The following is a 60,948-nucleotide window of genomic DNA, read 5'->3' as shown; positions in this document are numbered from 1 at the left end:
AATGTTCTAAAATTGATTGTGGTGATAAATGCACAATTATGTGATGAAACTGTGAGCCACTGACTGTATACTTCAGATGGATTCTATGGAGTATGAATGTATCTCAATAAAATTGTATTTAAAAAAAAACAAAACAGAAAACAGCTGACACTCCATTGCCAGTCTAGCAAGTGCTGGAAATAAGGGCCTACTATTCCAAGTTCTGCTTTTCTACAAGAAGCTCCAAAACCAGAAGTACATGATGAACCTTGGGAATTTCAAATCACAGCAGTGAGGTTTTTTTCACCCCCAATATCATCTACCCCCTTACCCCCACACCCCAAGAAAGAAAATCTTGTTTGTTATCTGATGCTTTGATTCCAATCTCAAATTTGATCACAGGTAAGCAACTAAATAGTTTTCTATATGTAAAGACTGAATCTTACTGTCAGTAAACCGTGTGCTATGATCTTCAAAGAATCAAATGGAAGATCCTAGGAGGTTGAGTTCTCAGGAGATTTAGAGCCTTTCAAATTCTGATTACTGAATGCTGAGTATTAAAGTCATTAGAACTTGCAATAAAGAATGCCTAGCAATAGATTCTTAATGAGCTAGAAGTACCTCTTCTAATTAAGAGTTCTAATAAATGTCACTAGTTAATGGCCACAAAAAGGCAATAAAGAACACACGTTTCAGGGGAAACAGTGGCAGTTTCTAAAATAAGCTGTTAAAATGAACCAAAAGGTTTTAAAGATAAATTTGTACAAGTCAGTCTCCTGTCAGATTGTAGATTTTTGTCTGTTAAACACTACAGTTTTCATGCTGTTTTAAATAAAAACAAAGAACACCAATTGTAACATTAGGGAAAGTTTAATCAAGAATTGCTTTATTGATACAAAAGAATATACACAAACTATAAGACGCTAAGAAATTTAAATATCTAAGTCATAGCAAACAGGTGGCAATTCAACATCCAGGGTCGACAGAATGCTTGAAGGAGACTGCAACACAGCTAGAAAACAGGAATTTCTTATTGAGTTTCTGTAAATCCTTGAGTCATTATCCATATCATCATAGACATTATTGTCACTTTTAATCATGAATTCACGTTTTTCCCTTGGTCTAACAGGTCCCTATCCCATACCCCCAACCCCACCCCCGCCCCCCATCGCCATTACACTTCTTGAAATGTAGTTGTGGTCCTAGAATTGACCTTTGTTAAGAAATAAGTCTTAGAAGTATTTGAACCTCTATTTCTTTTAGAGACCCAAGAAGAAGCTGACAGTCTCACTAATGTAACTTATAAAAATAATACAAGCTATCCCATCAAGCCAGACATGAGCAAATATAAGACATTCTAATGATGACTTGTAGCCAGTAGTTTAAATCAAGACTTCAAATCTTCTGTAATTAGAATGTATTGTCATTCTCTGGCATGGCACATATGGTCTCTTGATCTTATATTAACTCTGATAAAACTTGGAATTCTCATTCCAAGCAAGTTTACTTATACTTCAAATTATAGCCTAAGAAGCTATATGTCAAATTTATCTCATTTTGCTCTAAGACTGCTCAGATTCCAGAATGACTTAATTTTATCCAGGCATTAAAGACTAAAATGTGATCATAATTAAGAATAGTTTCCATTAATCTAAAATCTTATCCCTATAGTTCAAAGGATAGAAGTTATCGATATGGTAGTCTTCTGCACAACTCTGTACCCACAGTAATGGAAGTGTTATGAAACAAGTTGTTTGCAGGCTTTTGAGAGTACTTGTTCACTTACCAGGTTCCCACATCAGAGATGGCATCTTCATGGGGGAGGGCGGACCCAGCTCTAATAGCTTTTCAAGTTCCCTTTCCTCATCGAGGATCATGAGGGGCACTCCATTCAAAGGAAGGTGTGCAATTTGGTGCTCTTCAGGCAGGTCAAAACTCTCAAAATCTGTCATAAAAAGAAAGCATTTTGTTAGGGAAACAATTTCTACTCTAGTCAGAGGACTTCTGGGGGCTGAAATTCTTTCAGTGAACAGGCCCAAGACATAAAAACTATTTTCATAGTAATACCTTTTTCACTGAAGATGGTACAAAAGCAGTGGAGGGGTAAAATGTTGGTACCTTGGCACAAATCAAGGCAGTAGCAATAAACTATATCAGTAGTTGTATTCTTTACCAACAAGCACTTGCAGTAAAAATGCTAGTTTCACTAAGTGACACTTCATACAGCAAAAAGTATTAATTTCATTAGCTCTCAACCCTAGAGAATTGTTTTTTTTTAATATTGTGTGATAAAAAATGACAAGTATGCGGAAAGCACTTCTGCATTCTCAAGTACAATAGTCATCTCAAAGAAAAAGGCCACAGAACACTCAGCACCTTATAGGACCCTACCTGATCTGCCCCCTACCCCTTCACCTGTAACATTCTTCACTTTGGATGGCTTTCAGTTTCCCAGAACCACTTTGATCCTTTATTCTACCTCAGGACTTGGCACACATTTTTACCTAGAATGCTCATGCCTTGCCCCTTTCTTCTTTAAGTAGCTATTTCCTCATGTCTTCAAGGCTCAATTTCATACCACTTTCTGAGACAAACCTTCCCCATTCTTACAGGTTAGGTTCAGCTCCCCAAATAGGACCTGTTTTTCTATTTCCTCAAACTCAGAGCAAGATGATTTGTGCACTATTTTGAGTTTTCCTCCAAATTATGGGCTCCCTCAGGGTAGGGAATCTCTGTCTTGTTAAACACTATCTCCATCCAAAATCTAAGAGTAACTGGCATACAGTAGTTTCTGATCATATGTTTGCTGAATAAATTAATGCTTGAAAAGCTGGATCTGTGATAGGAAACATTTTAGAAACACATTGCAGGTTAAAGGAATAAAAACACACTTCCACTGGCTAATCAGAGAAATACTTAACCTACTTAAGTACTCTCAGGTATTGCTCAACTTGAAGTTCACTTTCTAAAATTCTTGCTAGAAAGACTATCAAAATTTAAACTTGTTTAATGTTAGTGAACACATCACTCCCTAAGAGTAAGTTTTTTGGGACAGGAATAGTGCCCTGTACATCTTTACTCCTATTTCCCCCCTGGCCTAAAATGATACCTTGCAAATAATTCCACCAAGAGTATTTGTTCAATGCAAACCATATTCAGACAGTCTTTCACTACAGTTTCGGACCATATGTCACTCAAACCAAATTATAGCTAAATTGAATTCTAAGAGAAACTCAAGGCCAAAATTACTTGTGCAATACCAAAGGATACTACCTAGAGGATTGAAGGGAAAAAATTTTTCTATTTCTGGATAGATGTCATCTGAAGCAGGAACAGAGCTTTTTGCTTTAACAGTCTTCTCAGTCATCTAAAACAACCCAAGAAAATAAGAATTAATGAGAGTGGAAGCCTTGTCAACTGATTAATACAGTAAATTGCAGGGCCTTTCCAAAATTTGTGATTACTCTACCATATTTTAAAGTTTGTTCATTTCATGCTGACTTCGAAGAGTTCATAATCCTTAGTTTTCATGTTTACAAATATATTTCAGCAAGCAATTCCCATAACACAACTCAAAAGTCCAAAATTAAAGTATAAGCACCTGTCAGTGTAACTGATCAAGAATGCAGAGCATAGTTAATTCAGAGCTAATCAGCTCAATTATTCAACCTAACAGAGGAGAAAATGAGCATGAGTCAACCCAGAAGAGCAGCTAATCCTAAAAGCCATTTTTGGAAGTGTGAATTTCAACTAGCATTATCTTATTTCCTTGGGTTAATATTAAAAACAAGTCTGCGTGGCGGGCCGCGGTGGCTCAGCGGGCAGGAATGCTTGCCTGCCGTGCCGGAGGACCCCGGTTCGATTCCCGGCCCCAGCCCATGTAAAAAACAAACAAACAAAATATAATAAAACAAGAAAATGTTTAAAAATGTTTCCCTTTCTTCCTCCTTTCCTTCCTTCCATCCTTCCTTCCTTCTCTGTCTTTCCTTCCTTTCCTCCCTCTCTCTTAAAAAAAAAAAAAAAAAAAAAAAAAAAACACAAGTCTGCGGTCTCTACATACACACACTAAGTAAGACAGTCAAGGGCTTTAGAGTCCACCGTGGGTAATTTCCTACTCTGGAATTAGCAGCCAGACAGTCCTTTAGAGCAGTAGGCCAAAACAGGGGCCAAGGTTCTTGACTTACACATGCATAAATGTAGAGGAAATCCCTACTATAGGGATTCTCACACTCCAACCCTCTGTGTAACACTCTCATTATTTTTGCCATATTTTTGTAATACCTGTAGTCAGCATTTTCTTTGTCAACTCACTTTTTAAAAAAAGACACCTTTTAGCATTGTCCTAAGCCATATCATAAGTCACAGAGCTGATATAAAGTACTAATTGGTTTTTTGTTTCTCATATGCATCAGATAAAGTGTTAAGACACGTATCAGCTTTAGTCATCTTTCACAGCATTGTCCTCTCAGTCTGGATACACTGACCTGTAGCTCACACATACACTATAAACTGTCATCCAACAAGTTGATGCTTGCACTGGAAAGTGAGGAAAATAATGGTAGCATCTGCACTATAATACTAACAATGCATGTGACCTCTTGCAAGGTGCCACCCTTTTCAGCATTTGCTTATTTGTAAGCAGATGCTACCAATCAATCTACTGCAAGATACTAATTAACAGCAGGTGCAAAAAAACATTCACTAACTGCTTCCAATCAAGAAGTGCAGAGAGAAAATCCACGATGACCACATGATTCCCCTGTTAATCGACATTTGCTAGCCTATGTTTCCTTCTACTCACAGAGAATCCAGGTTGGATGCCAATTGTCATTTAAAAAAAGGGGGGGGGATCAAAAGCACTGAACTGTTTAAACAGTGCCTTTATGGTCAATACTAACCTTTTTGGCAGAGAAGTTTGGCTGTTTTTGTTTGAGGGGTCCATTAGTCTTTACTGATTTTTCTGTAGCTCTGTTGACAGTTCCCAAAGCCTTTCTGGCAGCCTTAGGTAAAGCTGGTGGAGCATCAAATACTTTGCCAACATGTGGTGTTGAAACATGAGATCTCCCATCTAAGGCTTTGACTGCTGAAAAGTATTACAGTAAGATTAGTGAGGCAGCCAACAACTGCACAACCAAAAAGTCGACTGTGCACAAAACTGTGTCCTAATCCAGCCCCCATTTTTTGGCAGTGGCATGGCCATAATTTGCCCAATAGCACTTTCATTCAGTACTCTCTTAAATTATCCAACTAACACATTGAACATGAAAATGGGACCCATATCCTGAAGCATATGACAAAGTGGATGAACCTTGAAGACATAATCCTCAGCTAAATAAATCAGACACAAAATGATAGATACTGTATAATCTCGATATTATGACTCTGGTGACAAAGTCAAGGCTTAGGAGAATGGAATGAGTTGCTCTGAATAATAGGCCAAGAAGCGGTCAGCACCCAGACCAAAAGTCAATACAACTTCCTCTGATACTTTGCTCTAGTCTGATAAGGAGGAAGAATTTGGGGACAGATGGGGAATGTGGTACTCTCCTGCCCACACTACCCTCCCTCTTTCCCCCATCTCTCTCCCTCTTTTCTCCCTCCCTCTTTTTGTTTCTCTTTTGCCTCTATTTCTGTTTCTTCCCTCCTTCTTTTCCTAAAAATAAAATTTAAAATGGGGACCCATAACAAGCTCCCTGTAAAAAGAATGCTCAGCAGACTGACTCTAACAGCCGACAAAGTGCACTAAATGCTTCCCCAGAATAATTAAAACACAATTAATTCACGATCGCTGTGATTGCAGCCTGCATACTTACAAAGCCCAGGCCCCAGCTTCAGCCCATCCTTAGGAGCCACACGGGTGCCTGGTTCTCCATTTTCCTTATCAACAAAGATCAGAGTAGCCATGCTGGATTACTCTAGGTACGAGAAAGTCATTATTAGACCCTGGGGGGTGGGGTGGGGGGGTACGGAAGGCAAGGGAAAGCCGAGTATAGTCTAAACCTCTCTACCCTGTGAGCGTCCAGAGGCGCAGAGAAGTCCGTACTTGAGCCAAAAGGCTCAAAAACCAGCCTTTAAAGCGTCAAGCCTGAGTGGGGGGCTCAAAATTCATGGGAAAAGCGGGAGGTTTGGAGCCAACGCGGCCCCTGACGCCCTTCAGAGGAGACCCGCCGAGAGTCCCGGGCGAAGTCCAAGGACACTGCTTGGCCAGGCCCAGCGCACCGACACCCCGGTTAAACCCCAACCGTACTCCGCCCCGCCTCGCCCAAGAGACCGCCCGCCCGCCCGGCCACGACGCAGCTACCTGAAGCTCAACCGCCAAACTCACCCACAGCCTCGCCGACAGCGGCCGCTCCAGGATTGGAGTTTAAACCGCAAGGCGCGCTTCTATTGGCTCGTCTGGGGCGGGGCGGGGGCGGGGTCTCCCAGGAAGAACCAATGCGGGACGCATACGCTCCCTCGGCCCCGCCCCGAAAACGCTTTCTCTCGTCGGTTTGCGTCTTGCTCCCGGAATAAAACCAAAAACCTAGGATTGTGACTATCCCAAAACCCTGAGAGGTGTTTTTGCCGTCCATAACATTTGAGCTGGTTGGACTGAGTCCCTGACACGATAAGGCTATTGACTGCTTTACGAACGTTTTTGTCTTTTAATTAACGCTGCAGAAATTATTGAAAATGAATAGAAGCGCTGAATTATGAAATACTGTAGAAATTTGGCAGGTTTGAGGTAAAAGTATGCAGGTCATCTAAAAACCCAACCCCTTCCATACAAATAACCACTGTCAATATATGGGTGTATTTCTCTCCAGCTTTTCTTCTATATAAGATTAAATTCATTTAGTATGCACAATTCTTATTCTATTTGAGTTTATTCCTAGGTCAGTGATTTTGCATATTTTTGAAAACATTTTATGACGATATGATAATCAGTGGGATTATGTACCACAATGTATTTAATCAGTTCCCTCCTGCCTGACATTAAGATGTTTCCAAAAAGATCCTGAAAAGTCCTCAAAATTGCAGAGCCATAAGGGACACTTGCGCCAGCGGTTGGTGGTACAGTCTCAACAAGGAATAAAATAGCAAAATTTCATGTGGCCTAGAAAATCCTGCATGATCCAATAGTCCTTGCCTCACCTTCCACTTTATCCCATGACCTCTTCCCCTTAGGCCTTCATTCCTTTCCTCAAAACCTCCAAATTCTTTTTAACCTCATAATCTCTGCATAGATCATTCTGCCTGCCTGGAGACTTGCAAGGAGTTTTTTTCAGAAACAAAAGCTAAATTTCCAGACTTTTGTGGGCCCCGGTGAGAATGGCACATCTAAATCTTGGGTTAGGGTGGTTCGGGTCTTTTGGACCAGAGGGATACTGAAACTAAGGTTATTTTTTTCTGGAGGCCCTGCAACTACCCCATCAGATGTACTGTAGCTCAGACCCATGGTGACATGCCTTTCAGGCATTTGGAAAAGATGGGATGGAAAGGAACTTTGGTGATCATTTTGATGTCTGCTAGATTTAGTACCAGTACTGATAATGGGATTATCAGTAATAGAGTTACTTCAGAAAAAGCCATCTGGCACTATAATTGGCAGTAACTGAGAAGTACTCCTGTCCATCTCTTGGATGTCATTCATGAAGCTTAAAGCAATTTCTACCCTGCTATCTGTGATTAATTTTATTAAAAATAAAAACAAAAAATCAAGCCAGTAATGGCTGCCAACTCTGCTTCATGGTGTTCTGGGAAAAACTTTCCACTTATTGGCTATACTATACAGCATGGCTGTGTAACTCGTACTTGAAATACATCCGTAGCGGTGTGTTTTCATGTGTTCTGGAACATCAGTGGAGCCTACAATTAAAAATTCTGATATTGTCTGGTAGAAAATCTCAGTCAACGTTTTTATGGCATCCAAAGAGGTGACACTGTGATTGCAAAATGCCCAGGTGATCCAATATCAAATATTTATAAAAGAAATTGGTTTGGAAAGAGACAAAATCCTCACTAATAATCCATCAGATTTTTTTTTTAAGTCATAGTTATGTGCCAAGGGTTTATGTTTGCTTAGAAGGTGATAATCAACAGAATTCTACAGATTCCAGATACTACAGACTTATTCCTTATGGATTATTAAGAAAACATAGCTTCTTGCAGTTAGGCCTCTGAGTAGTTTTGTATTTTCTTGTGATAGCCCCAGTGGCCACAGATTTTCTGATGATTTAGCAAGCATTTATTCTTTTGACTCGATTATTGTCTCCTGTTGAAGTGAATTATTACTGTCATTGAATGCATGTATTAACCAATAAACTATTTGCTATCGAAAAGAAAAAGGAAAGTTCCCAAGAGAAGTGGAGAATGGAGATTATAGCTAATAATATAGAAAAGGGGAAAGAGGATGACTTTCCTTGGCTCTAGAACCAAGGCTAAATGAAGGTCATTGGTGGAACTTAACTTTAGAGGATGCAAAGATAGAAGTGTGTCACCTCAGAGCCAGTTTCTTGCTTCTCCTTTTTTTTAAATGCAATTCCATTGAGATATATTATATATTCACATACCATACAATCATCCAAACTGCCCAACCAGTGGTTCACAGCATCATCATACAGCCACGCATTTGTCATCACAATCGACTTCTGAACATTTTCATTACTCTAAAAAAAGTTAAAACAAGAATAAAAGTGAAAACAAAAGTAAAGGAGGAGAAGCGAGACTGCAGGATTACAGCCATGACTGAAGCTGATGTCAACCGGAAAGCCTTTCCCACCTCACCAAGTAACCACTGGACCTTGTTCAGCAACATGTAACTACAAGCAGCTTTGTAAAGGAGCCAATGAGGCTACTGAAACCCCCAACAGAGGCATCTCTGAGTTCATCATGATGACTGCACATGCTGAACCCCTGAAGATCATCCTGTACCTCCCACTGCTGTGTGAGGATAAGAATGTATTCTATGTGTTTGTGTGCTCCAAGCAGGCCCTGGGATGGGCCTGTGGGGTCTCCAGGCCTGTCATTGCCGGCTCTGTCACCATCAAAGAAGGCTCACAGCTGAAACAGCAGATCCAGTCCATTCAGGAACTCTGTGGCCTCTGCCACATTCTCCCAGCTGACTGTCCCCCCTGGGTAGTCTAGCATATATTATCTGTTCTGGCATGTAGTGTTTTCAGCTACTTTTTATTATTATAAAATTGTAGTTTCTGGATTGTTAGATTGTTTTTTGTTTTGTTCTACAGTATTTTTACTCCCCCTCCCCAATCTTCTTATTCTCTCTTTTGAAAATGATCCAATACCCAATAGAAGAAGTAGAGTCGTGGCCACTTTCACAGGCAGGGAAGAGCCAAGACAGAGATCTGGTTCAAGCTATCATCCTCTGGCTTCCTGGATCCCTACTGTTTGCGAGCATACAAGAGGGCATAATGAAAGGAAACATTGTCTACTTTGTGTCCCTGTGCCTGGCATGCAGAATTATTCCAAAAATGTTTAAACAATCAAAGGGTTTCCTTTGCTTTCTAGGGGATTCTGGGTCATTTAGAGAGGAAATGTGTTCTGCGAGGTTGTTAGGTGTATGTCCAACCATAGTTAATAATGTAACTCCACTGTTTGTTTCTGGTAATGTGATGTTATGTTCTGTCACCAAGCTCCGCTTCTGCCCCCGAGGGTGGCAGGGCAGCAGCATACCAAAGAGATGTGCTGTAGGATTCCAGAAGCAGCCAGGCAAGTGGGGCAGTTGGCCTAGGCCTTAATGGAGTCAAGAGTGACAAAGGAAAAGAAGGTCAGCTGGTGTTAGGATTAAGGATTCTGGGAAGGTCATAGAGACCTGGTTGGAACATGCAGCAGAGATTATTAAGTCCAAGGCAACATCCCCTGTTCTGTGAATGAGGATTTCTTCACTGGTCACTTTGTACCAGCTCTGAGAGCCCTCACCTCTGCTTCCTGCCACTGTGGGTCAGGTGTATACTTAATCACATCAGAAGACAGTGCTAATGTTCTCATTCATTTTTGTGGGCCTTTATAATAAAGTAATATATTCATATTCTATTTTTTTTTAAAAAGTAAAAAAGAACACCCAAAACATCCCATTAACCCCACCCCCACCACCCCTAATTATCTATTCATTCCTTGTCTTTTTTTTCTTACTCATCTGTCCATATACTGGATAAAGGGAGTATCAGTCACAAGGTTTTCACAATTACAAGGTCACAGTGTAAAAGCCATATAATTACATAATCATCTTCAAGAATCAAGGCTGGGAATAGGCTGAGCCCCCAGTCTTGGGTTTGTTCATATGAAACATAACCCCACAAAGGATAGTTTAAGCCTACTTAAAATTAGGCCTAAGGGTCACCCCCAAGAGAACTTCTTTTGTTGCTCAGATGTGGCCTCTCTCTCCAGCCAAAACAGCAAGCAAACTCACTGCGTCCTCCCACCTCCACCCACACACCCCCATCTACGTGGGACATGACTCCCAGGGGTGTGGACCATCCTGGCAACATAGGACAGAAATCCTGAATGAGCTGAGACTCAGCATCAAGGCTAGGCAGAGCACTGACTTCCATTTCCTGACTGGTTGCCATCTAGAAAAATCCTCTCCTGTTTGTTAGCCAGTAACTCTCAGAATTAAAAGAAGCCCCTGATCATTGCTACCTCACCTTGAGAGTTGGGGATGGGCAGTCAGTTCCAACAAACTACAAGGCCCTGGCTGTTCTATCAAATTCTTGAGTGTTGTATGGTCAGCACCCTAACAAACACCTTCCTACGGTGGGCTTCAGCGGTAACTCATGCCCACAATTGGACCCAATGTTGGTTCTAAACCAGCTTGCCTTCTTCAGGCACTTGCAGCCTGTGGACAGGACCCCTGCGAACTGGACTGCATGAAACAACCTGCTGGCCTGGCAGAATTTGACACATCAGAAAATCTGGAAAAGAATCTTCTCATTTAAGACTAAAATTCAACTACCATCCTATAACAAGACCAGGGCTTACATTTCCTCCTTTGTATGGGAACAGGTAAATAAGTCCCATTCTGTATTCAGTACCCTATCACTGCACAGGAGGTTGGATGTGAGGACAGTCCCATGTCCTTGCTACCTAATATAACTTTTTACCTCATACTCCTAGTAATTAGGAAACGGTTAAAGCTAGATATAGAATAAAATGTACTCCCTGGTGGTATTATCCTTCAGCTATTCTTGCACCAGATGTAGCTGCAACAGTTATTGAAATACGTGGCAGTTTTCATCACCCACACTGCCCTGATCATTCATACAATGTTTCACAAGTCTTCAATCATATGCAAGAGCCCAAACATAATGCTGATCAATTATCAGTAAACCCCTTGTATAAATGGTTTAATTACCTTTCTTGGTCACAGTGGCATCTCTTTGCAATGTTGTTATCTCTGTGTGTGGGCCTCTTAGTGTTCTGCTGTCTCTTATACTGTTGTTGTGGAATATGGATGCAATGTCTATCCTATAGTCAACCTCGTCTGCTCTGAGGTAGCAGACTGTGGGGACCCAGGCCCGGGATTCCCCTCCATATTGAAAGCAGGTCACTGCATGTAGCCGCCTACATGACCGAGACAGACACTGAAGGTCACCAGACGTCCTCAGAGGGGAAAGAATGTACAAATGGTATCATAAACAAGGAATTGAAACTTCCCTCCCCTGATCACTGCTGATCATAAACCTCCAAACCCCTGTGTCTGAGACTCCGTTGTAACACTCTGTGAAAATCTGACCTAAACCCTTATAAGCCACCCTCTGGCATTCCCAGACTTTTGCATAGCACTAATTTCCATTTCCTGATCAGTCACCATTCAGAAAAATCCTCTCCTCTTCCTAAGTCCTAATTAAATTCATATCTAACTCCAAAAAGAAAAAGAATCAAGGTTATTGGATTATTGTTCAACAGTTTCAGGTATTTCCCTCTAGCTACTCCAATACCCCCAAACTGAAAAGGGATATCTATATATTGCATAAGCATAACCTCCAGAAAGACTTTCAACTCTATTTGAAATCTGTCAGTTACTGAAACTTTATTTTGTTTCATTTCTCTTCCCTCTTTTGGTCAAAAAGGCTTTCTCACTCCTATGATGCCAGGACCAGGCTTGTCCCCTGTTCCATGTTGCCAGGGAGATTTATACCCCTGGCAGTCATGTCCCACATAGTGGGGAGGGCAGTGGGTTCACCTGTGGAATTGGCTTAGCGAGAGAAGACCAATTTCTTAACATCTAAATCTCAGTTTCCTCATCTTTAAAATGGGATAGTAATAGAACCCACGTTGTAGTATTCTTACGCGGATTAAATAAGAGAGTATATGTAAAGTGTTTATTACATTGCCTAGTATATAGTAAGCCCTTAAATGTTAGCTACTATTACTTGTCCAAGGGAAAACTTCAACCATCCCCATCCCTCAAGGAAGGACAAGTAGAAGAAAAAAGGGATAACTGGGTTGCTACTATTTCCCCGCACACATTTTTCCACATTTAATTATTTCATTGACATCTTGAAGGTATGCAGAAGGCAAGAGGTTCAAAATAATTACAGACCTGAGTACATGCTTGTGTATGCATAAAACCTCTGAATATGAAACTGTAACAGTGGTTGCTTTGGGGAGGAGAACAGAAGAATTGCAGAGTAAGCTACTGAGAAATTTACTTTTCAGTTTGTACCATTTTGCACTTCTAATTTTTTATTCCATGTATCTATTACCCAATCAAAAATTAACATTCCAAAATATTTTTTAATAAAAAACAAAGAGGCGAGGCAAGATAATACTGAGATGAACTTTGCCATTGTTTTGGAAATCAGAAGGTAAATATTTTTTTCAGCTAGTCTTTTAAAATTCTGCTTAGTGTCTATTTTGGTCTGCTAAAACTGACGAAATGCAATATACCAGAAATGGACTGGCTTTTAACAATGGGGATTTATTAGCCTACAAACTTACAGTTCTAAGGCCATGATAATATCCAAGCTAAGGAATCAACAAGATGATACCTTCTCGGAAGACCAGAGGAGCAAGCTTGGACTCCTCTGTCAGACAGAAAGGCACATGGTGACATACGCTGGTCCTTCTCTCCCGGGTTTCGTTGCTTCCAGCTTCTCGCTTCAGTGGCTTCCTCTCTCAGCTTCTGTGGGAGTGCTCTTGTCTCTCAGCTTCTCTGAGGATTTTTCCGCGAGCTTCTGTGAGTGTTCTATGTATTATTTATCTTCTTATAAAGGATTCTGGTAAGAGGATTAAGACCCACTTTGAATAAGGTGGTTCACATCTCAAATGAAATAACCTAATAAAAAGGGGTCCCAAGCAGACTTCCGGAAAAGATGGCGGCTTAGTAAGACGCGCGGGTCTTAGTTCCTCCTCCAGAAAAGCAACTAAAGAAACAAACAATACGAAACAGCTCCCGGAGTCACGATAGAGACCAAAAAGACAGCGTACCCCATTCTGGAACAGCTGACAGGCAGGGAGAATCTGCTGCGGTGAGATACCCGAGGGACGCGCGTTTTCCCGGCCGGGGCGGCTGGCGACTGGGGTCCCCTCCACGCACGTGGCTCCCCAGTCTGACTGGGAATGTTGGATAGCGGGGCCCTCCCGTCACGCTTGGCGTTTCGGGCCAGCTGGGCAATTAGGACCGGCACTCTCCCAAGCCGCGGCGGCCAGCGACCCCCGCCTCCACGCTCGGTTTCCCGGGCCGACTGCCATGCAGACAGACGAGCGCCACGAGCGCCACCTACTGGGCAGGAAAAGAAAAACAGAGCCCAGAGATTTCACAGAAAAAGCTTTCAACCAGCTGGGTCCCACACCCAGGGAAATCTGATCAAATGCCCAGACACCAGCAGAAAATAATGGATGACGCTCGGAAAATTGAAGATATGGCCCAGTCAAAGGAACAAACCAATAGTTCAAATGAGATACAGGAGCTGAGACGACTAATGCCGAATATACGAACAGAAATGGAAAAACTCTTCAAAAACCAAATCAATAAATTGAGGGAGGACATGAAGAAGACATGGGCTGAACAAAAAGAAGAAATAGAAAATCTGAAAAAACAAATCACAGAACTTATGGGAGTGAAGGACAAAGAAGAAAAAATGGAAAAAACAATGGATACCTACAATGGTAGATCTAAAGAGACAGAAGCTACAATTAGTGAACTGGAGGATGGAACATCTGAATCCCAAAAAGAAACAGAAACTATAGGGAAAAGAATGGAAAAACTTGAGCAGGGGATCAGGGAACTGAATGACAATATGAAGCGCACAAATATACGTGTTGTGGGTGTCCCAGAAGGAGAAGAGAAGGGAAAAGGAGGAGAAAAACTAATGGAAGAAATTTTCACTGAAAATTTCCCAACTCTTATGAAAGACCTAAATTTGCAGATCCAAGAAGTGCAGCGCACCCCAAAGAGAATAGACCCAAATAGGCGTTCTCCAAGACACTTACTAGTTAGAATGTCAGAGGTCAAAGAGAAAGAGAGGATCTTGAAAGCAGCAAGAGAAAAACAATCTGTCACATACAAGGGAAACCCAATAAGACTATGTATAGATTTCTCAGCAGAAACCATGGAAGCTAGAAGACAGTGGGATGATATATTTAAATTACTAAAAGAGAAAAACTGCCAACCAAGACTCCTATATCCAGCAAAATTGTCCTTCAAAAATGAAGGAGAAATTAAAACATTTATAGACAAAAAGTCACTGAGAGAATTTGTGACCAAGAGACCAGCTCTGCAAGAAATACTAAAGGGAGCACTAGAGTCAGATACGAAAAGACAGAAGAGACAGGTATGGAGTAAAGTGTAGAAAGAAGGAAAATCAGATATGATATATATAATACAAAAGCCAAAATGGTAGAGGAAAATATTATCCAAACAGTAATAATACTAAAAGTTAATGGACTGAATTTCCCAATCAAAAGACATAGAATGGCAGAATGGATTACGACCCAGCAATACCACTGCTAGGTATCTACTCAAAGGACTTAAGGGCAAAGACACAGATGGACATTTGCACACCAGTGTTTATAGCAGCATTATCTACAATTGCAAAGAGATGGAAACAGCCAAAATGTTCATCAACAGACGAGTGGCCAAACAAACTGTGGCGTATACCTACAATGGAATATTATGCAGCTTTAAGACAGACTAAACTTATGAAGCATGTAATAACATGGATGGACCTAGAGAACATTATGCTGAGTGAGTCTAGCCCAAAACTAAAGGACAAATACTGTAAGGTCCCACTGATGTGAACCGACATTCAAGAATCAGCTTGGAATATATCATTGGTAACAGAGACCAGCAGGAGTTAGAAACAGGGTAAGATAATGGGTAATTGGAGCTGAAGGGATACAGACTGTGCAACAGGACTAGATACAAAAACTCAAAAATGGACAGCACAATAATACCTAAGTGTAATGTAACTAGGTTGGAACACTGAATGAAGCTGCACCTGAAATATGGTTTTTTGTTTGTTTGTTTGTGTGTTTGTATCTTTTGTTTTTGTTTTTTTTCTTTTTCCTTTATATATATATATATATATAAGTATTATTATTTTAATTCTCTTCTCTATATTAACATTCTGTATCTTTTTCTGTTGTTTTGCTAGTTCTTTTCCTAAATCGATGCAAATGTACTAAGAAATGATGATCATACATCTATGTGATGATACTAAGAATTACTGAGTGCATGTGTAGAATGGAATGATTTCTAAATGTTGTGTTAATTTCTTTTCTTTTTTTTGATTAATAAAAAAAATTAAAAAAAAAAATACCCTAAAAGCACAAGGATCAAGGGTTGTATTAAAAAAAAAAAAAAAAAAAAAAGGGGTCCCACCTACATTAGGTCTACACCCATAGGAATGGATCAAAAGAACATGATCTTTTCTGGGGTACATAACAGCTTAAAGCAAATACAGTGTTAGTAGGAGTAAATGAGTTGGTCCAAGAACTCAGCCTGGTTCAATGACCAGGCTGATCTAGGGAAAGTCACGTGAGCTCTCCAAAGTAAAAGGATATGAGTCACTAACCTTTTAGAAAGGTGGAAAGGAAGCTCATCTGAAAGTGGAATTTGTTTCTCAGGTAAAATAAGAAGGAATTTTATTCTTTTTTCTTGACATTAAAGGTATGGATTGTTGTACTTGGGTATCAAGCCATTATTTCTATGGCCCAAATTATTTCTTCCTTAGTAAGAGACATTAGAAGCTTAAAAAGAAAGAAGACCACCAAAATCTTCAATTATTGAGAAATTAGGTCAGGAAAATCATATTTAAAATATCAAGACATTTTTTCAAGGAAAGAAATTCCTTGATTAGTTTTTTATTACAAAATTAGCGCATGTGTTGTATGAATAAGATTCATAAGGGATAAAGCTTCACATGGGGTGAAAGGTGATAGAGGAGATATTTTAATTCGTTCTTTAAAATTTCCTTCTTTATTTGGGTGGATGTGTTTTCAATCTTTTCACTTTGTCATATGCACTCTTCAAAAATAAGTTTTCCCTCTTCCCTCTAAATGTCTATGAATCCTCAAATTGAAATAAATGTGATAATAATTTGGCATTTCATTTAAGAATGGAAGGTTTGAGGAAAAACTGAGCAAGACAATAATTTGAAACTTTGACAGGCATCAGAATCAGCCCTGGTGCTTATTAAAAATGCAGACCTGTGGGCATCACCTCCAGGGACTCAGATTAAATAGTTTGGATTAGGAGAATGGGCCAGATAACTGCGTGTTTCTGAGGGCGACAGGTAAATCTAATGAACACTGAAACGTGAGTTTCACGGAACTGCATAAAAGTATATATGTGTTCTACTAGGTCTCAATATATAGAGCATAAGTAATGACTTTAAAAGGGTAAATGGGGTGCATGGCTGGTTCAGTGACAGAATGCTCCTCTGACAGGCTGGAGACCCCAGATGGATTCCCTGCCCATGTGCCAGAAAAATAAAAATTAAAAGGGTAAATAGGCTATTTAATTTATAGCCTTTATCTTCCACCAAATGAAACAAAGCAACCTCAAGGATGGGTTGCCTCCCACTCCCTAGAGGACACGGATTCTCCCACTTAACAGCATACTTCTTCAGAGAGTTGAGAGAACGTGACCTCTAATCCTATATAACACCACTGATAATTCTAGGATTGTTTTCTAAATGCAAAATTAAGAAAACGCTGGTACTTTTAATTTTTCTACCTCAAAGGAGTACAAAGAAATCAAATCTAATTTTACTTTTCTTTTTCCCCTTTCTAACAAGTATGCTACAAAAAGCATTTCTAAAGGGTAAATTGATCATGGAACTGGCAAATATAAAGACCTTCTTAACCTGTTCCCCATGGAGATATAAGGGAACTGAATATTGTCTCTGACTCGAAGAAAAGAAAAATTATTATAATTATTACGGGATATAGAGGTTTTTCCCCCAGCCACTTTTGTGACCACTAAGATCTAAAATGAAAAGATAATGATGTTTAAAAAGGCAAAGGTTCTTGTGAAGTTTATGTATGTAGCAGAGAAGCTTAGGCCATCTATAGGCATGACTAAGAGTCACCTCCAGAGGACCTCTTTTATTGCCCAGATGTGGCCTCACTCTCTATAAGCCCAACTCTGCAAATGAATTCATTGCTCTCCTCTCCTCCCTATGTGGGACATGACATCCAAGGGTGAAAGTCTCCCTGGCAGTGTGGGAGATGACTCCTAGGATCAACAACGCCATCCTGATTATTGGCAGGGAAAGAGATGTAACAAATAAGGTATCAGTGGCTGAGAGAGTTCAAATGGAGTTGAGAGGCTACTCTGGAGGTCACTTTTACACAAGATTCAGATGGACGTTGCTACTTATCATAACTTGCCAACCCCCAACCAAAACCATTCCAGCCAATCCTAAAGAACACCTAGGGCAATATATAAGATTCTACAAAGGTTCCATGCTATGGAACTATGGAACTGTGGCTTTTCAGCAACCTACAACCTCCAGATGGGTCCTGGAACCTAGAAAGGCCTGCCTCTCCAGAACATCAGGTAGTTCCCTCTCCCTACTCCATATTACTGACACCCTCTTCCAACATGAAAAAGTTAGAATGGGCATAGCCCAAATAACCCCAAAGAGTGGAAGAGAAAGATCAAAGGTGATGGTGGAGTTATACAGAGAAGGCAGGATTTAACAAATGAGTACAATTGCTGAATCATTATATTGATATTTCTTTTAGTCTCCAGTATCTTAGAGCAACTAGATGTAAAAACTTCAAATTGTGGAATTGTAACCCCTACCAAACTCTGAAATCTGTTCTACAACTAATTGTTGGCGCTGTGTTTTTATATCTATTGCTTTTTGTATATATGCTATTTTTCAAAAAAAAAGAAAAAGTCGATTGTGATGATAAAGATGTTCCTTCTAGCCTCCAATGTTCTGGAGCAGCTAGAAGTAAAATCTGAGATGGCGGTAGCTCATGACAAACTCTGGGATCTGTCCTGTAACTACTTATTGAAGAGTACTTTGAAAACTATTGCTTTTTACATTCTTTGCTTTATATATATATTATACAATAAAAAAGTTTTAAAGGCAAGGGTAGGTGACAGAATTATGTTCCCAATGTCTTCACCAAAACTAAACAGAAAGGGATAGCTTTTTTTATTTGGAAATATGTATTTATTTAGCAGAAAGGTGAAAAAAAAATAACAAAGTTAGGTCTAGAGAATGCAAATCAGAATGCAAAATTAAGGTGGAAAAATGTAAGTATGGATAGATCACATAGCAATGCTTCAGTTACTCTGTTATGTTAGTGATTAAGAATGGACTGATTATTCCCTAACTGCAGGACTAAGGTCAGGCCAGAATGCTATCTATTATAACACCGGATATCTGACTTACATTTTACACATGTAATAAATTATTTGAATAATTTATTTTAGTGTCCTCACTTGGTATGATGTATTCTCAAGGACAGAAGGGGCACTGTTTTCACCACTTCTTCAGCATCTAATACAGCACCTGGCAACTAATTAACACTGATTTTAACTGCCTGTTTTACTGAATTCGCCAGTAACTTCCCCATTCATTCCAATGCTCTCGATATTAAACAAATTTCTTTTACCTCCCTTTCAGCTTTAAAACTGCGCGATTCTAAAAATAACGGGACTCGCAGGATTGACGTTACACCAGCTCTTATCTCGGGTATCGCGCGACAGTCGCAGCACATGATATCGCGACATTCCCTGGAAACCGCCTTAGACACAAACGTTTGTTAGTGCGCATGTGTTGGTCTTCCGGAAGATGCCGCAGTGGCTGCTGGGTGGAGGCGGAGAGTCCGGAAGTAAACATTGAATGAGTGGCGTCGTTTATTTCGGGTGTTTTCAGGGTCAGCTGCCGCCGAGGGACTAGTTAAGTAAGTAGACTGAGAACTTGGGGGTTTTAGACTGTGGCATCTCGGAAAATGGGTCGAATGCTCCTAGTTCTTAGATATAACCTCTTGACGAAGGATTAACGCCAGATTGTAGGGTGAGTGAGGGCCGGGAATTGAGAAGGAAGCTACTGTTTTATGTTTTGTTTGTTTTTTTTTTGTGTGTGTGTGTGTGTGTGTGTGCCCAACCGACCAGGCCTGGGCCTCTTTCATATAGCCGGGAAAACAGAGAGAGTCTCTCCTTTGTCCCTACTAATGGTGGGGACGGCATTAGCTCAGTCTCCTGTACTGCCAGAGGAGATACGGGGGAGGAACTGCCTCATCCAGTACTTAAAGTGACTTGTTCTCCAGAATTTCTTTGCGCTTTAGGTTTCTCATCTAAGTGAGTATAATAATAGCAGCCGCATCACTGAACTGTTACAGAGATTAAAAGAAATATTATCTGTATAGCGCGAAACAGTGTCTTAACGGTAAGCACTCAATAAATGGGAGCTATTGTTATTATTAATTGGGCAAAGTAATTTTTAGAACTCTCACTCCACAACCTAAGAATCAAATGAATATAACTTGATGACTACAATACTTAATTCAGTTTTAATTTTTAATATCGCAGGCCTAGAAGTCTTAAGTAGAGTGTATAGCATAATGGTTCTGAGAACTAACTTTGGAGTCAGTCAGTCATAGTGTTGTTTTTTTCTGTCTCTTACTAGCTTGTGGAAGAGTGTGTTAATCTCTCAGATCCTGTTTCTTCGCAAGATTAAAATGGAATTAATCATACCTACTTAATGGAATTTTTGTAAAGATTAGGTGAGATAATGCATGGTAAACTCAATTGGTACCTGTCATAATGAAGATTAAATATCCCATTATCTTCCTCCACCTCATAATATACTTAGGCCACCATTAGTTCATTTATTCCAGAAGCATTTATGGAGGTTTTTCTATAGGCCAGACACAAAAGAACACCCTGTTTTCAGGTATCATAGACTTCTAGCTATTGAGCATTTCCCATTGAGAAAGAGCCTGTGTAAAGATCATGTGGCTAGAGGGAGCATGATGTGTTAGAGAACTACAAGGTTAGTGTAGTTTTTAGAGAAGGAACAGGATAGTTGTAATGATGAGGTTAGAAGAGGCAGGGGCCAGACTATGAGTATTGTATACAAGAATTAAAGATGTTGGATTTTAGAGTAAATATAAGAAGCCACTGTGCAATATGATAGCTACTAGTTTTACTTTTAGCTGTTGTTCACTTGAAATGTGGTTAGTCCAAATAACTGTAAAATACACATTGGATTTTAAAACCTTAATTGATGAGCCAAAGTCACTAAAACAGCACACAGGCGCACCATACTCCCCAAACATTACCCCAGCTGGATGCTTCCTGTACAAAGTAAAAATCATTGTTTCTTTTCTAGAGGGTGAACATTTATAGAATTGATATTACGGTTTTGGTAACATAGCAAAAGATGCTGGTCTAATTGAAACCAATGGAGAACTCAGGGTCTTTATAAATCAGAATCTTAGTTCTGGAAAAGGTGTGGTATCTTTAGTAGCTGTTCATCCTTTTATAGTAAATACCCTTGGAAAGCAACTCTTGCTGAAAAAAAACTTTGGACAGCCCAGTGTCAACATTGCACACTGGTAACTGGTACACCTCTAAGACCTGGAGTGCCAAATGCTATCTCAGTAGGAAGTCCATACACCCTAACACACACTTTGTATCACAGAATTAGGCTTCAGTCTTCTCACCTCTGTCTGCTGGGAAATGCAACAGGAAAGGAGATGAGAATGGCAAAGGTCTGAAGCATTTTTCAGTGAAGGTTTATGAGAAGGTTCAGAGGAAAGAAACCACTTCATTTAACAAAGTGACAGATGAATTGGTCATGGAGTTCAGTGCTGCTGATAACCACATCGTACCAAATCAATCAGCTTGTAACCAAGGAGAAGAAAGAAATCATAGATTGGTCTGCCTACTAACTTGGCTCAGGAATGTCAGAATTTAGAGGTAGAGAAATAGAGAAGACTTGAAAGAATAAAACAGAAACCGTCTCAAATTCAAGAACTTATTCTACAGCAAATTGCCTTCAAGAATTTGGTGCAGAGAAACTGCCAAGCAGAGCCACAAGCGAACCAGCCACCTCTCTCCAACTCAGTCATCCACCTTCCATCCATCATCGTGAACACAGCAAGAAGACAGTGATCGACTGCAATATTTCTAGCAATGGATTTGAGTATCTGTTTAATTTTGACAACATGTTTGAAATACATGATGACGTAGAAGTATTAAAGTGAATAGGAATGGCTTGTGGATTAGAATCAGGAAGCTGTGCAACCAAAGACCTTAAAATGGCAAGAAGTTTGGTACCTAAAGCTCTGGAACCTTATGTGACAAAAATGCCTTGGTGATCAATCAGCAGTGCATTTGTTGCATCATTAGGTTCAGTTTCAAATGGCACAAAGCTTTCTACTAGTGACTTGACTAATGATGTAAACAGAACATTGGCTGCGTGTTCCAGCTGATCTCTAGTACAGTGGCTCCAGAGTGGAGATGCCTGTGTCTTATGTCGGGGAAGACGATGATGACGATGACTTTAATGAAAATGACGATGAAGACTGATTTTCTTGGCATGTGGACTCCCCCTCCCCCATCAAGTTCATCTTCAGAAATAAATTGTTAGGGAAGAGAAACTTTAAAAAAAAAAATGGGTTTTTTTCTTTCTTTTTTGCATATTCCCAAAAAGATATTTCTAAGTTATTGAATTTAGATATTCACCTCCAATAAGCAAGCAAGGATGGTTTTCATAGGATTCTTAAAAATGTGGTGTGGTTGTGTATTTTAACCCCAGTGTGCTGGTGCAGAGTCTTTATTTACCTCTTAAGAATTTGTGTTTTCATTTTCTTTTTTTTAGATTCAGAGTACATTTTTGCCCCCTTAACAATTCGTGCTGAGTTTGCTAAAGAAGTTGTACTTTATCCACATCTATGAAAAAAAATGCTATCCTTTTGTGGAAAATGGTACACTGGTCATTTAGTTGCAGTATGTTTTGAAGGTGCCAGCTTTGTTGGCGGATGGAAAACAAGATTATGTAGCAAATTTTTATTTTGTTAACTCGTGCAGTGTCCAAGGAACCAAGCAAAATAGCAAAGCTCTACTTTTTTAAACATTAAGCACCATAAATTTTATTATGCCTTTGTTTTCCTGTAAATTATATTAACTGTTGTGATTCCATCAAGCTTATACTTTTTTTTTTTTTTTGCTTTATTTTGCAGCAGACAAATTACCAAGTTTTTTTTGTTTGCTTTTTGTTTTTGCTTGTTTGGTAAAAGTTTATTGCCATGCTCATGCAGCTATATAACTGTCTTGAAGACTTGGCTGCTTTATTGCTCATGGTAAAATTTGCCTAATTTCTTGCAGTGTTCGGAAACTTTATTATGTGATTGTTTACATACTTATAAGTCTATCATTTAAAGGTATGTAAGTATTTTCCTATAATCTATTATAAAATTGAAATTAAGTGTAGAGAATGTTTTAACAGTTTTTTAGCTCAAAATTTGTCAATCATTTTTAATAGTTCTTTTTTATAAAAAGAAAATGGAATTTCAGGACAAGTAGTAGTCTCTTTTAAAATTTACTCACAAAACAATTAACCTGCCCAGTTGCTGTTAGCTGCTTTTCTAAAATGATAGTCTTTTTATTGAAATGCAAATAAACTTTTCTGTAATGTTTTATGGAATATAAAGAGATTTTAATTGTTTGACTTGTTTAACTTGACATTGTTAGTCTTTATTAGTAAAACATACATGGACTTCTAAAAAAACATAGTTGATATTTTTATGTTGATTGCATGGTGAAATGATAATATGTTGGATATATTGGACTAAACAAAATTTATCTTAAGTTTCTTATTTATTTAACATGGCTACTGGCAAACTTGAAATTATATATGAAGCTTGCATTTTATTTCTCATGGACAGTGCTGCGTTGGAGGATTTTAAGCATTGGTAGTGGGGCATGACATGATCAGATTTGTGTTTTGAAAGGATAACTCTGTTTTCATTGTGGAGAATGGATTGGATGGGAATCAGAAGGGCCAGTAAATAGGAATAGGTGTTAACTTTCACTAAAGTGGTAGCACTGAGAGTAGAGAGAAGTAGATGAATTTGAACGGTTTCAGGAGGTGAAAATAATAATTCTTAGTGAGGAAATCTGTATAGGATATGAACTGGAACTAGGACGTGTTGCGTTTAGGTGTCTCTGAGACCTCTAAGTAAAAATGTGCAGTAAACAATTAGATCTTTGACTCTGAAGCTCATATGAGAGGTCTGGAACAAATAAGTCAGAGAGCTATCACTATTGTATTATACTGTATTGTATAATATATTGTATTATAAGTATTGTATAGCAGTTAAGGCCTTGGATATGGATAGCTTGCCCACTGGTGGAGCTTAGGGTGAGGAAGGAAGCCCTCGGACTGAGCCTTGAGGAATCCAGTATTAAATGACTGGACAGAAATGGATGAACCTCCAAAAGAGGCAGGAGGAGAAGGGAGAGAGGTACAAGAAAAATCAGGAGAAGATGGGGTCACATAGGCCAAGGGATAATACATCAAAATGGGAGGAAATAAAACTGAAAAGTTTTCCATGGATTTAGCACATTGGTCATTGATAATTTAGGAGTAACTCTCTTTGGAGTGTAGGGGGTAGAAGCTAAATTAGAGGGATTGAGAAGGAAAGTAGAAGATGAGGGAAATAAAGATAATAAATTTTGATAACTCTTAAGGCATTTGCCCTTGAAGGGTAAAAGAGAGGGGACCTAATTTACTCTCATTAAGGGTTTATTTGGTAGATAAGCTTGAGACATAATACATAGAAGGAAAGAAATTCAGGGATATATATTGGAAAAAAGAGTCCTTCAAGATTTTATATACATATGTGTATGTCTCCATTTGTAAATTAGGAGTGAGGGAGGAAGAGTGCTAAGAATATGTAGAGATCTTTTTGAGGATGGAAAAGAGACCCTTCTCTTACAGATACTATGAAAGAAGAAAAGCATGTGAAGCATTATATATAACCCAAAGTATGTGTCATTAGGATATATTTTTGGTAGTTTCAGTGATTAACTCATGAAGGTCTATTATATACCGTAAACTTGACCTATTTCTTCTTTCTCTCAGAGGAGACCAGTTAATCATGTCGGCTGCAGTTGTGGAAGCAGTTAATGCTGCCCCCCTTTCGGGGTCCAAGGAAATGAGTTTAGAGGAACCAAAAAAGATGACCAGAGAGGACTGGAGAAAGAAGAAAGAACTAGAAGAACAGCGAAAACTGGGTAATGCTCCTGCAGAAGTCGATGAAGAAGGAAAGTAAGTATTTTATTTTTACCACATGTTCTGTTTATTCATAATTCAAATTCATGCTTAGTTTGTCAATTTCTCATTCTTGGTTTGGTAGGAAGCTCTATTTATCATTTACATCATTTTTGTTTTTACTATTTATTTTATCAGACTAATATGCATAAAGTTTAATGATCAACTCATATTAAAGAACTTATAGTGAACACCAATAATCCCATTCCACCCTACCCACTCCTTGGCCCACACTACAGAAGTGACTGCTTTTAAATCTTTCTATTTTGAGTTTTTCTAATTGATCCACATCTCTAAATAAAAACTGTATTATTTTAGTCACTCAGTTCTAGCCATTTCCTATTAACTTCCGGCTATAATAGAACATCATAATAGAAGATGTAGCTCATTAACACACATCTCTGTTTTTCTTCACCTCTCCTCCCCTTTGATTATGTCAGTAGTCTTAATTTCTTTGTTGGAAAATTTTAATATATAATATAAATCACTTTCTTCTTTATTCTTAGTTTTTTTAAATGTTATTATAGAGGTACCAACTGCATTCCCTCTCCCTCCTCCCACTATAGATATATCTCTGTTCTTCTTTTTATAGACAACCTTTGTCACTGTAGTAATTGATATTACAATGATTTGTAATATCAAGTCATGTAATCTGTAATATCAGATTTCACTTTTAAATTTTTTTTTTACTTTATTACAGAGATATCAACCCTCACATTCCCCAGTATATTTCTTCAGTGCCATGGTACATTGATCCATCAAAAAGACCTACATTAAAGCACCAGAGACCACAACCAGAGAAACAAAAGCAGTTCAGCTCATCTGGAGAGTGGTATAAGAGAGGTGTAAAGGAGGTATGTAGGCAGACTATAGATACAGACCTTTTATTTTGAGAATTTAATATAAGAACCTTTAATGTAATACTGAAGTAGACACAAATTATATAGCCCTGTATCTGTTATTGAAATTCACAATGCACACTACTTTAGGTTCTGGATTTTCTTTATAAGTTTTATATTGCTCAAGTCCTTAAACTTTCTCATTCCTAAATGTGTAGGGGCTTCTAATTGGTTTCCTCTGAAGGAATAAATCATTTTACTAGACAATACAGTAATGAGAGCCATAGGTATTTCTAACTTATTCACATAAATGAAACATTTTTTGTTTTTCTTTGTATCCTATATCCATTTATAGAATTCCATAACTACCAAGTACCGCAAGGGAGCATGTGAAAATTGTGGGGCCATGACACACAAAAAGAAGGACTGTTTTGAGGTAAGTTTACCTTTGAGAATTTTGGAAACTACTGCCAGAGAGTCTTCCTTTCTTTTTTCCTTGTCATAGAGCTTAATTCTGTTTTTCTAAAATTGCCCATATTTAGGTACAAGTTAAATAAATCTTTTGTGAAAAGAGTAATTGATACTTGAATAGACCATAAAGTCCCATGGTATCAATTTCAGCTCTGAACAAGTTTTATGAAATTTTCCTATGGGTACCACTACTTAGGAAAAGATTCAATCTTGGTTTGTTTTCCAGAGACCTAGGCGTGTTGGGGCAAAGTTTACAGGTACTAATATAGCTCCAGATGAGCATGTCCAGCCTCAGCTGACGTTTGACTATGATGGGAAGAGAGATAGGTGGAATGGCTACAATCCAGAAGAACACATGAAAATTGTAGAAGAATATGCTAAAGTTGATCTGGTAAGCAGAATCCCTTCTTTACTACTATCCTTAAAGAAAGTGCATTCTTGCTGTATTCCTAATTTAGCAACTCTTAGTTTTTGAGTTTTTGGTGGTATTTTTACAATACCATTAGTAGCAGACCTAACTGAATAGGAAAAGTAAACAGTATGCTACCCCTATTTGGCAACAATTTATTTTGTTCTTTTATTGTTCTTATTCTCTGATTTAGTTGTAAGATACTAGAAGCGTGAGAACAACTTAGTATCCAAAACTTTTGGCTTCTTACACTCTTGGCTCTCGGACTTTAGCTTGCCCATGGACCTATTTTAATTGTCTCACAAAGCATTTGGGGGTAGTGAAAGGGAAATAGGACAATTTGTTTCAGGGAATTAAAATTTATTTTAATTCAACATCTTTTTTCTGTTAGTATTTCACTACTCACCCCATTCCTTAAAAACCACAGTCATTTTAATTAATAAAAAAAAGTTTAAAAAAATGATGGGTATGTATCAGAACTGCATTGAAAAATAAAAATTTTATTTTAACAACCAAATTCAAATAAATGAAATTTGGTTAAGATCTAGGGAAAAAAAAAAAACCACAGTCATGCCATGTTATTTTTAAATTAGAGTTAACATTTAAAATTATGAGATTTCATATAAAAATCTGGATTCTATCTTTTCTTAAACACTGAAATACCTGCTAACTTGACCAGCCTGGCAAGAGGCTCATCTGGAGTAGGTTGGCCACTGTCCCTTTTAGAGAGGGCTTGCTCTGCAGTTTACAACTGATGCTATTTGGCTTAATCTACATTAGCTGCCATGTCCAACTAGGAACTTGCAACCCATGTTGTCTCGAAAATCATAGTTCTTAGAGTTAGAAGGAATCTTAAAAGATATTATCTTGCCCAATGACTTTTAAAATAACAAAATTATTCATTTCAAATATATGAAAATTAAATGGCCATTTGTATGTTGTAAGTAAATTTTAAATGTTTCTGTTTTTTAGGCAAAACGAACTCTGAAAGCACAAAAACTCCAAGAAGAATTAGCCTCAGGAAAATTAATAGAACAGGCTGTAAGTAATAAAAATAATCGGTAAAAAATGTCAAACTCTTAGTAATCAAAGAAATGAAAACTTAAAAGAATTCATTTTTATCTCCCCAATTAGAAAAGATTTTAGTTAGTGAAAGTACTATTGAGGGGGAAGAATAAAAGTGATATTTGTTCTTCTGTTCATGGGACTATGACTTGATGGCAGTCATTATGGAAAGGATATTGAACATAAAATATTTATATGCTTTTTCTGGAATTGTTTTACTAGAGCCATCCATCCTAAAGAATGTTCTAGAATTCAAAAAAGTCATTATGCACAAAGATGTTCACTGAAGCATTTTTTACAATAGCAAAAAAATTTAAAATGACTTAAATGTCTAGGAATAGAAAATTGGTTAAGTAAGTTATTATGTATCTGCACAATGACTGAATCTTGCATATCTCTTAACATGACAATCAGCAGTACTTCGTCAGTAACACTGGAAAATACTCATTGTCTTGATATATGGTAAAATATTAATGAGGATATTATAACAAAAAAACAGAACACCGATTCTCGTTTAGTATTGAATTAGTGACTTTTTCCTTTGTTTTTTAAAAATATTTTCTACATTTTCAGTAATGAATTGGACAAAAAAATTTTCATATTAATAAATAGGTATATTGTAGCCATTTTTCTTTTTTAACTTGAGCACTTAATAGCACTAAATTTGCTATTTATGTCAACTTAATATTTAGAATAAATATATTATGCTTATTAGAGTTTTAAAAGTTTCTTTTTAACAAATTCGTGACACATATAAACTATTATCACTCCCATGTTATTTTACAAAAAATGGTAGTAAAGTGTACATATTCTCTAGTACCTTAGATAGCATCACTTCTAATAGTTGCTCAGTATTCCATTGAATGCTGTGATTTACAAAACCAAATTCATTTTTTTGATTTGATTTTTTCTCCCAATATTTCACTATTATAGATAAAGCTGTAAATAACATTCTTGTACCTGTATCTTTATATAGTTGGTGTAGTTTTTCCGTAGGATGAATTCATAGAAGTCTAATTGCTAATGCAATCAATATGTATATTTAAAATTTTTATGACATATCACTTAGCCAGAATGGTTATACTGCTTTGTGATTCAACCGACATATATATATGCCCCTATTTCCACATACTCTCTTTCATACTGTAAGGTTTTCTTTTAATCTCTGAAGCCTTTTTAAAAGGACATAATAACACTGTAAGCACTTTGCATTAGGCCTTTTGCGGAGTAAGGGACTATCCTAAGCAAATGCTACTGAAAAAGAATGGTTTTGTGTTAAGGATTTCTGACTGTCCTTAAATCACAGTATAATGTCACCTTTTTGCCCATATTTTAGAAAGGTTTTTTTAGGCTCTGAAGATATTTATTAAATGATTCTAATAACTTTTTTTTTGGACTTGAGAAAAATTTAGTGAGGTTTAATGAAGATGGTGTGTTTGACAACTAGCACATATTGAAGTAAATATTCCTTGAGTACATTAGTCATCTTAATCTTACTATTATCTTTGTGTGAATTGTAAATCAATGAAAATTGTGCAGAAATTTTCTGGCATCTGATAAAACTATTCACAATGGTATACTCATATTCAAAACTACTGTTGTTCTCATTATGAGTGAGAAAATAGAATTTGTCCAATAGAATTGAATTATATTATCTTAACTGTGTTTTAAAGCATTAAATAATCAGTAGATATAAAATTAAAAACTGCTTTCTGTCTTTCATGCTGCAGAATTCTCCAAAACACCAGTGGGGAGAAGAGGAACCAAATTCTCAGATGGTAATAAATATTTGTTGCATCTAGGTATATATTAAATTTTTCGATTTCTAATGGGTAATTTTAATAAATGCTTGACCTGTAGCTTTAAAGAACTCAAATGAATAATGGTTTGGTTAAAGGGAAATGAATGGAAAACAAGAACAGGAGGCTGGTCTTTTTTTCTTATTTTTTTCCTCTTCCTTTCTGTCTCTTTCAGGAAAAAGACCATAATAGTGAAGATGAAGATGAAGATAAATATGCAGATGATATTGACATGCCTGGACAGAATTTTGACTCTAAGAGACGGATTACTGTCCGGAATCTCAGGATTCGAGAAGATATTGCAAAAGTGAGCCTTTCCAACATAACATACATATTTGAAAAATATTTGTCTTTCCAACCTAAATTTTGTCTATTTTTATAATATATGGGTAGTATAGTTTGAATCATTCAAAGATTTGTTATTCTGTTTTTCTCTTTGACCTGTACTCCCAGATAAACACACACACATCATAATCGACTCCTCCTACCAGTTGACTGAAATCTTTTTTTCTGGAAGTAAACATTAATGCAATCTCTAAACTTCCTTTTTCTTCTAGTATTTGCGGAATTTAGATCCAAATTCTGCTTATTATGACCCAAAAACGAGAGCAATGAGAGAGAATCCCTATGCAAATGCAGGAAAGAATCCAGATGAGTAAGTATTAAGTTAAATGTACATATTTCAAGATGAGGGAGGAGAGATTTTTAAGCATAAAACTGAATCTTAATTATAAAGAACATCATCTGTGGTTGGGTCAAAAAAGAATGAACTTTCCTTAAATAAATCACTGTGAAACTTTGTTTTTTAATTTATATTTGCAGAGTGAGTTATGCAGGAGATAACTTCGTGCGATACACAGGAGACACCATTTCAATGGCTCAGACTCAGTGTGAGTGTTTGTTCTTAAATCAAGGCATTCATGAGAAATTTTCGGGAGCATTTTTTAAAAGCTTATTTTCAGGGAGCATGCAATAAACATAGCTGGCAATTCATTGAGATGTTTTAAATTACTCTAGTGTTTGCTTGGGAAGCCTATGACAAGGGCTCTGAAGTGCATCTGCAGGCAGATCCTACAAAACTAGAGTTGCTGTATAAGTCATTCAAAGTGAAAAAAGAAGATTTCAAGGAACAGCAGAAAGAAAGCATCCTAGAAAAGGTAATTTTCACTAAAATGCTGAAGAATAATGTTACTTGAAGAGAAATTACTAGTTAACAAATACTTGTTTTACATTCGGAATGCAAATCAGAGAGAGTTCCATTTAATCCATGAAGAGTATTCCTTTCCTTCTGTTGACTTCATTTGCTATATGCTTTTTCTTTTAAATCAATTAGCTTTGCAGCCAAACAAACCACTCCAGACCTTAGTAACACTGTGTCATTTGTGTCTCTTGGTGTGGGTCTGCTTGGCTGAGGCTGAGTCATGGTCTAGAATGGTCTCCCTCTAGTATGTAGCAGTTAAGCTAATTGTCCTAAGGGGGCCTCATCTGGAACAGCTCATCTGCACTCCACATGGTCTCTTTTCCTCCAGCAGGTCCAGTATGGTAGCCCACCCCTACTCCTTCATTTACATGGCAGTCTTGAGCTTCCAGAGAGTAGCAACAGAGAACATGCCCAGTGCACAAATGTTTTTCAGGCCTTTGCTTACATCACATATGCCAGTTTTCCATCAATCAAAGCAAGTAATATGGCCAAGCCTAGATCAAGGGGTGGAGAAATAGATTCCGTCTCTTGATGGGAGGAGCAGCAAAGTCATGTGTCGAAAGATATGCATACAAGAGAGGGAGAAGAGGGAATTTCTGGCCATGTTGCAGTCTACCACACTCAATAGATGAATACCTCAGTCATTTTTTAATTTACTTATGAAAACTTGGTGACCATTTTTATGTTTTATTGTGCTATGTATAACAAAGCCCAGGAAAGAATGGTTTAATCTTTTTTATTGGAAATAAACCTCTCACTAAAGGCTTGAATGTAAATATTTATTAGAATCTAACAATGTCCAATGTCCTTTTAGTACGGTGGCCAAGAACACCTGGATGCCCCTCCAGCTGAATTACTTTTAGCTCAGACAGAAGACTATGTGGAGTACTCAAGACATGGAACAGTCATCAAAGGACAAGAGCGGGCTGTTGCTTGCTCTAAGTATGAGGAGGATGTGAAGATCAACAATCACGCAGTAAGTGTTAAACCAGAACCATTTTATGCCCATATTAGCATTTTGCTCTGGATTGCATATTCTGTTATAACTTCGTTAGCTGATCATTGCTATACTTTTTAAAATATCACTTTTGTGTTTTGAATTTTTTTTAAATGCAAAAAATATGGAAGAATATTGTGATGTTCATTTATATACCGCCTAGATTTTAAAAATGTTAATACTTTGCCATATATGCTTTGTCTAGGTGTGTGTGTGTATGCACACTCTGAGATAGAGCTAAAGACACAGATGTAGATATAGCTAGATGTACACAGACTTTTTTTCTATTCAGATTTTTAAATGGGGTATGATTTTTTTAGCTGAAAACATTTAGAACAAAACTGTCAGTTTTCTAAAAATAAGGTTATCTCCTATATAACCACAATGTCTTTTTCACACATCAGTATCATCTAATATCTAGTCCATAATCACATTTTCCAAAATGTCTTTAATGGCTGATTTATTCAAGCCATGATCCAAAGTTTATTTGGATTGGTTATTATTTCTCTCTAGCCTCTTTTTTGAAATATATTTATCCCCTTTTTCATGACATTGATGATTGAAGAGATCATGCCAATTATTTTGAAGATTGACTTGCTCTGTATTTGACCCTTTCCTTGTGGTATCATATTACTTATTCCTCTGTCCCCTGTATTTCCTATAAATGGAAATTTCGGTCTAAAGACTTCATTAGATATAAATTAAAGATTTTTAACAAGAATGCTTCATAGGTGATATAGTATACTTCATATTTTATCATATCAGAAAGCAAATAATATCACTTGTTCTATTCTTGAAGTATCCAAATTACAGTTGTCTTTGCCAGAGGTCAAAAAATCAGCTACTTATAGGAACCAGGTTTATAATTGTTTGGAAGTATACAAACTAGAGAACGCAAACCCTGCCTAATAGAGGTATCCACTATTAAGCAACAGCGAGTTCTTGTCATGTGAGAATTGAGGGCCAGGATATCTTAGCCCTTCTGAATTTTTTAAGATAAGTCGTATGTCTTAATTTATTTAAAGTTCATTTTTGGAAATAAGATGTATGAGCATTATAACCATCATGTCTGCTTATCACACCTGAGGGCTAGCTACCTTCTCCCTGTTAGTCAACCTTAGAATCTCTATCATTTGCCTCTCAATTTACATTTTTTATATTGTATAATATAAGATATATATAAAGCATCCCATCCCTCAGGAGACTTTGCCAATACTTTTTGATTATCTACTTAATATACTCTGGAATGTATCCAGGCATTACATTAAGCTATACAGGCTTAAAGGCCCTCATTCTTGTTCTGGGCTCCCTGTGTTTGGAGTGTTTAAATGATCTATCCAGACAGGTTGAGTTTGATTATGTGCTTACCAAGTAGTGCTATTGCCAGGTCATAGGGCATCTCGATATTTAGTTCCAAATTACCTTTTAAAGAGGCTATGTTATTGTATACTTCTAACAACAGTTTTAAGGTACCTTGTTCCAAGTTCCTTTTTAAGTAACATCTCTCTCTCTCTCTCTCTCTCCAGCATATTTGGGGCTCTTTCTGGAAAGAAGGCCGATGGGGATACAAATGCTGTCACTCTTTTGTCAAGTATTCCTATTGTACTGGAGAAACTGGGAAGGAGATAGCTGTAAGCAATTGTTGTTTGGTTCTTAAATGTGAAAAACAATCTAAAACTCTTAACTCAAACTCTATATGAAACATATCTTTTCATGTTTCAAATTTTAACTTTTACTTTGATGATTGGTAAGTATGACACTCAAGTCAGATTACATGTATTTTCTCATGTATTGCTTCACAGAATGCAGAGGGATGTATTGCAAACGATGTAACTGGAGAAGAGTCCTTGAAAAAACCTCAAACGCTCATGGAGGTAAATCTACAATCTACAGTCATTTGTCATGAACTTTTAAGTCCTGGAGGGAGTACTTTAATACTTGCTCTAGGTTTGTTTCCACATTGATAACCCTGTATTTCAATATTCCCTCTCAGATGCATCAGGTAAAGTTAAAAGAGGAGAAAAAGAAGAAAAAGAAGAAGAAGCATCGAAAGAGCAGTTCAGATAGTGAGGGCGAAGAAAAGAAAACTGAAAAATTGAAAAAGGTACTTTATGATGTCTAAATGGTAAAAATGACAAATAGCAGTCTTCTGTATTTTCAAAGGACTTTAGGGAATGAACTCATCCTTTCTTCCTCATTTTAAAAGTGAGAAAACGAGCCCAGAGTCTGGGTGATTTCCATCAGTTACATTATAGCAGGTGTTGAATAAGCATGGAGATTTAGAGTTTGTGAATGTAGGTATTGAGTTCTTCAGGGAGTATTTTATAAATATCATGAATACACAGGAAAAAATGTGCCTTGTAAAGATGTTGTTTTAGAGTTGTTGACATGTTGCCCAGGAAGAAATTGCCCTATAGCTTCATAATTTGAAGCAGGACTTGGGGAAAAAGTCATAATTGCAGTCACCACCAGTAGCATCAGTTTGGGCTTGTATCAGAAAAATAAATCATATTCATTTTTCTTATTAAATAAATTTTCTTTAATGTTAATTGAAAATGTGCTCTATGAAAATATTGTACCGCCAAGTAGTCATAATCTCTAGCTTGACAGTGGAAGGGTTGACTCCCAAGCTCTTTCAGGCAATCCAGGTTTTTGCTGTAGCAGTTCGTATGCGGTGGTATCTTTTGGCACTCTCCCGCTTTTAAGCAAAAGTGATTTGCTATAGAGCCATGAAACTCATTCTTTCCCTCTCACTACAGGCATTGAATGCAGAGGAGGCCCGCCTTCTTCATGTCAAAGAGATCATGCAAATTGATGAGAGGAAGCGGCCTTATAATAGCATATACGAAACCCGGGAACCCACTGAAGAAGAAATGGAAGCTTATAGAATGAAACGTCAGAGACCAGATGACCCCATGGCCTCCTTCCTTGGACAGTAGTTAGAAGTATATCCAAGAAAGACACAACTGATAGGTTCTCTTAGTTTCTTGATGATGATTATAGAGGGAAAAATCCTTATCTGCTCTGCTTACTGCCTGACTTTAATAAAGCTTCCAAAAGTTTCATAATAAATTTACTCCTTTCCACACTGAAGAAAAAACAAAGAAGAAGCATATTCATTGGGAATTAAAGGTTTATATTAGTGATATGGAAAGAGACCTTGGGTCTCTGAGTGTCCTCTACTCAACAGTTCTTAAGTCTCAAACTTAAGTTCCTCAATTTTTGTGGCCCTTCAAAAGTATATTAGCACGAACACATTTTTAAGACAGATTGGTTACTTTTACTCAAAAGTGGGGCTTCATTTTTTAAAAATTACAGGCAACTCTAATTTCAGTTATTTTATAACTATTTGTCTTTGCTTTCCAAGATTTTCCCCTAAGGTCTGAAGCTAAAAACTATTCTACCTTGGGCTTTTCATCCCTAAAAGGAAATGTATATAAAGTGTGAATCACTTTTTCTCCCATGTCAACCTGAATAGCAGTGATTTTTTTTTACATATGTATGTATAAAAGTTTGATTTTTCATACATTTCCTTGTACCATACACACAGAACTAAATGTATTAGTCTTTGAATGGAAAAATAACTTTTTCTTCATCCTTGAGTCAGTGTTAACAGATTAGCAGTATGTTTTTACCATTCTTTAAATTTAGAAATTCTTTATTATAGAAGATAAGGTTTGTAATACTATTTGTTATAATTGTGATTGTCTTTGTGTAACAATCATGAATATTAAATTAGATAAAAAGACAATAGAAAATCCATTGTATATCATCTTTATAGCCAGTAGGTGTCACTTTATGTGTAAAATGTTTTTCTTCTTTTTTTTGCATGGGCAGGCATTGGGAATTGAACCCAGTGACACCGTGGCCTGCCCTATGTGTAAAATTTTTAAAAGCAAAACCTGAAGTTGAAGGTTTCTTAAAAAAACTGTAAGGATAGCCTGTAAAGAGATTGCCATGATCTTTGAGCCTCTGCTAAGAGCAGATATATTGACAGTAAGAGTGGAATCTTACTGTAAAAACAAACTGTTAAAAACCCCTGACATGAACTCATTGACTTAATAACTCATAAACTTCTAAGCTACCAAAAACCACTGCAGTAAGTCAGCATCTCAGAAATAATACTGGTAGAAGAGTAACTGAATCAAATTTTCAAGTACTATGGATATTTATGGTATCTATATTCAGACTAGTTTGAAAGTAAAACAGCAATGTAATATAAATAGAGATATATATCTGAGAATGGTTAACTGAGTGGTTTAGCCTTATTTCAAATATTTGGTGAAAGAGTGAGTCATAGAACTGGCAGGAAGCCTGGGTAAGCTTCTCTGAGTTTGTAGTAGATAATTACAGGATCCTTTACTCAAAAAATGTGTCTTCTAACCATTTTGGGCCTCAGTTTCCTGTTATATGAGGACTGTTTTACTCTGATTTTAGAAAGTTCTGTAATGTCCAAAATTATGTCTTATTTGTGTTCATTTTGGAATAAAGGTAACATCTAAAACATGACTCATATGAATTTTGATTTTATTATCTCACTAATAATGATTGCTGTCTTTAATGTTCCAGAACCACTTGCCATAAATTTCAGATGTTATCTCACTCAAAATAACTTCAGAGGGATGAGAAATAGATGATATCCCTATTTTATAATAAGTAAAGAGACTTAATGAGTCCAAACATCTTGCTCAAAAAACTATTAACAGCTAAAAGTGATGGGGCCAGGTCTCTGTGACTCTAAATACTAACCTTTTAAAGTATTTAAGGCCTTGGTGTCTGAACTAGGGTGGCTAGTTTTTTGATTTGTGGTTTTTTTTGTTTGTTTGTTTTTGCAATTTCTCCCATAGGCAGATAAATTAGGCCCTAAATCTTTATCAGGTTCACCTTTCAACACCTGGAAATAATGCATCTGACTCAGAGTCTGACACTGACACACACACACACACACACCATTACCAACCATGGGAATGCTCCTAGCAAGATTTGAGCATACAAAAATGAATAAACTCATTTCATTCAGTCTAAGAATTTTTGGTGTGTGGGGGCGGTGATACCCCAGAAATAGGAGTGTGGGTTTGTTTCTTGGAAAAGTTCTTTTCTACTTTCTACGTCGGGATTTTTCTCTAAAATCTCTGTAAGGATGTATTTATACTTGTTTATTATCCTTATATCATTTAATATCCTATTGGTAGGAATTTTTAAGATAAAGTTTAAAATCTTTTCCTTGAAATCGTGATTCTTAGGAAGTGCCGCCGTATGTTCCAATTTATGTGAAGGGGAGGGGGCAACCTATGAGGGCAGAACCCAAGCTCAAGAAGTTCCTCCTTCATTCTGAGAATGTCAATGGAATTAAAGCCTGTCCCATTTGCCTGAATATTTAATTTGAGACTATGATGAGCTTCCACTTAATCCTCCCTCTTTGTTCTACAAGGGTTACCGTTATTATTGGAGCTTTATAATCTTCAAGTTTAAAGCCTGAAACAGTGTAAATAAAATATTACTTCCACTGGCCTGAATATTAAAAATAACTATGTGAACTTTACAGTGCCTTCCACTGCTGAGATCTTATTTTTTGTCCCTTGTGGCAGATACAAACTGGAAAATGCTCAACCCCACGTACACGGAGTAAAGAAAACAGAAGGGCTGCACGCATGCTCCATACTCAGCCCAGCCGGCCCCTCAGCCGGTGCTAGTGCGCCTGCGTGCGAGGAGGAACCTCACCCAGCCTGCGGGCGGGAAGCCATCGGGAGAGCCCGGATGGAAGCCCGGCCCGGCTGAGCCGAAGGGTGCTGTGGGCTCTGCTGTCTGACCTGGCTCTCCGCACCGATTCCCGTCTGCGGGTCGGACCTGGGGAACCGCGGCCTGGACGTTCCGACCCGCGGGAGGCTGGATCCAGCCCGAGCGGAGGGCGGGACGGGAGCCTCAGACCGGCCCCGCCTGGCTCTCGGTCCCTGCATCTAAAAGGAGCCCGAGCATCACCTGGGCCTGCGCTCAGGCTCCGAGACGGCGGCGGGTGGCGGCTGAGCGGAGCGCTTCTTCCTCGGCGCGGGCATCCCTAGCTAGCCCAGGCCAGCGCCAAAACCCTCCGCCTCCTTAAAAATACCACCAACAGTTCCTACCAGATAAGAGCTGTGTGTTCCTTACGTGCATTCTCACAATTAAACCTCAGAACAACCCTATAAGGTAGGTACTATTATCATTCCCACTTGAGGAATTGAGAATTGGAAGGGTCCACAATCCGTACAAGAGCTCCCAAGAAGATCCCAGGTGTCTGACTCTAGAATGCATGCTCAGCTGAAGACTACATTCCCGCCTCTTTTTCCCTGATAATTGATTCTAACTGTAATATGTAATGATTGAATTCTCCCCGTCTCCAGACACCCGCACATGCTATGTACTTACATAAGCAGTGGCTAGATAGATGCTTGGTTGTGTTTCTTTTGGACTTTTAGGTTTACATCTGCAGTTTGGTGTTTCCACTTTTGAAACCTCTGTTTTAGCATTCCCTAAATGTTTCTATTATGTGAGTTAAAATATTTTTTCCAATTGATTCTTCTCTCAATTGTGATACTTTTTATACCTACCCTTCATAAATTTCGAAAAATATTAGCCTGTATCAGATCTTTTCATTTCACCATCTTAAGATATATCTGAGTCCCAAAAGAACCGTTCTAAAAACAAATTTTCCCTAGCTTTTTATTTTACTTTTTAGTAGAGAAATATTTAACATAAATAAAAATAGTGAGAATGCTGTAATGTGTATCCCTCATCCAGCTTCAGCAGTTAACTTCAAGACCCTTCTTATTGCATCTGTCTTTACCCTACATGTGTTTGTGTGTGTCCTGAAGTGCATATTTCAAAGGAAATCCGAGCCATCTTATTTCACTTGTAAATGTTTAGATCTATATCTCTAGCAGATAAGGATTTTTTTTAATGTAACTACAATGCCATTACCACAGCTGATTAAATTAAAATTTTTCCTTCATGTAATGGTGCTTTTTTTATTGTTTACATTTTTTAGGATATTGTGATTGCTGAAACACCACAGAGGAGCATGTGAAAACTGAGGTTCTAAAACACTAACAACTCTCTTGTGAGGTAAGTTCCTCTTTGAGGATCTTGAAAATTCTTGCCATCTATTTCCTTTTTGAGGAGGATGGAGAATACTTCATATGGGTTTTTCTAAAAATGATTTTTGTTCAAAACCAGTCATGTTAAATCCCAATTATATGCCTTTTAAGTAGCACAGTCAGAGTGAAGAGGAATGGACTTTAACAGACCCTCTACTGATGTCTAATGAAAGCTTTCTCCTTTACCTCTCTCTCCCAAAAAATATACTGAGTAAACATATGTAGCAATGCAAGAAAGATAAACATTTTTATGCTGGTATCATAATTGTTTTGTCATCAGTGAGAAGTGATTCTAAACACAGTTGGCCTGATGCCCTCATTACTTGACAAAAGAATTCTTAAAATGAACTCTGATTTAAACTTTAGATCATCTTTATTGATTGACAGATATCGTCCAGTATTTTACTGACTCATTGCAAACAACCATACAGCCAGTCAACTTATTAGTTATCCTGGCAGATCCTCTAGAAAGCTAGTGCTTAAAGTAAATATTTTTCGCTTACTTTATTGTTACCTTTTTTAATGACCAAACTAAGTATTTTTCTTCAGATTTGTCACTGTTCAATTATTTCAGCCACATACTGTGGCAGAGAACTTTGGAAATTTTATCTTAGAGATAGAATTGTTTTCCGAGGTAGATTTGAGCCTACCAATTTGCTAAAGGGGGAGTAAAAGAGAAAAGGTATAGCTTTATTTTTAGGTCCCTAACTTTCACAGAAGATTGTCATCAACTCAACAAAACTTAAGTGCCTGTTAAAGCATCTGTACTGTTCACGCAGCTATGTAAAAATCTAAGGTATGGATTGGACTGAAGGATATGTTTTCATTCCTCTAAATGAAATCATTAGAATTACATGGACACCTTTATTTCAAATTCTTTTGTCTTATTGCTTAATAAAATGATTTACTAGTTTTGAGGAAGTACAGTAACATGTATACTTTCAAAAAAGTTCCCAGTGATTTGATGGATATGTCTAGTTAAGGATCACTCATTGTTCTAGTTATTAATCATAAGAATTGTTAAAATGCTTATTTATTATACAGATTTTGAGATACTGCCCTGGAGCTATGGAATCAGAATCTCTGGAGAACTACTGCCTTCTCCATCCTGTCCTTGGGTTAAACCAAACCTTAAGAGGGCTGCTTATTTCCATTACATTGTTTTGGCTTCTTTCTTAACTACTTTTTTGAGGAATAATTATATGAAAAGGGATCTTTACTGTTATTAAGGATGTCTTTGTGAAAGAGAAATTTTGAAGTCTCAGTAATAAGAATAGTTGAGCAATTTGTTTTGCTTTTATTATGTGGGCAGTATGAATCATGAAGGGCTAGTGTGTTACACTTTACTCTAGCAACAAGGAAGCGCTGAGCCAAATTTGTAGTCTACCTCTGTGTCAAGACTACTAAGACTTAAAGACTTGTTTGGAATTCTCAGTTTAAATGGAGTCAATGCTGCTCAAAAATTAAATAGTTTTACAAACCTGTTTAATTCTTAATCATTAAAAAGAACTAGCACCATGACATAATCTGCCCTTCTGTAGAATATTCACCATCTCTGTTCAGTGGTTCTTAACTGGGAGTGTATACATCCTTGGGGCAGAATGAAAGAAGAGGGTGGTAGTGAGATACTTTTTCTGGAGATACAAAATATGCCAGACTTGTTTGTAACATGCACCATTGAAAACAAATTGAGCCACAACTGTGCAGCTCACTGATAGAGGACTTATGTCACAACTTGCCTAAGCCCATATCTTCCATATAATAACTTGCTGGCAAGTCATTTATTCCAAGAAATTATATGTGAGTTGCTAATTTAAAATTAGATTCATGGTGTTATGGCTTTGAACTGAAATGTTGCATATTTTTTGACATGTGCACAGGTGACAGGAAGGCATATGGTAAGGCTTTATTTTAATTTGGTTAGCCACTGATCTTTAATGTGTGGTTTATATTTTACGCCCAAAGCAAAATTCTGCGGTGTCTCTGGAGTACTACCTGATTATTTTTGTGTGCCATGTCCAAGAAACGCAAATGGGATGATGACTATGTTCGTTACTGGTTCACCTGTATGACAGAAGTCGATGGAACTCAACGTCCACAATGTGTATTGTGTAACTCGATATTTTCAAATTCTGATCTCAGACCATCAAAACTGTCTGACCATTTTAACAGACAACATGGTGGGGTAGCTGGGCATGATCTCAATAGCATGAAGCATGTACCAGCACCATCTGATCAGAGTGAAACCTTGAAAGCATTTGGAGTTGCATCTCATGAGGATGCCTTATTACAAGCATCTTATCAGTTTGCATATTTATGTGCCAAGGAGAAGAATCCTCATACAATAGCTGAAAAATTAGTGAAACCTTGTGCATTGGAAATAGCACAAATAGTTTTGGGACCAGATGCACAAAAGAAACTTCAGCAGGTTCCCTTATCAGATGATGTGATCCACTCTAGAATTGATGAAATGAGCCAGGACATCTTACAACAAGTTCTAGAAGAGATCAAAGCCAGTCCCCTTAAAGTGGGTATTCAGCTTGCTGAGACAACTGACATGGATGACTGCAATCAGCTAATGGCATTTGTGCGATATATAAAAGAAAAAGAAATTGTAGAAGAATTCCTATTCTGTGAGCCATTGCAGTTAACCATGAAAGGAAAAGATGTGTTCAATCTCTTCAGAGACTTCTTTTTGAAACATAAGATAGCACTTGATGTATGTGGCTCCATTTGTACTGATGGTGCCTCTTCTATGCTGGGAGAAAATTCAGAATTTGTTGCCTATGTAAAGAAAGAGGTACCTCATATTGTGATAACACATTGTATGTTGAACCCTCATGCACTTGTTACAAAGACATTGCCTTCAAAACTGAAAGATGCTCTCTTTACTGTGGTGAGGGTAACAAATTTCATCAAAGGGCGAGCTCCAAATCATCGCCTCTTTCAGGCTTTTTTTGAAGAAATTGGTATAGAGTATAGTGTCCTCCTTTTCCATACTGAAATGAGGTGGCTTTCCCGTGGCCAAATACTTACTCATATTTTTGAAATGCATGAAGAAATAAATCAGTTTCTCCACCACCAAAGCAGTAATTTAGTTGATGGCTTTGAAAATAAAGAGTTTAAAATTCACCTAGCATACCTCGCAGATTTATTCAAACACCTAAATGAACTTAGTGCATCTATGCAAAGGACTGGGATGAATACAGTGTCATCTAGAGAGAAGTTATCTGCTTTTGTTAGGAAGTTTCCATTTTGGCTAAAGCGAATTGAGAAAAGAAATTTTACCAACTTTCCTTTTCTTGAAGAAATAGTTGTGTCAGATAATGAAGGCATCCACATTGCAGCCGAAATAACATTGCATCTCCAGCAGTTGAGCAACTTCTTCCGTGGATATTTTTCTGTTGGAGATCTTGATGAGGCAAGTAAATGGATACTGGATCCATTTCTTTTTAACCTGGATTTTGTTGATGATGGTTATTTAATGAAAAATGATCTTGCTGAATTACGAGCTAGTGGCCAAATCCTAATGGAATTTGAGACAATGAAGCTTGAGGATTTCTGGTGTGCTCAATTCACGGTGTTTCCAAACCTGGCAAAGACAGCTCTAGAAATCCTTGTGCCATTTGCAACTACATACCTTTGTGAGTTGGGATTTTCTTCACTCTTACATTTTAAAGCAAAGTCCAGAAGCTGCTTTAATATAAGTGATGACATTCGTGTGGCTATTTCAAAAAAAGTTCCTCGTTTCTCAGACATCATTGAACAAAAGCTACAGCTACAGCAGAAGTCTCTGTGAGCTGAAACAATTTGTAATGTAGATATTTTTATATATTCTTAATACTGTTGTAAAATTAAGCTATAATTCTGTTGCTTTTCTTTTATATTTATGGTATGCTGAATCCTGAGTTTTTAAAAAATTAGGTAACTTCAACTTTTAATGAGGTATGTAAAAATATGTTTGGGGAACAAGAGGAACAGAAGCAGCAAGAAAGATTAAATACCACTGCCTAGTAGATACATAGGAATTTCTAGTTCTGAATGTGTGTTTAACGTATTGATGTGATATATAAAAACGACTCTGAAGACATCCAACTAAATGGTACAATAGGCTAGGGGTTGAGCCAAGAGAAAAGAAAAGACCTCCCAGAGCCAGCAGCTTCAGGTTAAGAGTAAAAGTCAAAAGGAAAAAAATAACAGGCTGAGTCCTTCCATCTCTGGGAGGACCGTTATAGGAAGGTTAATGAATTCATAAGAGGATTATGAAATACTGTAGTAGGAATAGGTTGATTCTGGCTTTGTAAGATTTTTTTTAAATGTACTCTTTGGAGTTAGTCTTATAATGTCTGTTCCCCTGGCTCAGTTGGTCTGAATACCATGAGATTAATAAATATCCTGATAACCTCTCAGTCATTCTTTGTCTTCTTTTTAAATTACTTCAGAAATCTAAGGTATCAAGCCTGCTGAAAAGGGGATTTCAGAGGCTACCCTAGAGATTCTAATTTAGTGGGTCCGGGATGGGGTCAAAGATCATCATTCTTAACCGGCCTCTTAGATGGTTCCAATGTCTCTTTGGTCCTCTGGCCTCATCTCATTTTTCCTATACCTATTTTCTGTTTACTCCCATTTCCGCATTTATTTTACATATTTTATATGTATTTTTCTAAGGTACTTCAAAACGTTTGGAAGGACTAGAGTATAAATCATAAGTCAATTGACATGAAATCACTGGAATAATTAAGGACCATCCAAAAGTTCCCTATGGGAGTCTAAACACATTGTTTTCTGGATGATAATTTAACAAAATAAATATATTTATTAATTTAAATAAATTAACATTTTTACTTCAAAATGTTAATGTTTTATCAAAGTTCTCCATGCTCATGTGTGAAAAATTGATAGAGTCCTATATTGAAAAGCCACAGTTTGTCTCTGCTCAATTACCTTAATCATTTCTGCTTTAACTTCTTATAATTCTACCCATAATTCTAAATAATATGTTCAAAACAAGCATATATGTCAGTTTTATTTTAACAACTTAAGAAGTTTTATACTGATTCCTCTAGATATTAGTTAAGGCTTTAATTTATCTACAACACATCCCTCTCTTTTCTTATTGCTCCTCCATTTTTTTTTTATTATTATAGCACTAATTTTAGTTCTTTATTGGTGATTCATTCCTTCGACTGAGGATTTTTCCCTGTAGGAATTTATCACATAGAAGGAATCAGGAATGTCCAGTTTTATTTACAGCATAGGTAACCACAGCAGTTTTATAATAGTGAAAATTGAAAACGACCTGAAGGGAAATGAAACCTAAATGCCAAGGTTTAGTTGCCACTGGAGAACTGTTTATATTTTCTACACAAACCTCAGCTTTATCACTATTCCATCAAAATACAAAATATAAATACCTGCCTTTTTCATTTAAAAACATAGTTATAGGGCAATGCAGCAGTGGCTCAGAGGCAGAATTCTTGCCTGCCAAGCCAGAGACCCGGATTCGATTCCCAGAGCCAGCCTATGTAAAAAAAAAAAAAAAAAAAAAAGAGTAGTTACAGAATTTAAGTAGTAATTCTTCTTATTACCTAACATCAAGAGCTGTAGGGAAATTTTCAGAATTTAATACAGAAATAAATCTGGATGAGTATGTGTAAAGTTTAATTTGTATACAGATATAAAGATAGGGAAAAAGTAAGGGTAGGAACAAGGGCATGTATAAAGCCCGGAACCTAACATTATAATAGCAGGACCAGGATAAAATGCCAGAAGCAAATGACCTTTAATAGAAAGTCTTTCATTAAGTCTAGAAATCTCTGATTAAATTCATTCATTTCTACTCTGAAACAAAAACCAAAGGACATTTTTAAAGGACACAGCTAACTAGAGTTTTTAATTCCTTTTCAAATTCTACAACAGTTTTCCTCCCAATTAAATGAAAAAGACAGCAGTATGTGCTGCAATGAAGAAACTTAGATTTAGTTCAAAAAGTCTCCTGCAAAAATAAAAATAAATAAAAAAAGTCTCCTGCAATTATCCACATATTGGCATATATACGTCATATGTATTGGTTTCTTTTTTATCCCCAAGGAGGAGATAATTGCTTTTCTTATATTTTTACTGTATAATTAAGGTCACTGATAAATTGCAAAAAGGAGTCAAAACAGGATAAATATGTAATCTTTATGACCAGTAGATGTCACTGTCTGTGCAGGATTAGCTGAAAGCAAACTTACTTGTGTTTACAGACTTCACCAGGTAATATCTGATTTTGAATATCTCTAGTAAAGGTATTAGTAGCTCAAATTTAAATGCCCCACCTAAACCTGTGCTGGCTCAAAATTAGTAGAGAAAACTGGTGAACCCAGTCACTTGAAGAAACCATTGGGGGAAAAGAGGATATTGGGGTTTCTTCCCTATAATACTGATTTGCATGTGCACTTTTGATATATCAGCTGTTTTCTTACTGCCAAAAGCTGTTTGAAGTGGGGGGATAGGTCTGCATACTCAGAAATAATCCAATGGAACCAAAAGTAGATAAACGTACAATTTAAAAGGATGAATTCTATATGTTAATTACATCACAGTATAAACAAAAACAAATAGGCTCTGAATAGTTATCATATATAGTTTTATCAGGACTAACATAAAAAATTATAAGCTTCACTTTAATATCCTCTAAGAATGCGGAATACTCAGATTTGAAGGCTTCATCAATCTACATTAATTTGAAAGGCAGTATAAGGTAAGTGTCTAATTCAGTGTATTTTGTACTTTATATTCTGAAAATGGGGACCTGAAATTATTTTCCTTTTGTTTTACGGTTTTGCTATAAATCTTATGCTAACACAGAAATGGATTCCAATCCTGGCTCAACTACTTATGAGCCTTGTGAACTCTATAGCCCTCATATAGGAATCAAGAGGTCTGGTAGACATCACTTTTTTTGGCCTGCTTGTTCATTCACACAAAAACTTCTTTTATTAATAGCACTTTGATTTTTCCTTTTAGGAACTAACCTTCTCCCACCAACAGTTATATGGCCCCATCCTGGCTAAGTAAAGTCAGCTCCAATACTTTTCCTAGGAGAGATGCTACATTTGCTAATCTATCAGGATGTGAGTCTGGTGCTTCCAATCACCATTGATTCTGTCTCATTCAGAGAATCTGCCAGAGAGGAAGCCAATAGCAACAAAGCCAAGAAAAGGAAAGAGATAGATTCTTCATGATATTGCTTGAGCATCTAAGTGCAGTCATACTTTTTTTTTTTTCCTTTCAGTTACACAAGCTAACAGATTCTCTTTGCTTAAGCTTATTTACTTCCTGTCACAGGCAACCAACTGACCTGCCTTATATACTTGATTTTCAGTCATAATTATTGTATTAGTTAGGGTTCTCTAGAGAAACAGAATCAACAGGGAACACTCGCAAATATAAATATAAAATTTATAGAAGTTTCTCACATGACCATAGGAATGCAGAGTCCAAAATCTTCAGGGCAGGCTGTGAAGCCAATGATTCTGATGGAGGGTCTGGATGAACTCCACAGGAGAGGCTTGCCAGCTGAAGTAGGAAGAGAGCCTGTCTCTTCTGAATCCTCCTTAAAAGGCTTCCAGTGATTAGATTAAGCATCACTCATTGCAGAAGACACTCCCCTCTAGCTGATTACAAATGGAATCAGCTGTGGATGCTGCTGATGTGATCATGATTTAATTTTATGAAATGTCCTCATTGCAACAGACAGACCAGCACTTGCCCAAACAGATAAACAGGTGCCACCACTTGGCCAAGTTGACACATGAACCTGACCATGACAGTCCACCTCTTGTCAACTTGGCAGCTATACATATCACCTTAAACCATACCTAATTTCTAAATAAAAAAACAATAAAGCACACATTTTTTCTTTTACCTAACAATACTCAACTGTCCTGCAAATAACCAGAAACACATTAAATCTCTCCAGAATAGGGTGCAAGTCCTTGGGTAATGTTCATTCTTAAAACTTGATATCTTACAACTTAAATAGTATAGCAGGAATAAAACAGCATTACAGTCCTCGCTTCTATAACTGATCACGTGGTCATAGTTCATATTTATCACTACCTTCTTCCACTACCCATTCCATGTTCCCTTTACCCTCAGCAAGTATTTCAGCTGGCTGTGGTTCTTTGCCTGGTGGGATGACCCAAACCTTCATTCCTGAAGTTTCAGAGCCATTAGTATTCCTGCCTGGATTGCGTTGTTGCAGTTTTCCATTGATTTTAATCACAGGGCATGGTAGTACTAAAAGATGCCCCTGGGGATCTCCTATATTCCAAGAAAACACTTCTTTACCTCCATTGTGTGGTTGCAGTCCTATTTCCCCCTGATAGGGTCAATCACCCCAGACAATAATGTGATCCCCTTCGTGGCTTGTTGATCCAGGGGCATGAGTAGCCCAAAGTGACCAGGTGGCAGTCTTAGATTCCAGTTCAATGGAATCATTGTTGTTTCTCCTGGTGGAAGCACTCCCCATTTTGGAACTAAAACCTGTAGACCAGCAGAGCTCAGGGTCGCAGGGACAGGAAGCAAAAATTTTCCTAGTGGGTCACTAGGGGTAATAGTGAGTGGTGCTACTCCCATTTCCACCCCTTGGTTCCTGGACCCATGGATCCTGGCTATGGGAGAAACAGCACCATTCAGCAGATGCTGATTCAGAGCATATACAGCTTCCTAGAGAAAATTACCCCAACCCTTCAAGGTATTGCCACCTAGTTGGCACCATAATTGAGTTTTCAAAAGGCCATTCCACCGTTCTGTCAATCCAGCTGCTTCTGGATGATGGAGAACATGGTAAGACCACAGAATTCTATGAGCATGTGCCCATTCCCTCACTTCATTTGCTGTGAAGTTTGTTCCTTGATCAGAAGCAATGCTGTGTGGAATACCATGACGATGGATAAGGCATTCTGTAAGCCCACGGATGGTAGTTTTGGCAGAAGCATTGCGTGCAGGGAAAGCAAACCCATATCCAGAGTATGTGTCTATTCCAGTTAGAACAAATCGCTGCCCTTTCCATGAAGGGAGTGGTCCAATGTAATCAACCTGCCATCATGTAGCTGGCTGGTCACCTCGGGGAATGGTGCCATATCAGAGGCTGAGTGTGGGTCTCTGCTTCTGGCATATTGGAAACTCAGCAGTGGCTATAGCCAAGTCAGTCTTGATGAGTGGAAGTCCATATTACTGAGCCTATACATAACCTCCATCCCTACCACCATGATCACTTTGTTTATGAGCCCATTGGGCAATGACAGGAGTTGCTGGGGAAAGAGGCTGACTAGTATCCACAGAACGGGTCATCTCATCCACTTGATTATTCAAACCTTTCTCTGCTGAAGTCACCTTCTGGTGCACACTCACATAGAACACAAATATCTTCATGTCTTTAGCCCACTCAGAAAGGTCTATCTGCATACTTCTTCCCCAGGCCTCTTTGTCACCAATTTTCCAATTATGGTCTTTCCAAGTCCCTGACCATCCAGCCAAACCATTAGCAATAGCCCATGAGTCAGTATACAAATGCATCTCTGGCCAGTTCTCCTTCCAAGCAAAATGAACAACCAGGTGCACTGCTCAAAGTTCTGCCCACTGGGAGGATTTCCCCTCACCACTGTCCTTCAAGGATACCCCAGAAAGGGATTGTAGTGCTGCAACTGCCCACTTTCAGGTGGTACTTGCATATCATGCTGTGAACCATCTGTAAACCAGGCCTGAGTTTTCTCTTCCTCAGTCAATTCACTGTAAGGAACTCCCCAACAACCCATAGTCTGGTCTGGGAAAGAGAAAGTAATGTGGCAGGAGTGGAGACCATAGGCATTTGGGCCACGTCTTCATGTAACTTACTTGTGCCTTCAGGACCTGCTCTGGCCCTATCTTTGTTAGAGATATACCATTTCCATTTTACAATAGAATGCTGCTGCGCATGCCCAACTTTATGACCTGGTGGGTCAGACAACACCCAAATCATGATAGGCAACTCAGGTCTCATGGTAACTTGGTGGCCCATGGTTAAGCATTCAGTCTCTACTAAGGCCAGTAGCAGGCCAAAAGCTGTTTCTCAAAAAGGAGAGTAGTTATCTGCAGCAGATGGTAAGGCTTTGCTCCAAAATCCTTGCCACTGACACTTCCTGCACCACTGGATCTGCTGGGTCATACGGCCCAAGTGGCAGAGCAGCTTGTACAGCAGCCTGGACCTGTCGCAGAGCCTCCTTTTTTTCAGGTCCCCACTCAAAATTAGCAGCTTTTCTGGTCACTTGATAAATAGGCTGGAGTAGCACACCCAAATGAGCAATATGTTGTTGCCAAAATCCAAAGAGACCAACTAGGCATTGTACCTCTTTTTGGGTTGTAGGAGGGGCCAGATGCAGCAACTTATCCTTCACCTTAGAAGGGATATCTCAACATGCCCCACACCACTGGACACCTAGAAATTTCACTGAGGTGGAAGACCCCTGTATGTTTGTTGGATTTATCTCCCATCCTCTGACATGCAAATGCCTTACCAGTAAGTCTAGAGTAGTTGCTACTTCTCACTCACTAGGTCCAATCAACATGATATCATCAATATAGTGGACCAGTGTGGTATCTTGTGGGAGGGAGAAACGATCAAGGTCCCTGCAGACAAGATTATAACATAGGGCTGGAGAGTTGATATACCCCTGAGGTAGGACAGTGAAAGTATGTTGCTGACCTTGCCAGCTGAAAGCAAACTGTTTCTCATGGTCCTTACTAATAGCTATTGAGAAAAAAGCATTTTCCAGATAAACAGCTGCATACCAGGTACCAGGGGATGTGTTGATTTGCTCAAGCAATGATACCACATCTGGAACAGCAGCTGCAATTGGAGTTACCACCTGGTTGAGTTTACAATAATCCACTGTCATCCTCCAAGACCCATCTGTTTTCTGCACAGGCCAAATAGGAGAGTTGAATGGGGATGTGGTGGGAATCACCACCCCTGCATCTTTCAAGTCCTTAAGAGTGGCAGTAATCTCTGCAATCCCTCCAGGAATCCTGTATTGCTTCTGATTTACTATTTTGCTAGGTAGGGGCAGTTCTAGTGGCATCCACTTGGCCTTTCCCACCATAATATCCCTCACTGCATGAGTTAGAGAGCCAATGTGGGGGTTCTGCCAGTTGCTCAGTATGTCTATTCCAATTATACATTTTGGAACTGGGGAAATAACTACAGAATGGATCCAGGGGCCCACTAGACCCACTGTGAGATGGACCTGAGCTAAAACTCCATTGATTACCTGTCCTCCACAAGTCCTCACTCTGACTGGTGAGCCAAAGTGATGTTTTGGGTCCCCTGGAATTAATGTCACTTCTGAACCAGTGTCTAATAATCCCCGAAATATCTGATCATTTCCTTTTCCCCAGTGCAGTTATCCTGGTAAAAGGCTGTTGGTCTCCTTGGGGAAGGCTTGGAGGAAGATTAACAGTATAAATTTGTGGCAGTGTAACAGGATTCTCCCCCAAAGGAATCTGGCCTCCCCTTCATTCAAGGGGCTCTGGGTCTGTAAACTTTCTCAAGTCTGGAAATTGATTAAGGGGCTGTGACTCGGTGTTTTTGTAATTCAGGTTAGACTTCTGTTCACTTGACCTAGAACTCTTTTGTTTATACAGCTCAAACAAGAATTTAGCATTTAAGGGTTCCAGCTCAGTGACAGCAGTACCTACAGTAATATCTGACCTACAGAGAAGTGCAACTACAGAGCTCTTCAGGGATGATGGTGCTAGTCTCACAAATTTATTTCTCATTGTTCTGGTAAAAGGTGCATCCTCCGGACATTCCTGGGGTGTAAGAGCAGGTTTTGCATGATAAATCCACTCTAACATCCCAATCTCTCTAAGCCTCTGGATTCCCTCATCTACATTATATCAGGGCAGTTCTGACATTTCAACCTCAGGTAATGTTGGCCACCTTTTGATCCATGTTTCAACCAACCATCCAAACAAACTGTTAATACCTTTTCTAACCCCTCAAACTATAACATTGAATGCAGAATCTCTGCTTAGCGGGACCATATCAGTAAATTCAGCCTGATCCAGCCTTACATTCCTCCCACCATTATCCCACACCCTTAAAATCCATTGCCACACACATTCCCCTGATTTCTGTCTATATAAATTGGAAAGCTCACACAGTTCTCTTGGAGTATAATGTACCTCCTCATGTGTGATACTTTGTACCTCACCTTTAGGGGCCTGTTGGGACTTTAGTCTAGTTATAGGTCTGGAAGAAATGAGGGGTGATGGTGGTGGGTCATGAAAACAATTAGAAATATCTTCCAAGCCATTTGCTTCAGGGCATTCATTTGCAGTTTCATCTAGTGAAACAGGATTAATCACTCAAACTAATCCCTTCAGGAGGAGGTTAGGTGGCCAACTCCTCAAGGCAGGCTGGAGGTGGGGCAGTTATGTCCTCAGGGCAGACTATTACAGGGTTATCTAGAGAAAACTCAGCATGACCGAGGGTTTCAACCTCACCCCCAACATGATTATCAATCCATATGTCACCATCCCATTTTTCAGGATCCCACTCCTTTCCAATCAATGCCCACTTTAACAGCAGACACCATGCACATTGAGATTTCAGCTTATGTTGTTAAGTTGCTACTCTAACAATATGATTCTGAATCTGATTTTCAGAGATCTCAAGTCTAGGGCTACAGGAAATAAGATTTTCCTTCAGGGTACTCATAGAATTCTACATCTGTCAGACGGCACTTAAGCTTCTCGTTTGAAGCCTTAAGCCCATTCCTTTCACTCCTTAATGTATCCAGTGTATCTAACAACAACCTGCCAACATCTCTATACCTCTTATTTCCACAAAATTCCGTAAAGGTGTCAAAAACATTGTCCCCTAGAGCCTGGCTTCATACAAGCGAAGCATTAGGAGAATCGAATGGTGATATTTTGACTATCCCTTTTGCCAACTTACTCCATGGACTGGGAGTGTCATTCTGATTATGGGAATCAGAGTCCTTAGTGCCTTTGAGTCCAGTCAGAGTAGAGAACCATTCATAAAAACACATTTTTAAGATTCTGTTTCTTAAGAACCACTCCTGATACCAAGTTGTATTAGTTAGGGTTCTCTAGAGAAACAGAATCAACAGGGAACACTCACAAATATAAAATTTATAAAAGTGTCTCACATGACCACGGGAATGCAGAGTCCAAAATCTGCAGAGCAGGCTGTGAAGCCGATGATTCCAATGGAGGATCTGGATGAACTCCACAGTAGAGGCTCGCCAGCCGAAGCAGGAAGAGAGCCTGTCTCTTCTGAATCCTCCTTAAAAGGCTTCCAGTAATTAGATTAAGCATCACTTATTGCAGAAGACACTCTCCTTGGCTGATTACAAATGGAATCAGCTGTGGATGCTGCTGACGTGATCATGATTTAATTCTATGAAATGTCCTCATTGCAACAGATAGGCCAGCACTTGCCCAACCAGACAAACAGGCACCACCACTTGGCCAAGTTGTCATATGAACCTGACCATGACAGTCGTTAAGGATAAGTAATAGATATTAAATAGACATTTCTCCAAAGAAGGTATACAAATGACCAATAAACACATGAAAAGATGCTCAACATCATCAGTCATTTAAAACAGCAAAGAAAACCCCCAGAGATACTGCTTCATACCCACGGGGATGGCTATTATTTTTTAAAATGGAAAATAAGTGTTGGAGAGGATGCAGAGATTGGAACACCGGTCCATTGTAGATGGTAATGTAAAATGGTATAACCACTGCAGAAAGCAATATAGTTGGTCTCAAAAAAGGTAAAAATAGTTACATGTTATCTGCCAATTCCACTTCTAGGTGCCGGATACCCAAAGAAGGTGAAAACAGGATCACAAACATACACTCTACACCAGTGTTTACAGAGCATTATTCACAATGGCCTAACAACCCAATGTCATAAAAAAATAAATGGATAAACAAAATATGGTACATACACATGGTGAAATATTATTCAGCCATAAGAACAAATGAAGTTGTGAGGCATACTACAACTTGGAAGAACCCTGAAAACATAAGGCTTAGTGAAATAAGGTACGTAAGGACAAAAATTGTATGTTGCTTATAAGAGGTGGCCAGAAATGGGAAATTCACAGAGATAGAAAGCAGATTAGAGGTTACCAGGGAGAGAAGGGAATGGAAAGGGAGAGTGTTAGTTCAATTAAAAGCAAACAAATAACAATAATAATGAAGGAAGGAAAGAAAAAGCCAAATCATTTGTGGGATGGGAGTGGGGTGGAGAGGAAAAAAGAAGAATGGGCAGGAAGAGGCTCTCTAAATAAGGAGACCAGATGGCTTTGCATTTGGGCCCCAAGCCTGCCTGACACACCACACTTTGGAATGCACGTCTCATTAACATGACTACACAAGGAATACGAGTGTTCCCCAAGACTGGACTGATACATCTTAAAGGGTATATTGCAACAGCCCCAGACCATTAATCCATCAGAAACTTCACTGAGGTGGTGAGTTCCTAAATTTTTGTGAAGTTTGTCTCTTACTCTCTGATACACAAGCATTTTACTAAGGCATCTAAAGTACTTTTTTTTTAATTAGGTCCAATTTGCAGATCAGCAGAGAAGTTGACCAGTGTGATGTTCTGTGAAATGTCAAGATGATCAAAGTCTCTGAAAACTACGTTATGGCATAGTAAGTTGATGTAGCCCTGAAACCAGACTGGGAAGGTGATCTCTTGACTCTGTCAGGTAAAAACAAACTGCCTCTGGTGATCCTTGCAAATTAATATAGAGAAAAATGAAAGCATTTGCCAGATCACTAATGGTATACCAGATGCCAAGGGTTGTATTGATTTACTCTAGTAAAGATAACACATTTGGAACAGTAGATGCAATTGGAGTTATCACCTGATTAATTTTACAGTAGTCCATAACCATTCCTCTGATCCATCAGCCTCTGCACAGGACAAACAGGTGAATTTAAATTATATTAAACCTTTGATGGTAGCACGGATATTTGCCGTTTCCACTGGTGGTAAGGTGATTTACTATCCTAATGGAGAAGGGAAGTTCTAGAGGCTTGTAGTTGGCCCTTCCCACCATGATAGCCCTCACTCCCTGGATCAGAGAGCAAATGTGGGGATTCTGCCAGTTACTGAGCATGTCTATTCCAGTTACACATTCAAGAATTGGGAAGTAAACGCTGGGTTCACAGACCTCCTAGATACAGTGATTCAAACTTGAGCCAAAACTCCATTCATTACCTGACCATCATTAGTTCACACTTTAACTGGTGGACCACGGTAAAGATGTTTTATTCAGGGTTCTTTACAGAAACAGATCTAGCTGGAGATATCTATAAATATTACAAGATTTTTATAAGAATTGCCTCACATAAATATAGGGATAGGTAAGTCCAAATTCCAGAGGCCAGGCCACAAGCAGTTCCCAAGCTGGGAACTCCAATGAAAGTTTTCAGTGAATTCCCCAGGAGAAGCTGGCTGGCTGAAGTAGACATGGAAATTCTCTTCTCACTGCTGAAATCATTACTTTTCCTTTTAAAGCCATCACCTGATTAGATTAGACTTCTCTCATTGTTGAAGGCAAGCTCCTCAATTGATTGTAGTTGTAATCAGCCATTGATGCAATCAACTTACTGATGATCTAAGTCCACAAAATGTCCTCAAAGTAACAATCGGCGCAGTCCTTGCTTGACCAAACAACTGGGTACCATAAACTGGCCAAGTTAACACCTTAACTTAACCATCACAGTCCACCCCTTGTCAACTAGGCAGCCATACACATCTCCTTAAACCATACTTAATCTCTAAATAAAAACATAAGTCATGTTTTTTCCTAACAATAATCAGCTGTCCTGCATACAACCAGAAATGTCCTCACTCTCCCCAGGATGGGGTGCAAGTCCTTGGGTAATATTTACTTTTAAACTTGACATCTTAAAACTTAAATACTACGACATGAAGCTAATACAACTTATGTCATATGATAAGGTGATAAGAAAGGGAAGAAAACAAAGATATTTGTATTATATCATATACAAACATACAACAAAACAAGGAAGAAATGCTCATAGCTATGATAGTCCTCATTTCTGTAACTAGACATGTGGTTGTGGCTCATATTTATAGCTACCTTTTTCTGCTACCCATTCCATATTCCCTTTACCCTCAGCAAGCACTTTAGCTGGTTGTGGTTCTTTGCCTGGTGGGATGACCCAAACTTTCATTTCTGAAGTTTCTGGGTCATTACTAGTCTTGCCTGGATTGGGTTGTTGCAGTTTACTATTGACTTTGTTACTATTACTATTGACTACAGGGCATACTAGTACTGAGATACCCTAAGGGATCTCCTGTATTCCAGGTAAACTCTTTTTTACTTTCACTGTGTAGTTGCAATCCTGTTTCCCTTGATAATCAGGATCAATCACCTCAACAGTACAGTATGAGTAGTCCAAGGCAGCCAGGTGGCAATCTTAACTTCCATGGAATTATTATTGTGTCTCCTGGTGGAAGCACTCCTCCTTTTGGAACTAAGACCTGTAAACAAGCAGAGGTAATAGTGAGTCGTGCCTCTTGCCTCTCCCATTTCCACCCCTTGATTCCTGGACCTGTGAATCCTGGCTATGGGATAAACAGCACCATACAATTGAATGCCAATTTAGAGTATACACAGCTTCCTGGAGAACACTGTCCCAGTCTGCAAGGTATTGACACCTATTTGGTGCTGTAATTGAATCTTCAAAAGGCCATTCCACCATGCTATCAATCTAGCTGCTTCAGGATGATGGGGAACATGATAAGACCAATGAATTCCATGAGCATGTTCCCATTCGTGTACTTCTTTCTTGCAATGCCTTGTGGAATACCATGATGATGGATAAGGCTTTCTATAAGTCCACAGGTGGTAGTTTTGGCAGAATCATTGTGTGCAGGGAAGGCAAACCCATATCCTGAATAAGCATCTGTTCCAATTAGAACAAAATGCTGCCCCTTCCATGATGGAAGTAGGCCAATGTAATCAACCTGTTATGAGGTAACAGGCTGATCAACTCAGGGAATAGTGTGCTATTGGGGACTGAGTCTCTGCTGCTTGCAGATGGGGCATTCAGCAATAGCTGTAACCAGGTTGGCCTTGGTGAGTGGAAGTCCATGTTGCTGAGCTCATGCATAACCTCCATCCCTGCCACCAAGCCACTTTGTTCATGAGTCCATTGGGCAAGGGCTGGGGAAAGAGGCTTACTGATATCCACAGAATGGGCCATCTTATCCACTTGATTATTAAAACCTTCCTCTGCTGAAGTCATCCTCAGGTAAACATTCAGCTGGGGCACAAATATCTTCAAGTTCTTTATCCACTCAGAAAGGTCTATCCACATACCTCTTCCCCAGAACCCTTTGCAACCAGTTTTCCAATCGTGTCCCTTCCAAGTCACTGACTCCATGGAAACCACCTAATCAACAGGTCCCACCAACAATAGAGTGGGTCACATCTCCATGGAAACAACTTAATCAAAAAAATCCCACCTAGCAATATTGAAACAGGATTAGAGAACATGGCTTTTCTGGGTGCACAACAGTTTCAAACCTGCACAGGCAGTTCTAGTGGCTTCTACTTGGCCTTTCCTACCATAATAGTCTTCACTTCCCAAGTTAGGGCACCAAGGTTGGAGTTCTGCCGGTTGATGAGTATGTGTATTCCAATTATGCATTCTGGAACTGGGGAAATAACCACAGAATGAGTTCAGGGACCCACTGGGTCCATTGTGAGATGGAACTGAGCTAAAATTCCATTGATTACCTGACCTCCATAAGGCCCTACATGGACTGGTGGACCACAGTGACATTTTGGATCTCCTGAAATTAATATCACTTCTGAGCCAGTGTCTAATGATCCCTGAAATATTTGAACATTTTCTTTTCCCCAATGAAACCTTTACCTTGGTAAAAGGTTTTAGGTATCTTTGGGGAAGGCTGGGAGGAAGATTAAAAGTTTGGGGCAGTATAACAGGGTCCTGGTCTTCCCTCTCATTCAAGGGGCTCTAGGTCTGTAGATTGTCTCAAGTCTTGGAATTGATTAAGATGCCGTGACTCAGTTTTTATAATTCAAGTTGGACTTTTTTCACTTGACCTAGATCTCCTCTGCTTATACAGATCAAGTAAGGATTTAGTAGACTGCCCATCTATTTTACCCCCATGATTTCCTAGTCAACACCCATAGGTCTCTACAAGTCAGACTATTTGATTGCTGCTTTGAATCTGCTGTCCATTATGGCAGCCATGCCCATCTTGTCTTTGGTGATTGAGTGCTACCACTTGGTCTTCTGCCAACCTGGGATCAAATCATCCCCATTGTATTTGAGGATCCTAGTTCAGTGACAGCAGTTCCCACAGTAATATCTGACCTACAGAGAAGAGCTACTACAGGGCTCTTCAGGGTGATGCAGATAGTCTCACAAATACATTCCTTCACAGTCTTGTTGATAGGTATGTCCTCTAGACATCCCTGGGATGGGTTAGCAGGTTTTACATGGTAAATCCATTCTAACATAACAATTTCTCTCAGCCTTTGGATCCCCTCATCTACATCATACCAGGGCAGTCCTGGCATTTCGACCTCAGGGAATGTACGTCTATGTTTTTTTGCTTTGCTATGCTTTTGGTCTCTGTTTCAGCTAACCACTCGAACAAACTATTAGAACTCTTCTAACCTTCAAGCTATAGCATTGAATCCTGAATCTTTGCCTCCTGAATCCATATTCGACTTGAGTCAGATTTCTAGTCACCAGACCTGATGTTTTGCTGTTTATATCCATCAAGATATTTTAGTAGATTGTCCATCTATTTCATTCTTAGATCCACTGTTACCAATTAGTGACTATCCACAATCCCTGTATGTCAAAACATTCTGATTACCATTTTGTTCCTATTATGCATACAGCTAAATGTGTACACCTTTTGCTTTATGATTATGGACTGTCACTTGACCTCTGCTACTCTGAGAACCACCATCCCCACTGAAATCAGTGAACCTGTCGCCATGGCAGTATCTTCTACCATTGTATCAGCCTTCATAGAACAACCACTACTGGGATTTTCAAGGATACAGTTGCTTTCCTCATTAATATACTGTTAAAATACCTTAGTAAAGGGAGTGTCCTCTGGGCCTTTTGAAGGATATAGTAGTGGGGGCAAGGGAGGAAGTTTGAAGGTCACACATGTAAATCTATCTTAACATTTCTATCTCCCTAAGTCTTTGTATTTCTTTCTCTATATTATGCAAATAAATATAGGTCACTTTAGAATCCAGTTGTCATCACCCAAGAAAGTAAATTCTAGTCTAAAGATAAATCCCACCATCTCAGAAATTCTATCTTTGAGGGTTTGTTTCTTGGGCCTCCCAGTAGCAATTTCTGTATGTCAGGGTCAAATCAGGAGGCCAAACGGCACTAAATTTTTATCAGCAAAAATTTCGTATAAAGAATTGTTAATCAATATTGGAAAGATGAAAGCAACACTAAAATATCTTAGAGATAATACATTATTGTGACAGAGATAATAAATGCTGAAGTATCACAGAGATAATAAATCACAAATTAACAAGTCCTTTGAGCTGGGAGAACAGGGAAAAGAGTTTGAGATTATTAAAACTTAGAAGCTGGGATAAGGGGCTTCATGGAGCTGGGACAGAGAGGGCATCTACCAGCTGGTACTGGTATGTCTGCAGAAGCTTGATGAGGCTAGTTCTGGGATTGTGGTAAAAATGTACTTGAGCCAGCTGCTCCTACAAGAAGTAACTCTGCTAGAATGAGGAACTGTTGCTAGGGTGATGCTGATAGGGACAGGAAGTAAAACAGAAAGGAGCAAAGATTTTTGTACTCCTCTAAAATTCCAGTCTCCTTTTAGTGACTCCTTTTGGCAAAGACTAACAGAAGACTGGCTGGCAAAGGAAAAGGAGAAATATAATTTGTAAACTTCCAGCCTCAGCATCACATAGCAGAGCATAGTAGGGCGAGTTTGAAACTGAGGGACTATAGCTTAATAACTGACACTCTGTGTGTTTCTGAACCATTTTTCAATTAGTTCCCAGTACCATATCTCTTTAACTCTACTTACTTCAGCATGCATGTCCTAAAAATATGGGCATTATCCTCTACAACACCAAAACCATTATCACTCCTAAGAAAATTAGCAATAATCCCATAATATTATCTAATAGTCCATATCCAAAATTCTTCCAGTCATCTCCAAATACCTTTTATTGTTCATTTTTGGACCACCTTTTTAATCTTTCATAACATTAACATTTTGCAAATTCTGGAATTGATTGTTTCCTTCTATGCCTTTTAACTATTTCCTCTATCCATATACTTTCTGCTAATCAGAGAAGACTTGGTTAAATTTAGGTTAAAAACCCTTAATGCCTCATATTACTAGGCACATAATTTCATATTGTTGTAGCCTTAGTAAACGCTAAATTTGCTCACTTGGTTAACAGGGTCACCACATTATAAAGATGTGTTTCTTCTCTTTGAGCTTTTTTCAGAGCTCGTTTTGTTTTTAATACAAAATCCATTCACATGCAAATTCAAACAGTACAATGAAAGCTATGCCACCCATCCCATCTCCCAATTCCACAGTTCCCCTCCCCAGAGGCAGCCACTGTTACCAGTGATGTATCTTTTAAGAGATGGTTACACATAAACAAGTATATATGTATGTGTGTACATAAACTTTTTTACACTAGTGGTAGTACAATAGACACACTCTTATACACCTTAAGACTTTTAATTTTCTATTGCACCCATCATAAAAAAAAATTAAGTGGATAGGACATGTAGAGCTGAGTGTCTTATACATCTTAGACACACTCTTTTATACCTTAAGGCTTTTAATTTTCTATTGCACTCATCATAAAAAAAATTAAGTGGGTAGGACATGTAGAGCTAAGTGTCTTATGCATCTTCTGAAATATAAGATTTAGAGAAATTATTCTCCTTCTACTTTACAACAGTTAACAAATAAAAAATTTCCTTCCACTGCTAGCTAAATCTCATTTATGCAGTTTAATAATGTCTCATTTCCTTAATCTAGACTTCTACTTTTCTACTCAGCCAAAAGGTAGGGATGGGCCCTTTATTTATTATATTCCTTTCCAAAATTACGCTGGCAAAATGTGGCAAAATCTCAGTTTCTAGATTCACTAATGAGCTGCTTTTTCAAAGGCAAGCGTGATTCTACAAAACAGAAGCCCCAAGCCTTTCTAGTACAGCATTTCCCTCAAATCAAATGTCTGTTCATTCCTGATCTACACACTGGGTTGAGAAATTCCCTCAAAGAACCTTTTGTATCATATTCCAAAATGAAGTCTTTCCAGCTGAGGCCCTTCAAGTTACATCTGGAAACCAGTTGGACCTTTTCTAGGTCATTTCCTGCTGAGAGTAAGTGTTGTCTGTTTTAGTTTGATATCATTTGCACTAGAGCTCCGGCTGACTCAGGGCTTTAACTCTCCTGAACTTCAGGCCAGAAGAGCCTCTCAGACCTCCCTGGTTCTTTTCCTGCCCATGAAAATTCCTCTTGTTGAAGCCCTCTCACCTGCTAAATATGGTCTAATAGAAGGAACTAAAATCTGAGTTCTCATCCCAAAAGTGCCCCTTACTCTCACTGTCTAAACTTAGGAAGACGGCCTGCCTCTATGCCTCAGTTCCTTTGGCTACGTAATGGGGAAATTATGTTCCTAAACTTGCAAGTTGGAACAAACTGTTATTTTTAAATGTTTTTGGAAAAAAAAAGTATATAGTTCCGGATGGTTTACTATTATTAACTCTCTAATTCTCTGCCACATCCCTAGCTCCAGCTCATCCAAAAGAGCAAAAAAAGAATTTCCAAGAATTACAACACAGCATGAATTTTATTTTTCATTCTTTTGGGAGAGAGGAGGGAGGGAGTGTTGAATAAGTAGTACATTCCCACAGTTTTAAAAATCAAACAGTTCCAAAAGTCATACAGAGAAAGTAAATCTCCCTCTTACCACTGTTTTCCAATTCACCTCTCCAGAAACAACTTGTGTTACATTATATTCTACAAGAAATAGATTACACCTGTATAAGCATGTGTATTTGTCTCACCTCTTTTTTTTAAACTTGAATGGTACAAAACTATACACACCATACTGCTTATCATTTTTCCCACTTGGAAATATATCTTGGAGATAATTCCACAATAGTAAGTGGAGTTCTAATTCATGTAAAATATGTATGCATT

At 38.3% G+C, this 60,948-nt stretch overlaps 2 protein-coding genes, 1 long non-coding RNA gene and 3 pseudogenes across 7 annotated transcripts; 5 read left to right on the top strand and 1 right to left on the bottom strand.

Annotated features, from left to right (window-relative positions):
• Positions 1–830: 830 nt before the first annotated feature.
• On the bottom strand, positions 831–19,138 carry PTTG1 (PTTG1 regulator of sister chromatid separation, securin). Of its 4 annotated transcripts, none has more exons than XM_077137579.1 (6): positions 19,057–19,138; positions 5,793–5,894; positions 4,878–5,062; positions 3,253–3,346; positions 1,766–1,924; positions 831–991 (listed from the first exon to the last, which is right to left on the bottom strand). In XM_077137579.1, exons 2-6 carry the CDS (start codon positions 5,881–5,883, stop codon positions 912–914), a joined length of 609 nt encoding a protein of 202 aa, XP_076993694.1. In that variant the 5' UTR covers positions 5,884–5,894; positions 19,057–19,138; the 3' UTR covers positions 831–911. The 4 variants fall into 4 exon arrangements, with proteins under 4 accessions (XP_076993694.1, XP_076993692.1, XP_076993691.1 ...); XM_077137577.1 differs by lacking the exon at positions 19,057–19,138 and adding an exon at positions 6,305–6,396; XM_077137576.1 differs by lacking the exon at positions 19,057–19,138 and adding an exon at positions 6,281–6,344.
• On the top strand, positions 7,707–8,240 carry LOC143664331 (mitochondrial inner membrane protease subunit 1 pseudogene; annotated as a pseudogene).
• On the top strand, positions 8,703–9,118 carry LOC143664066 (NHP2-like protein 1 pseudogene; annotated as a pseudogene).
• Positions 18,399–24,521, top strand: LOC143664330 (transcription factor Dp-1 pseudogene; annotated as a pseudogene).
• Positions 19,210–36,010, top strand: SLU7 (spliceosome associated SLU7). Of its 2 annotated transcripts, XM_077137575.1 has the most exons (17): positions 19,210–19,347; positions 20,073–20,169; positions 24,537–24,722; positions 25,426–25,579; positions 25,920–26,000; positions 26,262–26,426; positions 27,417–27,485; positions 29,240–29,287; positions 29,484–29,615; positions 29,866–29,963; positions 30,131–30,198; positions 30,326–30,465; positions 31,324–31,485; positions 33,033–33,137; positions 33,309–33,380; positions 33,500–33,610; positions 34,266–36,010. In XM_077137575.1, exons 3-17 carry the CDS (start codon positions 24,553–24,555, stop codon positions 34,443–34,445), a joined length of 1,755 nt encoding a protein of 584 aa, XP_076993690.1. In that variant the 5' UTR covers positions 19,210–19,347; positions 20,073–20,169; positions 24,537–24,552; the 3' UTR covers positions 34,446–36,010. The 2 variants fall into 2 exon arrangements, with proteins under 2 accessions (XP_076993690.1, XP_076993689.1); XM_077137574.1 differs by lacking the exon at positions 20,073–20,169 and having other exon boundaries at positions 19,212–19,347.
• A 1,207-nt stretch (positions 36,011–37,217) lies between these two features.
• On the top strand, positions 37,218–43,414 carry LOC143664063 (uncharacterized). The gene is made up of 3 exons (XR_013166287.1): positions 37,218–37,689; positions 38,528–38,604; positions 40,602–43,414. It is a non-coding gene; the product is annotated as an uncharacterized LOC143664063 (long non-coding RNA).
• Positions 43,415–60,948: the final 17,534 nt, after the last annotated feature.

The sequence above is a fragment of the Tamandua tetradactyla genome, chromosome 20 (assembly GCF_023851605.1).
Source record: "Tamandua tetradactyla isolate mTamTet1 chromosome 20, mTamTet1.pri, whole genome shotgun sequence".
Taxonomy (NCBI): domain Eukaryota; kingdom Metazoa; phylum Chordata; class Mammalia; order Pilosa; family Myrmecophagidae; genus Tamandua; species Tamandua tetradactyla.
Note: the sequence above shows the minus strand (reverse complement) of the source record. Positions and strands in the feature narration are given on the sequence as shown.

Bases quoted from the DNA above. Each gene is read 5' to 3' on its own strand.
- PTTG1 (XM_077137579.1), bottom strand. From the start codon at position 5,883: ATGGCTACTCTGATCTTTGTTGATAAGGAAAATGGAGAACCAGGCACC. The intron at 3,347-4,877 runs GTTAGTATTGAC...GGGTTGTTTTAG, and splicing joins CAAACTTCTCTGCCAAAAAG to ATGACTGAGAAGACTGTTAA. The intron at 992-1,765 runs GTAAGTGAACAA...CCTGTTTTCTAG, and splicing joins ATCTCTGATGTGGGAACCTG to CTGTGTTGCAGTCTCCTTCA.
- SLU7 (XM_077137575.1), top strand. From the start codon at position 24,553: ATGTCGGCTGCAGTTGTGGAAGCAGTTAATGCTGCCCCCCTTTCGGGG. The intron at 27,486-29,239 runs GTAAGTAATAAA...TTCATGCTGCAG, and splicing joins GAAAATTAATAGAACAGGCT to AATTCTCCAAAACACCAGTG. The intron at 29,964-30,130 runs GTAAGTATTAAG...TTATATTTGCAG, and splicing joins GCAGGAAAGAATCCAGATGA to AGTGAGTTATGCAGGAGATA.